A 72089-nucleotide genomic window follows, 5' to 3' on the forward strand; every position below is an offset into this window, starting at 1 on the left:
GTTGCTGCTGGGTGCTGGGCTCCTGACGCCGCTGGTGATCCCCGTTGACGGCGCCTCCCACCATCTTGGCTGCCGCGGGGAGGAACTACGGCTCCCAGCATCCCTAGCGGACGGATACCACCACCACTTCCTGTCCCGCGCACCAGGAGGTGCTCAAAAGCGCGGAGCTCCCTCGGTGGAGCGGGTACCCTTGCAGGAGTTTTGTTCGAACTCACCCTTGGGCACTGCTGCTGTTTCCTGCTTGTTGCTGCTGGGTGCTGGGCTCCTGACGCCGCTGGTGATCCCCGTTGACGGCGCCTCCCACCATCTTGGCTGCCGCGGGGAGGAACTACGGCTCCCAGCATCCCTAGCGGACGGATACCACCACCACTTCCTGTCCCGCGCACCAGGAGGTGCTCAAAAGCGCGGAGCTCCTTCGGTGGTGCGGGGACCCTTGCAGGAGTTTTGTTCGAACTCACCCTTGGGCACTGCTGCTGTTTCCTGCTTGTTGCTGCTGGGTGCTGGGCTCCTGACGCCGCTGGTGATCCCCGTTGATGGCGCCTCCCACCATCTTGGCTGCCGCGGGGAGGAACTACGGCTCCCAGCATCCCTAGCGGACGGATACCACCACCACTTCCTGTCCCGCGCACCAGGAGGTGCTCAAAAGCGCGGAGCTCCCTCGGTGGAGCGGGGACCCTTGCAGGAGTTTTGTTCGAACTCACCCTTGGGCACTGCTGCTGTTTCCTGCTTGTTGCTGCTGGGTGCTGGGCTCCTGACGCCGCTGGTGATCCCCGTTGACGGCGCCTCCCACCATCTTGGCTGCCGCGGGGAGGAACTACGGCTCCCAGCATCCCTAGCGGACGGATACCACCACCACTTCCTGTCCCGCGCACCAGGAGGTGCTCAAAAGCGCGGAGCTCCCTCGGTGGAGCGGGGACCCTTGCAGGAGTTTTGTTCGAACTCACCCTTGGGCACTGCTGCTGTTTCCTGCTTGTTGCTGCTGGGTGCTGGGCTCCTGACGCCGCTGGTGATCCCCGTTGACGGCGCCTCCCACCATCTTGGCTGCCGCGGGGAGGAACTACGGCTCCCAGCATCCCTAGCGGACGGATACCACCACCACTTCCTGTCCCGCGCACCAGGAGGTGCTCAAAAGCGCGGAGCTCCCTCGGTGGAGCGGGGACCCTTGCAGGAGTTTTGTTCGAACTCACCCTTGGGCACTGCTGCTGTTTCCTGCTTGTTGCTGCTGGGTGCTGGGCTCCTGACGCCGCTGGTGATCCCCGTTGACGGCGCCTCCCACCATCTTGGCTGCCGCGGGGAGGAACTACGGCTCCCAGCATCCCTAGCGGACGGATACCACCACCACTTCCTGTCCCGCGCACCAGGAGGTGCTCAAAAGCGCGGAGCTCCCTCGGTGGAGCGGGGATCCTTGCAGGAGTTTTGTTCGAACTCACCCTTGGGCACTGCTGCTGTTTCCTGCTTGTTGCTGCTGGGTGCTGGGCTCCTGACGCCGCTGGTGATCCCCGTTGACGGCGCCTCCCACCATCTTGGCTGCCGCGGGGAGGAACTACGGCTCCCAGCATCCCTAGCGGACGGATACCACCACCACTTCCTGTCCCGCGCACCAGGAGGTGCTCAAAAGCGCGGAACTCCCTCCGCGTCGCGGACGGCGCCGGGCGGAGCCCGGGCAGAGGGCGGGCCGTCTGTGGCCGTCCGGGGCAGGAGGCGGCAGGGCTGGGCCACCCCCCCTTACAACCACCGTACAGATCTTAGTTCGTGGTGCCTTATTGTGGGGCCGGAACACAGTATGTCTACACGCTCCGGTAAGGCCTTGAGGGGTGGCGGTGATAGTACCCCTGGGCGCACTATGTTTGGCTCTATGGACAAGTTCCTCACTAGGGTGGCGGCTGTCATCGACAATGAACTCGCCATATCAGAAAGGCGCCTCTCTCTTGACTTTCCTTCCTCCAAAAGCACATCTCCAGCAACAGTGTTGTCCTTACAAAACTCTACTTCCTTTGCACGCTTGTCTGGGGACCTACCTGGGGATTCTTACATTGCACCAATAGAGGGTGAGGTAGAGGGCGGTACAGATGGGGCAGAAAGCTCGCAGACTGGTAATCACCCCACCAGCCCTTGTGCCGTGCTTAAGGAGCCCTGCACCGAGCCTTCCATGGCATGTCCACCTGCCAACCAGCCCCAACCCTGCCCTGATGCTCTTGCTCTCGACCCACAACCTCCCCCTAAGACTCGTTCTACCCAGGGCCACAACAAAAGGAAGGGGAAAAGGGCAATCAACATTCGTAAGGGCTGTCCTCCTTTGTTTACTAAGCACGCCAGGTGCCCGCCCAAGAGGGGTTTTTCTCCCTTGGGCGCCGTAGGTCCTGTAGCCTCAGGGATTCCAATTACCGCCCCAGTTGTAGCTGACACAGTGCTGCCTTCCTTGCTGGTCCCACCAGCGTCTGACCTAGCCAATGTGGGTCCCTCTTTAGAGTCGATCGAGAAGTTGGTCAGGTCTCTTTTGGTACCACTTACTGACCAAGTTAAGAGGTTGGGGGATAGGCTTGACTGCTTTGAACAGGCAACCAGGGATAATTTCTTTTCCCTCAAAACCCTGTTCAAACTTCAGCCAAAGCTCAGTGAGGATAAGACAGACAGGATAGATAAGAACACTAGGATAGAGGTCCCAGAGACACCCCCTTCAGGAGAGCAGCCGACGCGGCCACCCAAGCGACCAGCCCCCGGGAATACTGTCTCGGTTGCTCCTCAGGATGGCCCTAGGCAGACAAGGCCGAATGTCTCCACCCATGCTGCCCAAGTGCATGCTATCCCTCCCCCAGTAGTAACAACCCTGGCGCCTACTCAAGGCCTAAGGCAACATCAGAAGGGAGGAACGGGCCCAACTTCGCAAACTGGGGCCGCTTCCCTTGTTACAACTGGTGGCAAAGCATCGACCCTTAAGGCTATACCCATTCCTGTCCCACCCATAAACTCCCCTCCCTCAGGCTCTCCTCAGAATACCAGACGAAAGTGTCCCCCAGTTAACCTCCCCCCTGAGTGCCACCCGTATGTTGTTATCCTCACCAAAGTCCGCCCTATCGGGAGTACCCAGCAGGAAAACCATCAGGCACTTAAGAATAAAGTCATCCACTGGCTGAGAGCATACAGGCCCTTGCCTTCGGGAGTGGATGGTATAATTCTTGGTGTACGCAGGGTGGGATGGATTGGAAACGGGAAAAAATCTCTCGAAGGGGATTGTGTGGTGATAAACTTCCAAGATGTTAGGGTTGCCCATCTGATATGCTCCCAAGGACAATCCACGGTGGGAACGGGTATCGACGTAGTCGACTTAACATTCTTTTACCCCCGGCCCATTATGATCTCTTCTTCCATTCACCTTGGGCAACCCACCCACATCAGCAGTTTTGGGGGCCAATTCCCTGTGGAGAATACCGTTCACGGCCACTCTCCCCTGGGAGTTTTCCCACAGCGGCCATTTCAGGCTCCACTGATACCGAACTGGGGATCCTGGGGCTGCTGACTCTGGGATTTTTCCGGGGAGGTTCCTGTTGCTCCGAGCCCTGCTGTTGAGCCAATACCCTACCCTAAAACAAATAGCCCCTCGTCCTCATCGCAAATTCAGGCTACAGCCGAGTTTGTAGAAGAGCAAGGGGAGATCGGGGCACCTTTTAACCTGCTGGCTAGCCTCCCTGGTGTGGGTGTTTTGGACACACCGCTCCCTGTTGAGGATTGTCGCATTACGGCTGTGACGGACCCCCCGGTTAGGGTTTTCAGCTGGAATGTGGCGGGCCTCGAGAGGAAGCTAGCACTGCCGGACTGGAACGAGCTTGTGGAGCAATACTCCATTTGCCTGTTTCAGGAAACCTGGAGTCGGGTGCCCCTACACAAGGCGGGATATTCCACCCACTTTCTGCCGGCAGTACACAGTGCAACTGGTAGGGGCCGCCCTTCGGGTGGCCTTCTTATCTGGGTGGCTTCAAATCTTAATTGCAGGGTGGTGGAGCGGGACACTAATTGCCCGGATCTCCTTAATATATTGCTGAGAAATTCCCAGGGCCGAGTCATCTTAAATATTTTTAACATCTACGCCAGAGGCACAAAGGGGGGTAGAGAATCCTCAGTAATAGCTTGTCTGGAGGCTCAGCTCCGCTTATCTTCCCACAGGTCCTGTACCTTGTTGGCGGGTGACCTGAACTGCACTTTCGAGCCTCTGGATCTAGAAATCCTAACAGACCAAGAGGAACATGATAGTGGGTGGGGGATTCCGCCCCTCGAGCTTAGTCCTATTAAAAAGTGGACAGAAGTGGCCCTCCAGATCAACTCCCTAGCTATGGAGTTTGGTCTCAGGGCTGCTAATGGCAGGACAAGGTCCGACAAAGCAGGGGCCCACACCTACAACAGGCCAGGGCATATGTCACGGATCGACTATTTTCTCCTTGACAGACACCTGTGGAGCATGGTGGAGGACATGGTGATTGTACCATCGGTAGAGAGTGACCACAATCTCCTGTCCCTCACCTTATCCTACAGGTGTCTTAACATCACCGCGAGTAGATTTCCTAGTAACCCCGCCCCGGACCTGTCAGTGGTCACAAACTGCGGACGACGGATAAAGTGGGCGAAGTTGGCACTTTCAGAGGAGAAAACTTCTGCCATTAGGCAGCTCCTTGCCTCAGCCCTAGTCAATCTCGACCACCAAGACGAAGGGCTGATGGAGGTGGAACCCAGGTTCTGTGTCATAACTAAGGCTATTAGTGACCTCTTTGTAATTCCAGCTAATTCGAGCAGAGGGAAACAAGGTTCACGATCGGGACAGGGCTGGTACAACCAGAAGTGTAGGGAGGCGAAGTCACTTCTTATTGAGGCAGTCAAGTCCAAACTACCGTTCAAGGCTAGGGAGGCAAGAAGATACTATGCACTCTGCCAAAAAAATGCGAGGAGGGAGTGGGAGGAAAATTTCTGGCAGGACCTCCTGGTTGCCAGTCGTGGGAAAGATGCCAAAGGTTTCTGGGACTTGGTGGGCAAAAGGAACCGTCCTGACGACACTCGGAGGACCTGTACCATTACTGCCCAGACCTGGTTCTCTCACTTCCAAAAACTTTACTCTGCTGTTGAAGGCCCACTAAACGATTCTTTTAACCTCCCACCCTTCACCCTAGATCTTGACCTGGAACTTTTTTCTGTTTTGGACGTAACAAAGCAGATTAAAACCTTGGTCCCATTGAAAGCAGCTGGTCCGGATGGCCTACCAGGCGATATCCTCCGCGCTTATCCGGAAGAATGGGGGGTACTAATCACTGCACTCCTGAACGCAATCACTGGGGGAGGTCCTGTGCCAGACTCCTGGAGAGGTGCGGAGGTGGTCCCCATCTATAAAAAGGGCAGTCGGGATTCACCCGGGAACTATAGGCCCATAAGCCTAATAGACTCTAGCCAGAAGTTGGCGGGGAAAGCCATTTTGGGGAGGATCTCCCAATGGGTGGACGATAACCACATCCTGTCCGATATGCAAGCCGGGTTCCGTTCAGGTACAGGAACCATCGAACAGGTCTTCAGGCTCTTGCTAGTATACTGGAAGGTGGTGGTGCTGGGCAAAGGCAGTCTTTATTTGGCCTTTATTGACCTCAAGACTGCCTTTGACCTGGTACCTAGGGAGGAACTCTGGAGGGTCCTTTATGGTTTAGGGATGCCCCCGTACTTATTAAACCTCCTTATTAACCTGCACACCAACACTTATGCCCAGGTCAGATGGGGGTTGAATGGGGAAAAGACCGAGAAGATCAGGGTCGAGAGGGGAGTAAGGCAGGGTTGCGTTTTGGCCCCTACTTTATTCTCCCTCTACATTAACGGGGTGGTAGATCACCTATTGGTCGAACCAGCAGACGCTCCCACTCTGGGAGGCGTAAAAATTCCAACCTTGCTGTTCGCCGACGACACCCTCCTCATCTCTAAAACCCCCCAAGGTCTCCAGACACTGCTGAACCGCTTTCAGGACTTCTGCACCACTAAGGGCCTTGTTATCAATGTAGATAAGACTAAGTACCTAGTTATACATCCACCTCGCAAACTCGGCCGCCCTCCCATCCTGAACTCTATACCCCTAGAAAGAGTGGCAGAATTTGATTATCTGGGAATCCGACTGAACGATGTGATGAGCTGGACCGCCCACATTGACAAAATGACATTGGCCCACAAAAGGGTGGGCGGCGCCATTCTTAAGGAGTTTAACAACTCTTCAAAACATTGTGTTGCCCCTCTACTTGAGATATACAAAGCACGTGCGGTCCCTGCGTCACTTTATGGAGCGGAACTGTGGGGTTCGGGCAAAGTCGACTCACTGAGCAAGGCTGAAAATAAATTCATCAAGGATCTCCTTGCCATTCCATCGAGTAGCCCGACCATCCCAGTGCTCATGGACACTGGCTGTAAAGCCATAAGGGACCAGGCTCGGCTTCGACCCCTTTTGCTTTGGGCACGTCTGTGGAGGGTCCCGGAGCTAAAATCCTATGCAAATGGTCTGGCAGAGGTGATGCATTCTGACGGTTGGCGTAGCATCAAATGGCTGAAGGATATAAAACAACTTTTAGGGGACCTAGGCCTGGACTCATGCTGGCATAGCCACTCCGCTCCTCCGAAGGAGACCTTAAAAAAACTTTTCTGGGAGTGGGTCTGTACGAAGCGCTTGAGAAGCCAGCAGCACTGCAAAACCACCGCAGCTTTTCTGCTGTTAAAAGACGCTGTCATGTATGAGCCGTACATGGACATTATATCAGTGGCTATGGATAGGTCCCTGTACATTAAATTTCGGTTAGGAACCCTACCCTTGGCCGACTTCTGCTCGAGGTGGAATAAATCCCAGTCTACATCTTGCTACTGTGCTCTTTGCCAAGACAAGCCAGAGACGGTGCCACATTTTCTTTTTGAATGCCCGGACTACGGTCGCCCCAGATCACGTTGGCTCGGTCCCATCTGCAGAGAACTGGGTACTCGTCAGCACTCCGTTGCATTCCGGATCCTCTTAACTAACACAGCCCCTCCCATTGTTTGTGCTGTCGCTAAGTTTTTAAAATGGGCTTGGTTGATTAGAATTAGAAGACTGTCCATATCAATTTAATTCTCTTATCTAATTTATGCTGACCTAATGTGTTTTATCCTTTTACTAAATGTACAGTCTTACTTTTTTCGACATGCTGTTTTTATCTTTTGTACTGCTTTTATGATATGTGCATATCGAAATAAAGCATCAATCAACCTATGCAACTGCTAGACATTGGCTTCGTGTTCATAACAGTGATGCTAACCAGTTTTCCTTTTTTGGCATTGACAGGATCCCAGCAAACCCCAGAGGGGGAAACCGCCTCAAACAACTACGTGTCCTGGAATCCCGCTATATCATTCACCTGGATTCTATGAACCCCTTTGGTCTGAACGAAGATGAAGAACTGTATGTGCATATTGGCTAAGACCATATGTTGAGCCAGAAGATCTGCCCTTACTTTGCACCAGTTCTAACTGTGTCTTACCCCCTCTGCTACCCAGATCTCCCTTTGTTGGTGTCTGTGTTTGTTCCCCCCCCCTTTCCCTCACTAACCTGCTCAGAGAGGGCTCTCTCTGACACAGGTGGGTAAACAACATCTGTACCCTTATATCAAATGGGCTCTGAGTCACTTTATCAGGCCCAATCTGTCTGGAATGTCTGGTTTTGTATTATGTTACAAACCTATCATGTATATTGATTTGTCCCCTGTCCGATTGAGGGTACTGGTGCGAATACCAATGATTTTTAGATAATTCTCACACTCACACCATTGTGCTTGTTCTTGTCATACCTGGCTAGGTAAGTTTTAGGCAACACAGGGTTCACTTTCACTAAATCACAGGGCTGAAAGAAGCATTTCAGTCCCTCACCCTTTATTTATGTTTATTATTTTTGAGTTGAGCTGAAATGTTTTCTATATAACGCTGGGAACTCCCGTTATATATAATAAGACATTTCCTGTTCTTACCTTAGATAGAGAGTAGGTCCGGCTGCCTGATCTGTTATGAACAACCTAGACTATCAATTTGGAGTACTCACGACATTATGATTTGGCCACTTGGCCGTGACCATTAAACCTTTATGTTGTTAAAATTAGGCCACTCGGCCGTGAGGATATGGTTTACAGTGCCAAGTAAACGAAATATTACTATATCAGCTACAAACGGTCCACACACAGATTTGCAAGCAAATTTGATTGACATGTTTGTTTTGTGCATTAAGAATTGAACTGTGTTTGCTTACATGCAAATGGCTAAATTTTGCTACACACTGTATTATGCATAATTATAATTTACAATATAGTGGTTTAATTCAATGTAATTAATATTACTTGAATGGTTTCTTATATATATTCAACAAAATGTCATTATGTAATTTAGATCGTGATTTGAAACCGTTTGTGGCAGAGTCTATCTTCTATCTCCTTGGTAGTTCTCCCAAAATGTAGTTCTTGATAAAGGAGCAGTCCTACCTTTATTTCTTGTAAATAGTTTGGAAACACTTTCTGCATAAAATGGTGAATTTGTTTATTCTTGGTTGGCTTTGGAAGAAGACCGTTTGGTCGAAACGCGTCGCCATTAAAACTTCTTGAAACACAGACCCTGGAGTGCGAGTCTCTTTGTGTGGTTGCGGCGTGGATGCTTGCTGGCAGCCCTTTCGAACATATATATATATATATATATATATAGCAGCTCCAATCGCCCCCTGCTCCAGAAACGATAACAAACTCACTGGGGTATGTTTACAAAGATTTATTTCGGCTTTTCTGACAAGATATATATATATATATATATATTACCTACTGGCAGTCGCCAGTAGGAAGTTATAGTTAGGACCTACTTTCCATAGGAAATCCACAACATTATATTTGGAATAACTTTGGCGCCGGTGGACAAATCTTTGCGAATTTCTCCAAGAAAATGGCCTGCTCAGTTCTGCTCCTTCCCTGAACATTTGGGAATGATTCGTCAAGTGCGGGCCGAGAAAAAAGGGGGGTTTTCCCCATGCAATTTTCCATAGGGACCTTTAGCCAGGGCTACAGCCCGAACGGCTGAACGGAATTACACCAAATTTGGCAGAGAGGTAGAGTTCGGTTCGCAGATTGTGCTTTTTGTTAAATGGTGTATATCCGTTCAGTAGTTTCTGAGAAAATTACAAGTAAAATCATAGCGATATCTAGAGACAGAGTTCTACACGCGGACGGAGATCCGTTCAATTACGAGCGCGAGCTGCATGTGATTGGCTGTCAACTGTCTGTCAACACTTGGCTGTCAACTGTCTGTCAACACTTGAAACCAGGAAGTGTTGGCGGCCATCTTGTGTCTCAGTAGAACCGAGTCACAAGAAAACAGTAAAACAAAGTTGAGAAATAAGGAAAGGGGGCAGGGTAGAAACATTCTGACCCTATAGGCTTGCTCAGGGGGTTGTACATGGATTTTTAGGGTCAATTTCTATTTTTTTGTAAATAAAAAATCGCGGCGTACGCGTATTGTACTCGTACACGGTGGAAAAGGGAATAAAAACTAGAAGTCCGTTTTATTCATTAGGTCTCGGGGGGCAAATTCCAGGAGCAATTTTTAGAGCTATATTTCTATGACAGTATGTAAAACTTTCCGGGTATTTTTCCTGCATCAGTTGTACTCTCTACGCATGCGCAGCTTTGTTTGCAAGTGCACTTTGTCTTTTCTTTTTCTTCAAGTTCGCCAAGCAAACCTCTCCTGATTTTAGGTATTAAATTTGCTGCTTTCTTTTCCCGGGTCGTGTGCGTCATCCGGTGCTATACCTTTGTAATATATTAATAAACATATTGTAAGTACATTAATTTGGAATGTAGTGTTGAGGCGCCAAACGTTGATTACATACTCCGTTCAAACGCCATTTTAGTAGTTTTCCTCCATTATTTTAATTATACCTGTTACTTTCATTTTACCCTGAGCATACTTTCTTTGTGATCAATGAGATTTCCTGCCACAAACACCACGGTGTTTGTCCTTGGCCTCCGGTCTTATCAGACTTGGTCACACGTATACCTAGAAACTAATTTGAAGGACGTAAGCCATTAGAACGCGTATTCGTCAAGAAAAAAATATTATTAAGATTATGCGTGGTAAATGCATACTAGTTGTAAAAGCATGTGTGGTAAAGCGATATGCGTGCTAATGGCTTTGTGGTGACAATCAAGCGTGCTTATGAACCGGGTCTGGGCGTGGTGGAGTCTAGGGCAGCAGGCAGAGGGCCACGCAGCTCCACTCATACAATAAAGAAGTGATATAGGATTTTTAAAAGTAAAAAAAAATGATTTAATAATTATCCTAGATTAAGTCTTTTGTTAGTATGTTCATTAAATACATGAATATAAGTTTCTAAACAATTAAAAACATTTGCGTGTTTCGCGTACAGGGCACGGTACATGACGTCACACAGAAGTTTGATGCGACGCGTAACGTCAAAGTGTATTCGTAGCGTATGCTGAGAATGATTAGCAGTATAAACTGTGGTGCGATCACTCTCTCACTGTCAAATCAGAGCACAGGGCGCGCTATGAGAATGGTTAGAAGTGGTCACTCATTGGAGATCCAATTCAGGTGTGTGGCTTATCCACAGTATCATAACGTTATTTTTTAACCTGTTTAAGTTTGAGGTCTGCATGAAATACTATGCTATAGGCAGATATGGATGTTTAGGCAGCGCTTATGTCCATGAAGCTTGGTTATTACCATTTACATATAGGTGCCTGAGGGAGGGAAAAGAAGTCTATCTGAATGGCGAGGATTGCACAATAGCAGCAGATCACTCCTTAATTTGTTGACACATACAATTGCATGGCTCTTGTAAACAAGATGCGCCTAATTTGAACTGAGTTTGGAAAGGTAGTCCGACACCTGCTATCATAACAACGTTCAGTTTACTGGAAACAGGAGTTATTTACTTTGAAATAATGGAGATTGTTGTGCAATGGTAGCAGGCATCGCTTACATGAGTTCGGTAACCGAGCGTGTGGTTTGATTAAAAAAAAGTTGTGTTAACTCCTCTGCATGGGAAGCTGGATGTTTCCATCTGGCTGTCGATTTCGACCTTGAAAGCAGAGTCACCCAAATGAGTCGTATAAGAGCGCTATCGTCTCAAAAAGAGGTCGCTGTTATATCTGCTACAGAAACATTTGTCCTTCATGTAGCAAACACCCGCACAGAAGTGCATGATTTATTAAATACAGACGTGCTCTTGAATTTTGGGGAGTTAATTTAGAGTATCTTTAATGTGTCCTTGACTACAGGGTTACCTTACTTTTTTAAAGTTAGAAGCAGTAACCTTGTGACTTCTGTAGAAAGTATGGGGCCGATTAGGATGGCGGACGGAAACGTGTTCCGTCCACCATGGTCGCAGTAAAAATACTACCGACCGCTCCGCGGATAATCCACGGTAGCGATTAGGATATAACTGACAGCAAACATCCGACCGCGGCGGACCGACCACATCAAACACCGTCCGCGGCATATGGATAACATGAAAGACCGCCACAGGCGGACGGTACTACATAAATTCCCACCGCCGCGGACGCAAACACCGCGGAGACATGGCCAACCGCCGCACGACCTGCGGAGGGTCCGGCCACACGATTAGGATAACCCCGCAACCCCAATGGATCTCACTAGCTCCCACGACCGCTGCAGAATGATCAGAAAAAGGAGCATGACTGCGGAAGGACCAAACGACCATCACCCCTGCCATCAAACCGATTCTAAAATGGTGGACGGGAGTAAATACACAACACACAAAACAGGACACCCGACCACCAGAAACACCCACCACCAACAACTACACACCCGAAGCCCCCCCCCAACACAAACAAGAACATCCAAGTCACCACACCCATAGAACACCTGACTGACAACAACCATTGGGACACAAGAACAGCACAGAGTATAAAAGGAATCCCTCCCATGACCACAATCCATTGCATCATAGCGCACCTTGAAGAAAGAGGCAGAATACCACGTTTAGCAGAGACACACACACACATAGAACCTGCAAACTAGCACACCCACCACACAAACCTCCACAACAATATCCCTAGCACTACAACTCCCAACAGGCACCCATGTTCACAGGGAGGGTGGTGGAGTGTGGGGGAGGTTGGGGGGGTAGACACAGCACTACAACTCCCAACAGGCACCCATGTTTACAGGGAGGGTGGTGGAGTGTGGGGGGGGGGGGGTTGGGGGGACAGCTCCAGCACTACAACTCCCAACAGGCACCCATGTTCACAGGGAGGGTGGTGGAGTGTGGGGGAGGTTGGGGGGGTTGCTCCAGCACTACAACTCCCAACAGGCATCCATGTTCACACAGAGGGTGGTGGAGTGTGGGGGGAGGTTGGGGGGTTGCTCCAGCACTACAACTCCCAACAGGCCATCATGTACCCAGGGAGGGTGGTGGAGTATGGGGGAGGGTGGGGGTTTGGTCCAGCACTATAACTCCCAACATGCCCCCATGTACACAGGGAGGGTGGTGGAGTGTGGGGGTGTGTGGGGGGTCTGGTCCAGCACTACAACTCCCAACAGGCCCCCATGTACACAGGGAGGGTGGTGGAGTGTGGGGGAGGGCTGGGGGTTTGGTTCAGCACTACAACTCCCAACAGACCCCCATGTACACAGGGAGGGTGGTGGAGTGTGGGGGAGGGTGGGGGGGGGGTTGGTCCAGCACTACAACTCCCAACAGGCCACCATGTACAGTCCCACAGCAAGAAGGAGTCCGCATACCATGTGCAGACAACTGCATCACCCTCTGCAAACTCATATGTAGGTAGCCTTCTTCACAGGGGCACCATCCAATAGCAGGACAGGCCCACACATATCCAAGTATTGTCTACCCACCTCCCCACCACCATAATGCCCAGTACTGTGGAACACACCAATTTCAAGACACCAACAACCATGTCCTCATGCCCTACTAAATAGAAATTTCACAACAACAAACCTGTCATTCCACAGCATTGATTTTCATATTCTTGTCCCTCAGGTGAACGTGAACTGACAGGAGAAATCAGCAGCCGCCAGCACCATTCGCCCACCTCACAGCATGGACTCTCAGGTGATTATCCGGTGGACACCTCGGGTGCGGAGGACGATGCCGGGCCAACTACAATCCCAGGGCCATCATGCTCACAGGACAACTCTGCCTCCACCGCCATCAACACTGCACCAACAGCAACTACTGCCACTGTGACCTGTGCAGCTACCACCACCACCACCACCACCACTCCTGCCACGGATATCCTGCCTGACCCATCAGACGATGTTGGACCTTCTACATCACAGCTTAGCAGGCAGAGTGGACGGGTGAGGACACAGGTGACGGCCCAGGTCACTAACAGGAGTGCAGCTGCAAGGCGAGGCCGTGAACAACACCCAGCCCATCCTGGGACAGAGACCCTGGATGCCATTGCCAGAGTGGAAGCCTCCTACGAACGGTCTCAGGCACATGCCGGTCGTGCCCACCAAGACTGCATAGACACCTGTCAGCTGTTCCGGTCAGTGGACACCCGTTTGGGATAAATAGTTGACATCTTTAGCGAGCTAACAGCTCTTTGTAGGGAGTGGTTATCCCGCACCCCACCACCTCCCCCTCCCCCAAGTGGGCAGCGGGAAAGGGCACCAAGCCCACCTCCCCCTTCCCCAAGTGGCCAGCGGGATAGGGCACCAACACCACCCCCCCTCGCCCAAGTGGCCAGCGGGACAGGCCACCAACACCAACACCACAATCACCTGAGGCCACTGACAGGGAGGTTGTCCCTCAACAACCTGCCCCCACAGCTGGCACTGCTCCGGCTCCAAGACGGAGGGGCCGTCCTAGGCAAGATACAGCTCACAGCAGTGGCAATGCACCAACCACCCGCTCAAAGAGGGGCCGCCACTGACTTCACCCTTCCTTGAGCTTGGCATGCACTCTGCGAACTATCCTGAACCACAATGCCAAGCGTTGGCACACATCTGTTGGACTATGTGTGCATCACACAATGTGGTGTCCCCACGGTGTTTTCATCTGATTTGACCTTCAACAACACCTATCTGTAAATATGCACTAACAGTAATCCACACCCTGTAAATAAACACCACGTAAACACTCAATGCTGTATGACCTCCATGTTTCATTCAAAGGTTCGTTTTAGTACTTGTCATTACCAGGTGCAGGTATCAATGTACTTGACAATCATGTCTCTGTGGGAGTGACCTAGGGAAAATGAGACAACAACAAGCACAGGTCAGGAAACTGATTCACAACCATCACACCACAACATACAGCAACATCCCACAAACCACACTCATCTCAAAATAAGCGGATCACAGGACACACATCAGGGAGCATTTGACTTACACCATCTCCCACACCCATTTGCAAACAGAACATACCAGAACAGGCACCATCCACACACCACATCCAGACATCACCAGCTAACATACATCATGCTTTGAACACCAGCACAAGAGGAAGTTACTCACTTTTAACTAAAGTAGCGAGAAATGAGCTGACGCCTCTGGTCCACACCTTCTTCCTCACCACTATCCTCATCACTGTACATGGGTGGTATGGGAGGCGGAGCAACCTGTTGGTCTGCAGGGTCCATGATCAGTGCAATGTTGTTGCGTAAGGCCAGGTTGTGGAGCATGCAGCAGGCAACCACGATCTTGCATACTTTTCCGGGTGAGTATGGCAGGGCCCCTCTAGTTTTATCAAGGCACCGAAATCTAGACTTCAGCATACCAAACGTACGTTCCACCACCCTACGTGTCCTCCCATGGGCATCATTGTAGCGCATTTCTCCTGGGGTAGTTGGATTCCGTAGGGGGCTCAGCAGCCAAGGTCGGTTTGGGTACGCAGAGTCGCCTAAGTGTGGGGATGACAGACAAATACATTACTACCAGGATTGGTGGGAACAGCATGTCACTCATACAACACAGTAGTCATCACAGCACACTCACCTACAAGCCACGCACGTTCTTGATGCAAATTAGCCATCAGTTGGGGGACATTGCTGCTCCGCAGGATGTGGGAGTCATGTGCGGACCCTGGAAACCTTGCACACACATGTGAGATGATGTTATCAGCCAGGCACACCACTTGCACATTTATAGAGTGGTAGTGCTTCCTATTACGATAGACAGCTTCACGTGACTGTGGTGGAATCAGACCAATATGTGTCCCATCAATGGCACCCACTACATGTGGGATATGGGCCAGGGCATAGAAGTCACCCTTCACTGCAGGCAGCTCTGCCGGACGTGGGAAATGGATGTATTCCTCTTTGTAAGACATCATGGCATCCAGCACATCCCGCAGTACCATGCTGAACATGGATTGGGACATCCCCCCGGCATATCCAACTGTGTACTGGAAAGTGCCAGTTGCAAAGAAGTGAAGTGCCGCCATCACCTTTGCTGTGGGTGTAATTGATCCTGGATATGTCCTGCATGGCTGAAGATGAGGTGACAATTGGCCCACAAGGTCCTGCAACCTCTGTCTGTCCAGCCGGAATTTGCTGATCACCTCCTCGTCAACCATGTCCTCCAGCACAGTGTATGGTCGATGCACATTTTGAGCCCTCCTGTGTGGGATTAGATGGGAGCAGATGTCAATTCAACAACGTACATCTGGGCCACACCATAACATCTTGACCTACACAATACAAATTATACATGTATCAGAAACTGATTGTATCTGTTACGTGAGAAAAATATAAGGCACTACAGCTGACTACACACACAATTTACATCCTGAAACAACATCCGTTGTGCTAAAATGTCGAAGGTCACGTGCAGGCATGTTGACAGATAGCCCAAGTGTGGAGAAGTGTCGCCACAGACACACCATGACGTGCACACACAACACAAACATGGACCACACCCTCACTGTCATGATGCACCCATTAACCCACCTACAATGCTCTGCATCCTCACATGACAGGCATGGGCATACAACAAGCGACACACATACGCATACCCAGTAAGCATGTATTCCACCATCAATGCGACTTGCACACACAAACCACACACTCACGACAGCTTCTGGATGTGGGTACATAGCCGTGATGTACTGTGTAGATGTGTACCAATAGAAACGTGTGACCCCAAAACCAAGACGTAAACACATAGCCATGGACATGTGACACAACTTGGCCTCACATCACGGGCCTATGTACAACACTGGCTAGGTCAAAAGTATGGCCACACATATCAACAATGGACACAACTGATACACGTGTACACGTTCCATTGACATGACATGATGTGTACTGTTGATTTATGGACATGTCGTGACACACATGTACAACTCTGAACATGACATGTGTGTGGCGACATGCATTGTGTAGATACAGACATCTGGGTACGCCTTCCCCCAACACCTGAGTTGATACTTGAAAGTGCAATAGTGCATTACATTTGCTGAGTTTGCAAGGACCATCACGGTCACACACCGCCAACTGCATGCGTGCACTACCACGATGGTGCATCATTTGAAATTAAGCACTCAATGGCGGAGCACGCATTCCGCGGGGGCGGGGCAGGATAACACACACATTTGAATGTGCAAGTGGGAATGGCAGTTGGAACCCCCCCTTACAGTCACATACCAGCACCCACCGCACACCGCCGGGCCTGGCCGAACACCCACCGCCGGATGCAGGCGGTGGCTGACCGCCGTGTGCGGGCGGTGGTGAACCGCCATGTGTACAGATGTCAGCCTGCCATGGTTGCCCCTGGCCGCGCACACACCACCGGGTGCAGGCAGTGGCTCGTGCACGCCAGAGTAAGGGGAGCAGAGTGGCCTTTGGTGCAGGCACCGCTGCCCTGCCGCTGTGACACAAAATGCACTTTGTGCTGAGGCGCTTAATCTGCTGCGACAGCTGTGTGTAGGGCAGACCAACATGATCAATACATTCCTAGACCACGATAGGAAGTTGGGGCAGGTGGTAGCATTCATGGAGGGGATGCATGGCAATGTTGCTGGTCTACACAGAACAGTTCAGTCGTTAACCAGCACAGTGTCTGCAGCCATTCAAAATTCGCAGGCACAAGCTTTGACTACAGTTCCCCCATTCACACCACTTGATGTGTCACCGGAGAGTGACAATACTGAGCAGGGCTCATTTTCGGAATATTGCACCAGAAGCAGCCAAGGCAGCAAGGCACGGAAGGCACAGACACCATCCCCTAGGACAGGGAAATCTTTCACAGACCACGACATCAGCTACCCTGGAGTTGACACACAGGATGATCAAGGGGTGTTGGGCGACAGGGATTCACATGTAACACAGGCATCCCCCTCTAAAGGTACTCCCAAAGGAAGGGCACCTCCCAAGGCCATGGACACTCACAAGGACTCTGCAAAGGAAAGGGCACCTCCCAAGGCCAGGGACACACCCAAGGACAAGGACACTGCAAAGGAAAGGGCACCTCCCAAGGCCAGGGACACACCCAAGGACAAGGACACTGCAAAGGAAAGGGCACCTCCCAAGGCCAGGGACACTCCCAAGGACAAGGAAACTGCAAAGGGAAGGGCACCTCCCAAGGCCAGGGACACACCCAAGGACAAGGACACTGCAAAGGAAAGGGCACCTCCCAAGGCCAGTGACACTCCCAAGGACAAGGACACTGCTAAGGAAAGGGCACCTCCCAAGGCCAGGGACACTCGCAAGGACAAGGACACTGCAAAGGAAAGGGCACATCCCAAGGCCAGGGACACTCCCAAGGACAAGGACACTGCAAAGGAAAGGGACACTACAATGGACTGGGACACTACTAAGGACAAGCCAACTCCCAGGGACATTTCACCGCCCACGGTTCAGGCACATTCCAGAGACTGGACACATCCTGCAGGCAAGGCACCTACCATGGACAGGGGTTCTCCCATGGACACGAACACCATCAAGGACAGGCATACATCACCCCTGGATGCCCTGAGGCTGATGTTGGAGAAGGAACGTAAAACACATGTGTCAGCGGTGGAGTTCCCCCATACCTCTACTCCCATCCATACCCTGCAGAAGCAGAGGAAAGTGTATACTGTTGTTGCATCCCCCATTACACATGATGCAGAGGGCAGAAGGCAGGGCCACAGCAAATGTCAAGCAGGGTCCAGCACGTCCCCAGAGAGCAGACCCACACCAGCACATGATCCACATTTGATGGGTGATATTCATGATGAGGCCACACCACTCACCAGTCCAGTCATGTCCAGGGTGCCCTTCCATAACCCAAAGAAACGGAGACACACCCCTGTGACACCTGGCCACCCCAATGTCGCTCAAGTACAGCTGTCCCGTGCTCCCAGAGCCACCCTGCCTCCTAGCCCATACAGCCCTGTGGCTCATCATTTCAGTGGTCCTAGTGGGTCAGCTGCAGTTCACTCTCATGTGTCAGATAGTGGCACTGTGTCTGTTGTTCGCTGTAATGTCTCATGTAGTAGCACTGTGTCAGTTGTGCCCTCTCCTGTTTCAGGAACTACCAATGTGTGTGTCCGCCACTCTCATGTCTCAGATGCTGGCATGGTATTTGTTGGCCACCGTGCACGGTCATGTCCTGGCAGTGTGTCTGGGTCTGTGGCTCATGTGTCAGTCACTAGAGCTGTGGCTGTGTCTCACACTCCTGTATCTGGTGCTGCCAGTGTGTCTGGGTCTATTGGTCATGTGTCTGTCACTACATCTGAGGCTGTGTCCCACACTCCTGTTTCTAGTGCTGGCAGTGTGTCTGGGTCTATGGCTCATGTGTCAGTCACTAGAGCTATGGCTGTGTCTCACACTCCTGTTTCTGGTGCTGGCAGCGTGTCTGGGTCTATGGCTCATGTGTCAGTCACTAGAGCTGTGGCTGTGTCCCACACTCCTGTTTCTGGTGCTGGCAGTGTGTCTGGGTCTATGGCTCATGTGTCAGTCACTAGAGCTGTGGCTGTGTCCCACACTCCTGTTTCTGGTGCTGGCAGTGTGTCTGGGTCTATGGCTCATGTGTCAGTCACTAGAGCTGTGGCTGTGTCCCACACTCCTGTTTCTGGTGCTGGCAGTGTGTCTGGGTCTATGGCTCATGTGAATGTCACTAGTGCTGTGGCTGTGTCTCACAATTCGGTATCAGACCCTGCCACTGTGTCCGATGCTACTAGGTCGAGCACTCCACCAGATACAGTGCTGTGATGTGTAGTTCACATCACTTGCATGGCATTTTACTTGGTGTGTAGATACTCCTTTTTAAACACCCTTGCATTATTTATGTCCATGGGACGGGCCGCTTGGCACACGTCCTTGTGCTGCCTCTGATGTACCTGCTCTGTGCCATGGACTGTTGATGCACTTGGCCCCTCTCATGTGCTGCCTCAGACTTACCTGATCTGTGCCATGGACTGTTGATGCTCTGTGCCCCTCTCATGTGCTGCCTCTGATGTACCTGCTCTGTGCCATGGACTGTTGATGCTCTGTGCCCCTCTCATATGCTGCCTCAGATGTACCTGCTCTGTGCCATGGACTGTTGATGCACTTGGCCCCTCTCATGTGCTGCCTCAGATGTACCTGCTCTGTGCCATGGACTGTTGATGCAGTTGGCCCCTCTCATGTGCTGCCTCAGATGTACCTGCTCTGTGCCATGGACTGTTGATGCACTTGGCCCCTCTCATGTGCTGCCTCTGATGTACAAGCTCTGTGCCATGGACTGTTGATGCACTTGGCCCCTCTCATATGCTGCCTCTGATGTACCTGCTCTGTTATGAACAGTGCCCTGTTGCTGTTAGGATGCTGCATTGTGCCCTCTTATGTGCTGCCTCAGATGTACCTGCTCTGTGCCATGTACTGTTGATGCTCTGTGCCCCTCTCATATGCTGCCTTAGATGTACTTGCTCTGTGCCATGGACTGTTGATGCACTTGGCTTCTCTCATGTGCTGCCTCAGATGTACCTGCTCTGTGCCATGGACTGTTGATGCACTTGGCCCCTCTCATGTGCTGCCTCTAATGTACCTGCTCTGTGCCATGGACTGTTGATGCACTTGGCCCCTCTCATATGCTGCCTCTGATGTACCTGCTCTGTTACGAACAGTGCCCTGTTGCTGTTAGGATGCTGCATAGTGCCCTCTCATGTGCTGCCTCAGATGTACCTGCTCTGTGCCATGGACTGTTGATGCTCTGTGCCCCTCTCATATGCTTCCTCAGATGTACTTGCTCTGTGCCATGGACTGTTGATGCACTTGGCTTCTCTCATGTGCTGCCTCAGATGTACCTACTCTGTACCATGGACTGTTCATGCACTTGGCCCCTCCCATGTGCTGCTTCTGATGTACCTGCTCTGTGCCATGGACTGTTGATGTTCTGTGCCCCTCTCATGTGCTGCATCTGATGTACCTGCTCTGTTATGAACAGTGCCCTGTTGCTGTTAGGATGCCGCATTGTGCCATCTTATGTGCTGCCTCTGATGTACCTGCTCTGTTATGAACACTGCCCTGTTGCTGTTAGGATGCTGCATTGTGCCCTCTCATGTGCTGCCTCAGATGTACCTGCTCTGTGCCATGGACTGTTGATGCTCTGTACCCCTCTCATGTGCTGCCTCTGATGTACCTGCTCTGTTATGAACACTGCCCTTTTGCTGTGATGATACTGCATTGTGCCCTCTCATGTGCGACCTCAGATGTCCATTTTTTGTTGTATGCAGTGCCCATGCTCCTGCCTACTCTAGGAGGTATTAAGTAATATGTGCAATAAACAATGTAATCTTGTGTAGTGCTTTCTGTGTGTCATTCCTGGTTGTCTACATACATTGTTGATATATTGGTGGTATCGTAAATGCTGTTTACCCAACATGCACCTCCCCCCTCCCAACGTCACGGCCCCGGCAGGTACTCCCCTTCTGGCATTGATTGTTGTGTTTGCGTACCTGCGGCGGCGGCGACGGTCCATGACTTGTTGGTGGTGGAGCACGAAGAGGATCGGAAATGCGTTCAGAGCTGGGTCCATGACGGAGATCTGCCTGTGGTGGGTATCTCTGCAATGTCTTGGCTTTCCGCTGAGGTGAATCCGCCGTGTTCAGGCTGGTGGTTTTTCCGCTGCGATTTGCTGTGTCTTATCCGCTATCGTAATTACGTGGACGGTCGAAGGCTTTATTCCGTACGGCGGTGTCTCTGGTTGGTTACGTTCGCCACTGGGTCGGGTGTATTTCCGCGGCAGTGCTTGTTCTTCCGCAGCGTACGTACTTTTGACAGTGATTCCCATACTAATGAGGCGCACGGACAGATGGCGGCTGGCGGACGGAAAAAAGGCATTTTACGCCTACTTTATGCCGGCGGACGTCCTTCCGTCCGCCATCCTAATGACCCCCTATATTTGGTGTCTTGTCGGTGTTTTTTCCAGCATCTTCGGTGGATTCTCCTTAATGCTCACATTAGTTGCTGGTGTGCTTGTATTAATTTGCTTACTTAAATATGGATGCACATCTTGCAGCAGACGAGAATATGTCCCTGTTGTTGCTAGTCCACAACCGAATGCTTAGTTATTACGGAGCGCTGCCACTGGCTACATTGAGTGCAGCTTATGGATTATCGTTTCGATTTTCCTTTTTCACATGCGTTCAACCTGTCTTCTATTGCCTGAGCTGCGATTTAGACTAGGCCCTGGATTTGTGTCTCTGCAGTACAGTGTCTCCCAACGCGGATAATGATCAGCTGATGAGCCCCTTAGTTGCTCATGAATTGCTCTGTTCTGGCGGCAGGATTATGGCCTTAGCAGCGATACATGGAATAATGGGACGTTGGAATGTTTTTGCAGCGGCACATGACTCCTTGGCACGCAGTTACATTGAAGATGACCCGAGTTTTCCTCTGATGGTGATAGAGGCTCAGGTTGTTGAGGAACATGTATGTTCATTCCCACTATTGAATTGGATGGCTGAAATGTTTTCAGATGAGAACAAGGACTTCCTCTTGGAGGCTGTTGCTACATACTGTGCTTACACGCTGTTGGATTAACCCCTTCGATGCTCATGACGAGCTCAGCTCGTCATGCAGTACACTGCTCGTGTGCTCATGACGAGCTGAGCTCGTCATGAACCATGGGCTTTAAAGCCTCTCAGCACAGAGGGGGAATTGCTGCAGCACTGATGTTGTTAAGACTCTTTGATTTTTCTACGTATTCTTTATTATTTAGCTACTACTTTCTATCAAAGAGTGAATAGCTTTTTTTTTTAAATGTGAACTTGACTCTGCTTTTTAGGCTTGGACTCTGAGTTTCTAATTCGCCCACGTTCATATCACGTGCTTCGATCAAGGAAGGGTGCCGTGGGGCTGACCCTTGCACTCACACCCTGTTAAGTTAGCATAGGTTTATTAGAAGCTTACAAGCTATTTTTGCTTTCCTGCTCTGCTTTGCACACGACACGTACTTGTGATATTGTTTAGAGAACGCTCAGTATTTGGTTTATATGAGAATAATTTGGTATGCTAGATTTGTAAACTGCCTCGCTAATTTTGTGTGTATAGTGAGAGCATGGAACATCAAGGTTATCTTGAATACTGTGTCTTTTATTCAGAATGATCCCCGCACGTTCGAGCCATAACACATATGCACCTATGGCCACCTCTGATACTTGCACGTTTCATAATGCATTGTGGAGGCAATGTTACACACAGTTGGAGAACATTCGTATCTTGACAGTTTGTGGAGCACTGAATGTGATGCACTTCCTCTGACTACCAGAGGTATGGGTCTGCCCATGTAATCCTATGAAAAATTCTGTAGTTATAAACTAATCTGTTAGGTAGGGAGGGTGAAATGTAGGTATATTTTAAATTTGTTTACCTTTAACATTATAGGATGCTTTTTCCGTTTGTATTTGATAGAATAGTAACAATGCTGACAACCTTGTTTCTGATAATATGTTTGGTTATATTATCTAAGGTCCTGTGCATGAGATTATGGCGTTAGAAATAAACATTTCAAAGTTGCACGTGTCTTTATTTACATCTTGTTTTGGACTGGTGTAAGACTGTAATGAAATAGTGCTCTTGTTATCCAGTTTACTTCATGTAATTTAAGTTGCATGTTCTGGGTTGACTAGTTATTGGTGTTTTTGCTCTAAGGCGAAGAACCAATGAGTGACTGATTGCTAGTCTGGTAGGGGGTTTGTGTAGTAAGGTGGGTTTTGGTACACCGTAATTCACTGAGGTCCTAAGTCTTTATGCATAGTTCTGTGTATGAGCAGAATTCCTGGAACAGTAGTTACAACAAAAAGGCTCAATACAGGGCTTGCACTTTGAATATGAATATAAAATAGAAGAATAGTTGATAATCACAGCTAAGGAATGCAGTAATTAGATGTGTGTATGTGTAGATGATGTGTAGATTGAGTGGAAGATGAAAAACATGAAAAATAAGAAGGGCTGGAGAGACTACCCACTGAATTGTCAGTGAAGTGGACCTTTGAATTTCCAGGTCATTACACAGATAGGGTGTTGGATTGTGCAGTAGGAGCAAGAGAAACTAGTACTACATCTAAGGAAGAAAGCTAGTGCATAAAGTACACACAGTTCAGCAGATTTACAAGCTTGTGGGAAAAATGATGCAAAAGTGGCGCAATGGGCTTGTAAACCTGCCCCAGTGTGTGGTAGAAAAGGCGAAAGAAAGGACGGAAGTGTGCAAATTAACCACTGCTAATCATGGGTAGTAGTTACCAAAAAGGCTGAATACATGGCCTGCACTTTGAATTTGAATTAAAGAAGGATAATTGTTAAGCTCAGCGGAGAATGGTAGCAAGTAGGTGTCTGTATTTGTGGTTGTTGTGTTGTTTGAGTGGAAGATGACTAAGGTGAAAAATTTGAGAGGTTGCAGAGATGCAAACTTTCCATTTCTTTGTAAAGGAAGTGGGTGTTTAGTTTTCCAGTGCATATATATATTCAATGAAAAAGCCATAGGTTTCAGCCATGTTATAGTTAGGAATTAGCATTTAAAAAACCTTGCAAATTCACTGAAAAAATCATAGGTTTGACACACGTTATAGCTAGGAATTAGCATTTAAAAAACCTTGGAAATGCACTATAAAATCATAGGTTTCATACATGTTATAGTTAGCTGGACATTTCACTCATACAAAACCTTTGAAATTCTCCTGTTATAGTTAGTTCAACTAACTATAACTCGCGTGCCCACAATGCACTGCTGATGACGTCACATATAACATCACTCATGACACGGTCAGTGACATCACTCATGAAATCACTCATGACATCTCAAATGACATCACTGATGACATCATCCAGTGAATGTTTTTTTTTCTGAAATTTAAATATGTTTTCTATATGTGTATCACAAGGTCGATGGAAGAAGAAATAGATAAATAAATGTCTCATTGGATTTGTTTTGTAAAAATTATTATATAACTGAGTTATTAAGTGTATCTTAGTGAATACATGTATTAGCTAGTAATGTTTAAATATGTAAATATCTGTATCAGTGTCTCACTTTGTCTATAATTGGCTGCATGGGTTGGTGAGTAGCTACATGAGTGTCTATATATATAGTTGGCTTTTTTGAGTATCAGTATGAGTGTCTGTATGGTTTGGTGGGGAGTATTACTTAGCGCATAAATGCATGAATGAGTGACTCACTGTTTGTATGTGTTTTGAAGACAGCATATATGCAGGACTGTATGGGTGGATGAGTGTGTGCATGGGTGCGCTAGTGAGAGATTGACTGCCTCAATAGTATCTTTATGAGTAGCTACAAATGTTTGAATCTACTATATATGAGGATTGATGTATATAAGTGATTATATGTGAGAGTGAGAGATTGAAAGAGTTCCTGTATAAATAAGTATGTGTTTCTGTAACTGATTGTTTAAGAGAGTAAGTATATGTACGTTTCTGTAAAAGTAAGTGGAGTGCTGTGTGCATATGCTCTATATGCAAATAAATGTATGTATGTTTATTTGCATGTGTTAGTATATGTGTGAGTAAGTGTATGGATGAGTGTCGGTGTGTAACAGGATGTATAAGTCTATGAGTACATATGATGAGTGAGTACACGTATAAGTGACTATAAAGAACTGTTGGTGAATGAGTGGATGTGTATGTAGATGGGGGAATTACTGAATAGCTTGTTGGTAAGTGGTATCAGTATCTCCATTTTTTTGAAAATTTTAGTTTGTATTTTTGAATGGGTGTATCAAAGGTTATATTACGCTGAGAGGAGGTCTGCTACTCTTTCACAAGGATGATGTCATGAGTGATGTCATTTGAGATGTCATGAGTGATGTCACTGACCATGTCATGAGTGATGTTATATGTGACATCATCAGCAGTGCATTGTGGGCATGCGAGTTGTTAGCTGAACTAACTATAACAGGAGAATTTCAAAGGTTTTGTATGAGTGAAATGTCCAGCTAACTATAACATGTATGAAACCTATGGTTTTTTCAGTGAATTTCCAAGGTTTTTTAAATGCTAATTCCTAACTATAACATGTGTCAAACCTATGTTTTATTCAGTGAATGTATATATATTCTGGCCGATCACTTCCCACTCTATTTATGAAGTTAATTGCATTGGGGCTCCAATCAATTATGTGGGAAAACAGGGCCCACAAGAAATGTCAAATGTTCTGGTATTTATACCGTTATTTTTTCATTTGCTCTACTCTTACAGAATCACTAAATGAATGAATATTTCAAATAAGTTATGAGATTGGGATCAATCTCCCTTAGATTGTCACGCTGCAGAAACAGTAACGTTTTGCACTTTGCGCTTTCACTTCACTTACTTATTTCTTTACACTTAATATTTTTAACATTGGTTTTACTCTAATGTAAAATGTTTTTATTTACTACTTTCTAATAGGCTATATTTATTTATATATGCCTATTATTGTGATGTGGTTGAAAGAATTCTTTCATGTCTATGAATGTTCGGAACTACACACTAGAAACAATTGACGTCACCTATCTATGTAAAGTATTTAAACCAATGCATTCGTTCCCACTGTGTCATGTGATCAAGGTCCGAGGCGGGGCCGAAACGCGTCATGATGTCCATGCACTGAATTAAACACCAAGAAGCACCAGAACAGTGGTCCGTGTTTTAAATACTTGGATTGTGTTTGTTTGAATACGGAAATTCATATATATATATATATATATATATATATATATATATATATATGTATTTACATCATGAATGATTGGGTGCCTTTTAAGGAGGAGGAGTATGAATCCTACTTTGATGAGGATCAAGAGCACCAACCATTTGGAGGACAATTTAGTTGATGCACTCAGTGCTTCAGTGCAGCAGTCCGTCACAGGGCAATTGAGATTGCTGTACCCCATACAGTTAACCGAGCATTGCAGGCTGCCTAGAAGCCCATTATGGCCCAACTGGAGCGATTTGCCAAATAGCATGGATATGACCAGCAGGTTGCGCCAAGCTCTGCATAGGGCAATGTTGACCAGCCTCGCAAGGCAAAAGCCAAGTCATATAAGTGGCCTCATGCTAATGCCTTGTCCAACCTTTCCCAGAGGTCTCTTGGAAACCATGAATATTGTGCGGCTCCTTCTTCCTCCAAACGGTCATAGTCCAAGCGTCAGGATGACACTGATACAGCTTCTACGCATAAGGACTCCACCCAATCAGACCACGATACCACCCCAAAAAGTAAGAAGCCAAAAAGTTGGTCTCTGCCAGACCTCCAGTCCCTTCCCGATCCCTTTCCAATTCATTCAACTTTATCCCAGAGAATATAGTCCACCCAGGAGCATCTTATTGGGCCCCTGCACTGGCGGTGTCAGAATGCCTACACAATAAATTATGTAAAGGGTTTGATAAGGAAGTTCACAACTGTCGCAGGGCAGAATCCTCAACTCCAGACCTCTCTAACAAGGCTGTAGAAACCCCTGAGATTAATCCTAGCATATTGACCTTTCTAAAAATGTTTGCTAAAGTTCCCAAGAAGGGCATCGACCGACCTAGTGCGGGTGCCAGGATAAGATGCTAGACCTCACAGGGCTGCTTGTAAAAATTCTGAAAATGGCTGTAATGGCCAAGGAGACTGGCTCCCTGATTGACCCGGATAACCTGGCATGGTGGGCCCAGCGAGCTATTTGCCTACTGGGCAACGCCAACTGCACTATGTTCTCTGAGAGACATAAGACTCTTCTGATACACATGGACACAAACTTGCCAGACCTTGCTTCAGCCAATGCCGGTCCCTTAGCAGAAGAGTATCTCTTCGGGTACAAATTTGTTAAGGATATCTCCAAGTAAGGTAATACATTTACATCCCTTGATGAAGCACAATCCAACCTCAAAAAGGTATTCCAAGCTGGCCTTCGTGCACGGGCTGGGTGAGGCAGGGGCCTCTTGCCAGGCTGCTGCTACTACCAGGGCCGTCCCAGGGTAGCTTACGGACATGGCAGAGAAGACCGACAAGACTCCACGAGAGGGGGTACCTTCTTTCTGGCCAGACAGTGTTTCTCCGGACACCGCTTTTACAGAGGCGGCCCAAGGCAGGGATTTCAGTCTAACAATTCCACTGATAAGGGTGATCGATGCCTCCCAGAGTCCAGTGGAGGGGTCGAGTCTCTAATATGTGATCTGGTCCTCAGAGAGCTTTATGAGCATGAACACAGTTGGTTGACTGGAGAGAAACCCAGCCAACATTTCTTGTGGACAAACCTTAAATCTAATTTCAAAAGACGAAGGCATCAAAAGGATTGGTATAAAGACTGATCTAGCAGAATGCAGTCTTCGAGATCATCAGTTACAATATCAGACACAAATCTGAATCTCAACGATGAGCTTTGCAATCGAAGAAACCATAGAAAATAAATCCTTAACCTGCTTCTGAGGCAAGTTTATTTTAACCAATCATAAAAAGGCAAACTCCCAGAAACTAAGGGCCTGGTTTTTAACTGGCGGATAGGGTTACTCCATCACAAACTATTTCTTCACATTTGGAGTCTTTTGATTCGGGATGCATGGGCACTGCAAACCGTTCACGATTTCCTACTGGAGTTTTATCAGATACCCTGGCAAATGGGCCCCCTCAACAGTTTCATGTTTCACTACAAGAGTCCACTTTTATAGACACTGAACTAGAAGCCTTTCTGCAGAAGCGAGCTGTGGCCTATTGCGACCCTCATCAAGTGGGTTTCTGAAGCATTATCTTTTTAGTACAAAAGAGAGGGAGTCGACGTAGATTGGGTCTGTATCTGAGGGAGTTCAACTACTACATCACTTACAGACATTTCAAGATGGAGGGTATCCATCTTCTGGCAGATTTGTTGAAGAAAGGGGACTGGATGGTCTGTCTGGACTTCAAAGATGTTTATCTATCTATTCCTATCTTTCCCCCACACAGACAGTTCCTACAATTGCAATGGAGAGACAGGTGGCTGGAATATTTGGTCCTTCCTTTCGGGCTTTTTTATGCACCATGGTGCTTCACCAAGATGATGAAACCGGTGATAGCCTACCTCAGGGAGAAAGGGAGTATGAATGATCATTTACTCAGATGACATCTTGATCATGGTACACTCCCAGGAATTAGTCACTCTGCATCTGCAGATGACGGAGCCTCTCTTACAGGACATGAGATTTGTCGTCAACATGTCTAAGTCGTTCTTTTGTCCTTTCCAAACCATAACATTTCTGGGGTTTGTGATTGACTCTCAGTTAGCTCAGCTGAAACTCCCAAAGTCAAGTTGAGGGACAAAAAAAGGAATTGAAATCTGTCCGTTCCCATTAGATGGTCTCCCTGCAGATGATCACTCGCCTGGTCAGTGGTCTGTTTGCCTTCTCCATCCAGGCAATCTTCCTGAGGCCCCTTCACTACAGGGCCCACCGGAGATTCAAAATCCAACACTTACGGAAGTGTTTGGCTTACACGGATCAGGTACCTCTGACGGAAGATGTGAGAGAGGCGCTCTGATGGTGGCTGGGACACGTAGATGCGTGTATTTGGCAGAGATATCTTCAGCTCTAAGACAGAAGTGGTAATAGAGTCAGATGCCAGCCATTGGGGAGTGCGTTGTGGCAATATCTCAACAGGTGGCAGGTGGTTTCATCAAGAGTTAGAACTCCATATCAACTGTATAGAGATTCTGGCAGCATTGTTTGCCATCAAGACCCTTAACCCCAAGTAGATGACTTGTTGCATCCTCCTCAGGATGGACAACATATCTGCAGTGAGGTATATCAACAAGTTGGGGGGCACAAGATCATCTCTGTTGGTGGATATAGCCAAGGACTTTTGGCACTACTGCCATTGTCACAAGATATCTGTGATAGCGGAATACATTCCAGGTCAATCCAATGAAGTAGTGGTTTGGAACTCCAGATACCTAATAGATTAAAGCGATTGGCAGCTCCATCCTGAGCTATTTAGGTTGATACAGACTGTTTGGGGTACTAGATTTACAAGTTCCAGGGATCCCAGTTCCCGATGGTATTGCCCAATATAGGAATAAATAGTTTTGGAGGTGTAATGACTGAGATACCGGTTCTGATTGGCGTGGTTATGACCATTTTCCCACCACCATCTCAGTATATGATGTAGTTTTGACTCTTACTCCACCTATTTGTTGAACTTACTGATAGACTTTGACAACCTTATGCTGTCTTATACATTGTTTTTACTCCTTTTCGGGCCCAAGGGCCTGTGCTCGAGCGAAGCCATGTACTTTTCTGACACCATCTTGCTGAGCCTCTCTAGGTGAAGGGTAATGTTTTATGTTTGAGGTGCTATTTGCTAGCAGTGAACCAGCACGGACCGGTCCTTATCGGTGGAATGTGCTCTCCTCGCGCCAGAGACGCAACAAACGCTTGGCAGCTGCTGTTGTGTGCCTGTTACGAGGCAGTACAGGAATCCTGTGAGAACGGTAGGCGGGTTCCTCTAGAAGCTTTGAGAAAGGGTTAGATTCTATATTAGTGAAAGCAGGTCCAAGCGAAGGGAGATAAATTGATGGCCTGTGAGACGACAGTCTGGCGGCTTTGATGGTCTGACGAAACTTCATGGTGCAGACGTGCAGTCGTGTTTGTGTAGCAAAGAGACTTGGCTTAACCAGAGAGGGACAGAGAGAGTTGGACCCTTCTTCAAGACACATATGAACACCACTATGGAGAGATGGTCCATGTATATCTAATTCTATCTAATTTTGCCTTTCATTTTCAGGTTTTATGTGTATGGATGTTTAACCATTATTATTTTGTAGTAATTTGACCGGATGCAGGGTGTTGATCATAAAGATTTATTTAGATTACAAGGTCGTGGAGCACACACAAGATGCTCCACCAAGCTCAGCAGTTGAGAGTCTCAGAGAAAACCTAACATTCCAACTCTATAACAAAAGCAGTAGCTAAGCAACCACAACATTCCACAGCATTGCAGCAAATATAACTAATCACAACATACTACATACCTTCCCTTGTCCTACAAAAAATAAAAAATACATTAAAAAAACATACGCAAGAAAAACATTATCTAAAACGAACAGGCAGGTTGCATTTTCTCGAACTTCTTCTTACCTTCTCAAAACTAGGTGGAGAAGAAATATTCGGACTATGAAACAAGGTCCCAGGTACATCACAACCATGTTGACTAGAATTCAAAACGTCACAGTTTTGAAAAGATTGACTGTGTTGTGTGGAATTTAACACAGAACTGCGAAACACTTTGGAAACTTTCCCAAGTTTCCCCCAGTGCCCACCCTCAAGCTGTAGAGCATTTCCATAAATTTTATTTACACGTTGTGGACCACCAATTTTACATTCTCCTTTCCTTGTATAAACAGAAGACTTAATTCTAACCAAATCTCCCACATTGAGAAAAGACATTTTAACACCCCTTTATTTTATCAAACCAAATTTTCTGTTTCTCTTGTAAATTGGTTACATTTTCCTTGACTTTACACATTAATTCATCAACACTAGTGGTAGACCTGAGTAAATTTCCCATCCACCAATGTCTAAAAGAAGTGTTGGCATTTCTTCACCTCATGAGAACAAACGGTGAGACCTTGGTGATAGAATGAGGTGTAGTTCTATAATACCACAACATATCTTCAAGAGCTATTTTAACATCATGATGACCAAACTTGGCCCACTTCACACAATCCCCAACCACTCGGTTCATCATTTCAACGAGACCGTTAGTTTGGGGATGATAAAGTGAGCTTTTGATGTGTTTGACAGAAAAAGATTTAAGAAAACTTTGGAATTCATGACTAATAAACTGAGTTCTATTATCTGATATTACAAATTCAGGAAATCCTTCTCTCAAAAAAACATCACTGAGAAAATCAATGATGGCTTTAGTATTAGCTTCTTTAACTAATCTTATCTCTTATCTCCATTTTGATGTGTAATCAACCAAAACTAAGATGTACTTGAAATGACCACTAAGGACATCATACGGACCTTGTACGTCAATTCCAAACTTAACCCATGGCTTGTCAGGGCATTCAATGTGTTTCAAAGGAGGGGTATTAACTTTCTTAGACTTGTCAGAAGAAGAACAAACCACGCAATCTCTCACCATATTCTCAACATCACCATCCATTGAAGGCCACCAGAAAACGTCCCGAACTCGACACTTAGTAAGAGTAGACCCTAAATGACCTTCATGTACAGATTTTAAAATACCAGGTCTGAGAGAAGACGGAGGGATACGTTTCTCACCTCTCAGTAACAAACCATCTTCAATAGTTAATTCTTGACTAACTTTGCAAAAAGGTTGAAGTAAAGGTGAAAGAACCTTTTCACGTGGCCACCCTTTGGCAACCAAATCACAAACATCTTGAAGACTAGAATCTGAAAGAAAGGCTGATCTCCAATCTTCCTCAGATCCTACATTTTGACAAGGAATATCAATTCCAGCAACAAAACAATCCTCATTGATAATAGAGTCAAACTTAACATTCTCTTGGTCGTTGCCACTAATAGTGAATCTTGACAGAAAATCCGCTCCTAAATTTTATCCTCCAGGTATGTGTTTGACTTCAAAATCAAACTGTAGCAGTCTGGTAACCATCCTAACAATCCTGGGAGTAGAACATTTGCTCATACCATCACCAAGGATGTTAACAAGAGGCTTATGATCAGTGAGAAGAGTGAACCTCTTGCCCCAAACATATGAACGAAATTTCTCTATAGCCCAAGAACATCCCAAAAGTTCTTTCTCAATAACCGAATATTGATGTTCGGCACCTCTGAGCACTCTAGATGCAAAAGCAATGGTGTGTTATATCCCCTCTACTCTCTGTGTCAGCATGGCACCTAAACCTACTTGACTGGCGTCAACGGTTATGAAACATTTATAGGCAGGATCAAACGGCTTTAGAGCTTTACAACGAGCTAAAGACACCTTAACCAATTCCAGAGCACTCTCGCAGTCCTTTCCCCATTCAAAAGGTACACCTTTCTTTAACAGTACACTAATGGGCCTAACGATACTAGCGAAATCTGGAGCAAATTTAGAATAATACTCACAAAGCCCAAGAAGTGATTTGACTCCTGATTTATCCGTAGGGGCAGGAGCATTAAAAATAGCTTCCAACAGTCCTGGTTTGGGACAGACCTCTTCTTGCGATATTATATGACCTAGATATTCAACCTTATCAGAAGAAAATTCACACTTTTCAGGTTTGAGAACTATACCATTGTCCCTAAACAAAGACAAAACTTTGTCCACAGTAGCATCATGGGAAACATTGTCGTTACTAAATACCAAAACGTCATCCTGAAACATTATAACAGAATTTACATCACAAAGAATATTATTAATGGTCCTTTGAAAAACGGACGCCGCTGAGGCCAGCCCGAATGGCATCCTATATCTTACAATATTGATAAGTGCCCAAAGAGGAAACTAATGCATTGAGGTGCTTTGACTCTTTGTGAATTTCAAGCTGGTGGTGAGCGCTGGCCAAATCTAACTTGGAAAAACATCTGCCACCCTTGGTGGCTGCAAAAAGTTCAGAAATCTTGGGAAGGGGATGGAATCAACCCAAATTTCCTTAGTAAGGTACCTCAAATCCACACAGACCCTAAGTTGATCATTCTTCTTGCGGGCAAACACCAAGGGAGGTCACCATAAGGACGATTCAGCTGGTTCAATAATGCCTTTGGCACATAGTTCCATAAGTTCCTTCTTCAAATCAGATCTAACACTAAAAGGAACACCCCTACGCGTGTGTTTGACTGGAGTGGCATCATTCTTGACAACAATTTTATGTTTGAAACCCTTAACCTTTCCAAGCGAATTACTAAAAACAGAGGTATTTTTAGTTTTCCATCTTTGTGTGATATCATCGCAACAATCAACAACCAGAGCTTGTTGTAAGGTTCCAGGTCTCAGGATCATTCCGAATAAACCCTGGTGAAACCAACCCAGAATGTTTAAACCCTTCACTGCAACATACATTTTACCCTTGATACACCTCCCTTTAAAATACAATTTGTCTTCAAAATATCCTGAAAGATCGATCTTACATAATTTGTAGGATACAGGAGAACGATCAGGAGGAAGAAGCTTGATGGAGTCACCCCACGTTTCCTCAAACAAATTTTTGGTGATCATGGTGAACCGAGCACCAAAATCAACCAACAATGGAATGGTTTTATCTCCAATACCAATATCTACAATTGGATCTCTACATTTAGAGGGGTCACTCTTGACAACCTCTGACGTGGCTCCAACTTGAACAGAGTCATCTCCTGCCTCCCTTATAACTGAAACAATTTCAGCATCACTTTCCCCATCTGATTCTACAACACAGGCAACAGGTTTTTGTATATTTTTTCTTGAGACAGACCTTTGCAAGATGTCCTACTTTCTTACAATAGTTACAGGTGAAAGAAATAGCCGGACACTTTCCATTTTTACCACGGGGAGGATTACCACACCTAATGCAAAGATTTGGATCAGGTTTGTTAAAATTTGGAGAAAATTTGGAAAAAGGGTTTTTAACTTTAGATGTGACTTTGAAATGTTTTACAACATTGATAGAGTCATTAGTCTTCTCAGTAGGCTTATCTTCAAGTTCTTACAACGAAGACATCGAGCTTTCAATACTTTTGAAGGGAGTTGATCATAAAGATTTATTTAGATTACATGGTCGTGGAGCACACACAGGATGCTCCACCAAGCTCAGCAGTTGAGAGTCTCAGAGAAAACATAACATTCCAACTCTATGACAAAAGTAGTAGCTAAGTGTGACGCGGGGGACCCGGACACGGGCCCCCCTGGCCTGCCTATTCATGTGTTGCCTCTGTTGTTTCAGCACACAGACTCATGGAAAACCACGGACGTGGTCAGCTGTCTGCCAGTGTTGGAGAGTGAGCCCTGCACCTTTAAGTGGGCGGCAACGGAGACTGGACCCTCCCACGTCAGCTCGGTAAAACCCTGCCCGGAACCGAGACAGGTGTGTGTTACACCTGGAGGAGGAGAGTGGAGACTGGAGTGCGAGGACGGAGTGGAGAGGCGAAGGAGCGAGGACGGAGAGGAGAGGCGAAGGAGCGAGGGCGGAGAGGAGTGGTGGAGGATCAAGGACGGAGAGAAGCGGAGGAAGAGCCAGGACGGAGAGGAGTGGTGGAAGACCGAGGACGGAGCAGAGGAAGGTGAAAGCAACGACCTCAGCGGGAATAGGCGAGATCGGGACGGACCGGGAGAGGAGAGCAGTGGAGTCCTCCCTACGGAGAAACGAGACATCAGCGACACGCCAGGAGGCCACCGAGAAGGCGCATCGCCCAGCCACACTTCCCGGGAAGTGTGGCTCCGACAGGTACGGTCTCGATTCCTGGGCTGGGCGGGACGTAGTCTGGGCAAACCACCTTGAGCCTTACGCGGCACAGTTATCTTAAAATCCCCGACGTTCCCCTGCACAATCCCTCACGTATAGCGGGGTGGATAACTTGCACGAGTGTCTCCTCACTACCCAACCCTCACCCCTGTTCGGCTAGAATAGCCGAGTAACCCAGGTTTTCTTTGTTTTCTGCACTCTGGCAACCTCCCCGGACTCCACGCGACCACGGCGGAAGCACGGACTACGACTCCCAGCAGACACCGGGAGACGAGGAGGCGGAGCAGAGTACGGGAGGCCGCTGAAGAGGCTGCTAACCCTCTACCATTCTACCGGATACCGGTTGCAAAACGGAGACTGTATAAAACAATAAAACCTGCACTACCCAAAACCCCCTTGTCAGTGGATTTGTTTGGCAACCCAGCTGAAACCCCACAAGTGGTGGAGAATGCGGGCATAGCCGAGGAACCCATCCGGGACACGACAATGGAAGAGATCTTACAGGCCCTAGTGAAAGGCCAGGAGCAGTTGGGATGGGCGGCCGAACAGCAGCTGGCCGCCGCCCAACTCGACAGAGAAACCTTCAGAATGACGGTAGTGAGCCAGCTCGAGGGGATGCGCCCCACCGTCGACCCAGCCAGCAATCCATGGAGGGAGAGTCGTCGCCCGCCCACCCCAGCAGGCATCTCCTTGCAGAAGTACGTCTTGGGGGAGGACCCTGACGCGTTCCTCACGAACTTTGAGAGGGTGGCCTTGGCTTGCGGATGGCCCCTGGATAAATGGCCCTTCTTTCTCGCCCCCCTACTAACCGGCGAGGCACAGGCAGCCTATCAAGTCGCCAATGGGGACGGACAGACCGCATATGGACAGATCAAGGTGATCATTCTGGACCATTTGGGTCTGGACGCGGAGGCGTATAGGGTGCGCTTCCGCAAGGAGAGAGGGCAACCTGGGGATAACCCGAAAACTTTGTTCTTTCGCCTTAAGTCTGCTGCTGACAAGTGGCTTGTCTCTGCTTCGAGTACAAAGAAGGAAATAATGGACAAGATTTACTTGGAGCAATACCTCGAGGCCCTACCCTTTGGGACACAGAGGTGGCTACGACAGCACTCCAACTTATCGACTGCCCAAGCAATGGAAATGGCGGCTAACTATGCGCGCCCAACCCCACCTACATGGGTCGGAACCCGAGAAAACGCCACGACCTGTTCCCTGGCCAGAATGTAGGGTGCGGGCTCCTCCTGGGCTACCGCCTCCAAGACCATTGCCAATGGAGACCCCGTTCCGGGGCCCGCAGTGTTTCGACTGTGGGATGTGGGGACACATCGCCAGGCTTTGCCCACAGAAACAAACCCAGGATGAACCCATGGACGTCAGCTTCCTGCCCAAGGCAGTCATGTATTCAGCAGAGCTCGGCGGAGCCTATCACGTGAGTGTTGCAGTCAACGGTAAGGTGGTCAAGGCTCTCCTAGACTCGGGATGTAAGCAGTCAGTGATACAGGGTTGTTTTGTGAGGCCCCACCAGGTGATGCCAGAGGCCTTGGTGTATATCAAATGTGTGCATGGGGACGTTAGGGGGTATCCGGTGGCTTACGTCCCCATTGAGGTAGAGGGAAAGCACACCATGGCAGTGAAGGTCGGAGTGATGGACGCTCTACCGGAGAATCTTATACTCGGGACCGACAATCCCCACTTCCTGGAGCTATTTAAAGACCGCCTGCAACGGAAGACGGAGACCGAGGCTATAGCCATCCCAGCTCTAACCTCCCCGGAACCATGGGAGGGCGATAGGAGTTTTCGCTTTGCACAGGCCAATGATGCCAGCTTACTCAACGCCTGGGAACAGGCCCACCAAGATCTGAACAATCCCCAACCACGCTATCCTCGATTCCTGATTAAGGAAGATCTCCTGTATAGACAAGCCAAACAAGAAGACCCCATTCAATTGCTAGTCCCTACTTGTTTTCGGGAGCAAGTTATGTTCTACGCACACACGCATTTGCTTGCGGGCCACATCGGGAGTGAAAAAACCACCCAAAATGTACTACGAAGTTTCTATTGGCCGGGTATCTACCATGACATGAAGATGCACTGTCAGACCTGCGACCTGTGTCAAAGGAAGAACACCCAGAGGCCAGCCGCTGTGCCGCTTCAACCCCTTCCCATTATTGGAACCCCATTCGAGGGTTGGCATGGACCTCATAGGTCCACTACCCCGACACGAAAAGGATACAAATACGCCCTTGTAATCATGGATTACGCCACCCGTTTCCCTGAGGCGTTCCCTCTGAAGACCCCCACTTCCAGGAACATCGCAGATAAGTTTATGGAACTGTTTTCACGGGTGGGATTCCCCAAGGAGATCCTGACGGACCAGGGGACTCCGTTCATGTCCCGTGTTATGAAAGAGGTATGCCATCTCCTGGGGCTCCACCAGATAAAAACATCGGTATATCATCCCCAGACGGACGGCCTGGTGGAGCGTTACAACGGGACCCTTAAGACCGTCCTCAAGAAAATGCTTACCGTGAACGAAAGTGATTGGGACCTGCTCCTTCCGCTGGCCCTTTACGTTATCCGGGGCCAGAAACAGAGCAGTTTAGGCTGTTCTTCATTTGAGATGCTGTACGGACGCCAACCCAGGAGCCTCCTGGACATGACTAAGGAGGTGTGGGAAGCCGAGCCAACGGGTGAGACCAGAACCCTGTTAGAGTACAGCCAGAATCTTAAGAATAAGCTCGGGAAGATACGGGAATTGGCATTCGCCCACTTGGAAGGAAGTCAAAGAAAGCAGCAAGTACATTACGACAAAGGGAAGAAGTGGAGACACCTACAAATAGGCGATTGGGCCCTGGTACTGCTGCCGTCCACCTCCAAGAAATTCCAGAACGAGTGGCAAGGACCATACAAAGTCATCGAGACAATAGGGAAAACCACCTATCCTCTACGCCTGACGGGGAGGAAGTCACAGATATTCCACATTAATCTCTTAAAAAAATGGCTGGGTACAGCCCCGGTGACATCCAATCTGGCAGACACGGTCAGTAAATACAAGGAGACCACGCTGGGAGAGCTGGTGATCAATGAGGACTTATACAGGAACGAGCAAGAGGGATTACGAGCCGTCCTACACCCTTATGAACATATTTTCTCTGACCTACTGGGCCTAACACAACTGGCTGAACACAGGATAGAGACCCCCGCCGGGGTTACAGTCAAGCAACGCCCATATCGGATACCTGCAGCAAAAAGAGAAGCCATCAGGAGAGAAGTCGACGAAATGATCTGTTTGGGAGTGGTTCGGCCATCCCGAAGTGAATGGTCATCGCCCATCGTAATGGTGCCAAAACCCGACGGCAGTAGCCGCTTTTGTATGGACTTTCGGGCGTTAAACGCGGTGTCCTCCTTTGATGCATACCCCATCCCCCGGATTGACGAGCTCATCGAAAAACTTGGTGACTCCAAATACATCAGTACCCTAGACCTGACCAAGGGATACTGGCAGGTTCCGCTTCGGGAAGAGGACCGAAAGAAGACAGCTTTTGCAACCCCAGACGGACGATATGAATTTAACGTCCTCCCGTTCGGTTTGCATGGCGCCCCGGCCACATTCCAGAGGCTAATGAACGAAGTGCTGCGGGGGCATCAGAAATACAGCTCGGCGTATCTCGACGACATCTTTATCTTTAGTCCATCATGGGAGGACCACCTACAACATATCCAGATCATCCTCCGACAGTTGAGAGACGCAGGACTCCACGTCAACGCCAAGAAATCCAGGGTTGGGTTTCAGAAGGTGAAATACCTGGGCTATCTGTTGGGACATGGAGCAATAGAACCACAGATAGAAAAAGTAAGAGCCATCGCCGAGACACCATTCCCCAAAAACACCAAAGACATGAGAGCCTTCTTGGGTTTAGTGGGCTACTACCGAAGGTTCATTCCCTCTTTTTCGGACATAGCTGCCCCATTGACGGATACTTTGCAGAAACATCAGAAGGGGTACGACTTCCACAACCCGTCACCGGCTATGTGGAAGGCCTTCCAATCACTGAAACGAGCCATCACAACGAGCCCTGTGTTGACATCACCTGATTTCACAAAGCCGTTTATCCTCCAAACTGATGCTTCAGACTTTGGTATCGGGCCGTATTGTCCCAGGACTCAGGGGAGGGGGGTGAGAGGCCCATTTTGTATATCAGCCGGAAATTGTTCCCTAGAGAGGTGAAATATCCCACCATTGAGAAAGAGTGTCTCGCCATACGATGGGCGGTCGACAAACTGCGGTATTACCTGGAGGGGCATCCGTTCGTATTGTACACTGACCACGCTCCCCTGTTATGGATGAGCAGTAACATCTCCAATAACCCGAGGGTTATGAGGTGGTTCCTTGCACTACAACCCTTCAGGTTCCAGGTCCGCCACAAGAAGGGAAGTGGCAATGCCAACGCGGATTTCCTGTCCCGGTTTCCTCTCCCCGATCGGGAGAATCCTAGGGGGGAGGTGTGACGCGGGGGACCCGGACACGGGCCCCCCTGGCCTGCCTATTCATGTGTTGCCTCTGTTGTTTCAGCACACGGACTCATGGAAAACCACGGACGTGGTCAGCTGTCTGCCAGTGTTGGAGAGTGAGCCCTGCACCTTTAAGTGGGCGGCAACGGAGACTGGACCCTCCCACGTCAGCTCGGTAAAACCCTGCCCGGAACCGAGACAGGTGTGTGTTACACCAGGAGGAGGAGAGTGGAGACTGGAGTGCGAGGACGGAGTGGAGAGGCGAAGGAGCGAGGACGGAGAGGAGAGGCGAAGGAGCGAGGACGGAGAGGAGTGGTGGACGATCAAGGACGGAGAGGAGCGGAGGAAGAGCCAGGACGGAGAGGAGTGGTGGAAGACCGAGGAAGGAGCAGAGGAAGGTGAAAGCAACAACCTCAGCGGGAATAGGCGAGATCGGGACGGACCGGGAGAGGAGAGCAGTGGAGTCCTCCCTACGGAGAAACGAGACATCAGCGACACGCCAGGAGGCCACCGAGAAGGCGCATCGCCCAGCCACGCTTCCCGGGAAGTGTGGCTCGGACAGGTACGGTCTCGTTTCCTGGGCTGGGCGGGACATAGTCTGGGCAAACCACCTTGACCCTTACGCGGCAGTGTTATCTTAAAATCCCCGACGTTCCCCTGCACAATCCCTCACGTATAGCGGGGTAGATAACTTGCACGAGTGTCTCCTCACTACCCAACCCTCACCCCTGTTCGGCTAGAATAGCCGAGTAACCCAGGTTTTCTTTGTTTTCTGCACTCTGGCAACCTCCCCCGGACTCCACGCGACCACGGCGGAAGCACGGACTACGACTCCCAGCAGACACCGGGAGACGAGGAGGCGGAGCGGAGTACGGGAGGCCGCTGAAGAGGCTGCTAACCCTCTATCATTCTACCGGATGCAAAACGGAGACTGTATAAAACAATAAAACCTGCACTACCCAAAACCCCCTTGTCAGTGGATTTGTTTGGCAACCCAGCTGAAACCCCACACTAAGCAACCACAACATTCCACAGCATTGCAGCAAATATAACTAATCACAACATACTACATATTTCTTTCTTGCCACCACTATTATCATGCAATAAAGACCCTTGGAATGTGAATTTGATTCTTATTCTTTGTAAAGGAAGGTCGAGCCCCTTTTTTACCAAGTGCTTACAGAGGGATGGGTTATTTCCCCTCTACCAAGTAGTTGTTGATACGGGAGGGAAATCGGCTCCAAAGCAAGAATGCCAAAAGTAGATCAACCCAACATAGCGTATGAGGGATGTACTGATTTTTCACCGGAAAGTGTTGCTCGTGCAGATGCGCGTTGTTTGTCGGGAGAAGTTGTTGATTTCGCACCAGGGTGCGTTGCTCGCATAGATTCGCGTTGTTCGTCGGAAGACGTTGCTGATTTCGCACCATGGTGCGTTGCTCGCATAGATTTGCGTTGTTCGTCGGGAGATGTTGCTATACATACCCTCAGAGCTATGACTTCTTTCATCTTTAGTAGTTAGTTCTATTCCTTTTTTCTCAGGTGAGTATTCTGAAGTGAGGTGTCTTGAGAGAAGTCTGGGAAGGGACCTAGATAAGTAATGGCTGCCTGTATAATTAACTGAAACACCCAAAGAAGCGGAAAAATCAGTCATTAAATGTTGGCGTCGTGACTCACAGGATCGTCGGGTGGAGAGTGTGCAGGGAAAATTGATAATATCTTGGCGTCGTGACAACTGCAGAATTCAGGTTGAGTGAATCTTAAAGAAAAGATACATTAAGTTTTCTAGGAAAACAAAGACTGAATTTCAATTACCTGTAGAGATTCCTGGATCGGAATCGACTCCATATGGAGTATTGGCTCATGAGTGGGCTAATTTGTCGGGTTTGAGTGAAAACTGGAACTCGTGTTTGCTCGAGGCTGAACCTTCTCAGGTAGTATCATGCTTACAGAAAGTGCCGGTAGTGAGGGGAGAGGAGCTTCCTATATTAGGACGAAGAGGATGGATTTTGTTAAATGCTTATAGAATAGTGCATGCAAAATATGTGAAAATACAACGTGAGTGTAAAGAATTTAAAGAACAGTATGTAGAAGTGAAAAATGCGAATACATTATTGAGATGTCAGAACAAATTGCTCTCAGATAAGTTGGAAACGTACCGGAGTGTTGCAGAAAAAGCTGCAGTTTGTATCGCTAAATACAAGTACAGACATAGACGAGGCAGAGTTAACACCAGGAAGGTACGTCTAGCTATTGCAAAGGCAAGACTCAATTGGAATCCTGAGGAGTGGGATGGAAATATTTGGGACTCTTCGGAGTTTTCAGGATCAGGTGAGGAGGAAAATAACAGGGCAGAGCCAGCTAAGGTTCAAAGGGAAAACAAAACAGAAGAGCGCAGGGAAGTGCAGGCGCAACCGATTCATCGAAGAAAATTGCAGGATGGTCCTAACCATCCTCAAGGGGTACCTCTTGATAGCCTAGAGGACTTTACGCAACAAGAGATCAATGACATTTTAGGCAGATTTCGGCAGACATCTGGTGAGAGTTTACTTACTTGGATGGTTCGAATTTTTTGATTTGGGTGCTGCAGGCATAATGTTAGACCGTGGCGATGCAGTGAAATTCTGCACGTTAAGCACAGACCCAACTGTTCAAAAATCATTTCAGACGTTATGAGAGTGACAAGCAAATTAGCTTGTTGCAACTGGCTGTGTCTGGCTGTAGTCATAAATATCCAACTGAATTGGACTGGCTGGTAAATGAGAAACCATGGTATACACTGAGAGACGCAACACAGAGATTGAAAGAGGAGGTGATGAAAACCTCTATTGTTTTAGATATGGAACACCGATTAATGGAGGGAGTGCTTAACACTTCTGTGAGAAATAAGATTTTTCGTACTGCTCCCCCTGCTTATAAGCAGGTGATGATGACATTGTTAATTAATCAAACGGGAAACACATTGGCTGATGTGATTGAAGCGGTTCGTGAGTTAGGTGAGCTAGGAGAATGGATGAAGGCAGAAAGACCATCTAGACCCGAAGTTCGTACAGATAATAATCGACTGAGTAGACGAGACATGTGTCTTGCCCTACTTAAGGATGGGGTGAGTGTGACAGAGATTGATGGATTGGCCACTGCTAAATTATGGGAGATGTTCCGAAAACGAGGTTTTGACAGGAAGGAAGGGAGCAGGAGAGTTAACAAAAAAGATCATGACCGAAGAGATTCAGATGGGAGGGGTGACAAAAGCCGCCATAGAGGGAGAAAAGATGAATTCTGGGATTTTCAAGATAGACGAGAGAGAGAAGCATCCCCCAAGTTTAGAACATCTCGAGATTGAGAGGGAGAGAGGGATATATTGAACATAGAGACAGAGATGAAAGAGGTAAATCTCCGGAATGGAGAGTGAGAGATGAACGAGAAAAATATCCCGATCGTGGGTCACAGTCCTATCGAAGTGGAAAGAATCCATTTTATAATGAAAGAGTTTACGAGCAAGAGATTTTACCCAAACAATATGAGAGACTTTATACCGATTTAACTTGGGCATCTGACAAAAACAAAGCTGACTAGGAAATAGGTCAAGCTCCAGTACAGAATTGGGCTCGTAAGGATTACAGACCATATGTAGATATAGAGATTTTTGGGAAGCATCGTAATGTGCAATGGGCCCGGCCATTGGTAGATACAGGAGCGGAGGCCACTTTGATATATGGAAATCCCAAAAAGATTAAAGGACAGTATTTTACTATCACCGGATTGAGTGGTAAAGAGACCCCAGCAGTGCAAACAAATCTCCATTTGAGAATAGGGAAAATACCAAAACGAGAATATACTGTGCTGGTGGTGCCCCTTTCTGAATATATAATTGGTATTGACATCTTGAAAGGAATGACTTTACATTTGAGTGATGGTTATTATCAGTTTGGTTTGCAGAATTATATTTCAACTAAACCTGTGAGAGTAGGACGCTTAAAAATTTCTCCTGTGAAATTGCCCCCAGCGACCAAAGTCATTTCAATGAAACAGTATTGAATCCCAGGTGGGCATGATGAAATCAGTGCCACCATCCAAGACCTAATGGAGGCTGGGGTTGTAATTCCGATTACTTCTGATTTTAACAATCCCGTGTGGCCCGTGCGTAAGAGTGATCATTCTTGGCGTATGACAGTTGACTATCGTGAATTGAACAAGCATACACCTTCTTTGACTTTTGCTGTGCCAGATATTGTTACTTTAATAGAGAAGGTTCAAAAACACCCAGGAACATGGTATGCAACTATTGACATTGCTAATGCTTTCTTTTCCATTCCCATTGCCCCCGAATGTCAGGAGCAATTCAGTTTTACATGGAATGACAGACAAATGACATTTTGAAGTTTTCCCCAGGGCTATTTACATAGTCCAACGATCTGTCACCGGCTGGTGGTGGAGCATTTAGATGAAGTACCTTTAAGCGCAGTGAACAAATTTGTCATTATATTGATGATATTATGATTCAAGATGAAACACAAGAACAGGTACAGTGTCAGTTAGATCAAATTGTCACTCATTTGCAGAGTAGAGGATAGGAAATGAATCCTTACAAATTGCAAGGTCCATTGCAGAGTGTAACATTCCTAGGTATACAATGGCATGAGGGAAATAGAGAAGTGATTCCACAAGTGAAGCAGAAAATTAAAGAGTTTGCTGTACCACGAAATAAGAAAGAAACTCAGAAGTTTATTGGTTTGTTTGGATTTTGGAGACAACATATTCCCCATTTGAGTCAGATTTTGGCCCCCTTGTACAAGGTTACACGTAAAAAGCACACGTTTGAATGGGGTGAGGCACAGCAGACTGCATTTGAGCTAGCGAAAGAGGCGATTCAACATGCTTTAGATTTGTGGCCAGTGCGTGATGGCGCTGACGATTTGAACGTGACTGTGCAAGGTTCTTATGCAAATTGGAGATTGTGGCAGAATAAAAGTACCTTTGGGTTTTTGGACTAAAAAATTACCTGATGCTGGTGATCGTTATACACCTTTTGAGAAACAGCTACTTGCATGTTATTGGGCTTTGGTGGATACAGAACAGCTAACACTAGGGCACGATGTAGCTTTAAGACCTGAGATTCCTATCATGCAGTGGGTGGTAAGCTCCCCTAAGACTCATAGAATTGGACATGCACAAGAAGCTAGTATCATCAAGTGGAAGTGGTACATTCAGGACAGGGCTCATGTGGGTCCTAAGGAGACTGCGATGTTACATGAACAGGTGGTGCAGGCGCCAATCGAAGAGGCAAAAAGTGATTACTTCATACCTGTAGTACGGGAATCTCCTGTACAATAGGGAAAACCATTTAGTGATCTTTCCGTGGAGGATAGAATGCACGTAGGGTTTATGGATCGTTCAGCGAGGTACATAGGAGCAAAAAGGCATTGGAAGGCAGTCTCGTACAACCCTGTCAGAAAGAAGTTGTTGAGTACCACTGGTGAAGGAAAGAGTAGCCAATTCGCAGAATTGTATGCTGTCTATCAAGCTTTTAAACAGGAGCTGCCAGGTATTTGTCACCTTTATACTGATTCTTGGTCAAATGCAAATGGTTTGGCAGTATGGCTCCCTACATGGTATAATCATGATTGGAAAATTAACTCGAAAGAGCTGTGGGGAAAAAAATTGTGGAAAGAAATTTGGAGTCTGCTATCTCAAAGTACTGTTACAGTTTTTCATGTTGATGCTCACACTTCTATAGATTCCATTGATAAACTTTTTTACGATATTGCAGATGAAAAATCTAAAATATCTGAGGCGGAGGTGGATGTGCAAGATTCCAATATCATGGGTTTGGCGAGGTGGGCACATCAAAAAGCAGGACACTTTGGAGAGAAAATAAGTAGCAGGTGGGCTGCAGATAGAGGAATATGTATTCTGTTAGATGTTATTAAAACTGTCATTTTGCAATGCCCCATTTGTCAGCATTCTCGGCAACGAGAAGTTCCCCAAATATTGAGAGGTCAGTTACACTGAGGTAAGTCACCAGCACACATTTGGCAAATAGATTATGTAGGTCCTTTGCCCATGAGTAAGAATTGCCAATATATATGTACGATAGTGGACACCTTTTCAGGCTATTTACTTGCTGCCCCTTACAAACGTGCTACCCAATTGAATACTATCAAAACTCTAGATTTGCTTATGTTATACTATGGTAGACCATTACAGGTTCAGTCGGACAACCATTTACATTTTAAAGGTAGATTGATGCAAGAATATTGTGCCCAACATAATATTGAATGGATTTTTCATGTACCCTATTACCACAGGCATCGGGTCTGATTGAGTGGATGAATGGATGCTGAAAGATCAGTTACGCACACTGTCTGATGGCTCCTTGCGCAATTGGAAAGACTATCTGAATGATGCTTTGTTGATTTTGAATATTCGCCCCCTTTTGAATTCTGAAACTCCCTTGATGAGAATTTTGTCATCCCCTGTAAATGTTCAATCTCACACAACTGAAAGTACTATTATGTATTGGGAGATCGCTCCTGGTGCTTTGGCTCCTTATAGAGCTACACCTGGATCTGCTGGACTTGATTTACATGCCTTGAAACCTGTTTTACTGAAATGCCATGATATTGTTGTAATTGAGACCGGATTGGGTGTTCAAATGCCATCCGGACATTTTGGATGGCTTGCTCCCCCGTTCTGGTTTGGCCTTGAAGGGTATTCAGGTTTTGGGAGGGATCATTGATCATGATTATCAAGGAGAGATTAAAGTCATCCTTTTGAATAGCGGTGACACAGATTTGCCTATACGAACTGCTGATCGTATAGCTCAATTGGTCATAATGCCTGTTTTCAGTGGAGTGTTGCAAAAAGGAACTGCCCCAGCACTGTTAACTGTACAGGGAGAAGGAGGTTTCGGCTCCACTGATAAATATCCTGGAGCCAGAGTGTGGGTGCAATCGCCCAATCAACCCCCTGAACAGGCTGAAATTATAGCAGTTGGCAATGTAACACCATCCTAATAATGAAACCTGGACAGAACAAATGGGACTGTGTCCCAGCTGATAAATGTTATCTTCGAAGAATGAATAATGCCTGTTTCTGATTCTTTTTCTTTGTAGATCATTGTATGGACTGCTGCTGCAGGATGTGTCGTCGCTGGACTCCTGTCGGCCTGGTACATCGGAGGCCTAGGAGAAATGATGAAATTCCAGACTGAACTGACCATCCAAGAACGCAGCACCATGTCAGCGCTGGATACTAATGTCAACATTTGGGCATCTTTGGCACATCGATTGACGAACTCCTCTGCTTTCTGCATGTCGCCGATGAGGTCTGTTTCTGACCTCCTGTCAACCTGCTTTGTAATAGTCCCTACTCCGACAGCTGTTCTATTGCATTTTTTCAACATCACCAAGACTAATCCCGACTTCATTTCCAGTGATTTTAACGCTTATGACTACTGCATTTCGTGCCAAGTACTAACTGAACCGGATTTCCCATTCACCTTTGCCATTTCTACCATTAATGTTTCTGAAAGAGATATTTGTTATAATTTTACCTGTAATCCCAAACTTATTGGAAAATGTGTGCAGACAAAATGGAGAACGTTTAGACTTTTACCCAACATGAAAAAATACTTTTTTTCAGTTGTGCCCCTGATATGTGCTTTTCAGTCCGAAATTCTACGAAGTGTAAACATATTGTTCTGGCCCCCAGTCATTATTACAATGTGTTACTGCCCCCTGGATGGCTTCTTTCATGTGGTAACATATCGAGGTCCTATATTCCTGCAAATATTTCTGATGGTCCATGTGCTTTATCCCGATTGAGTATACCAGTATTTTCTTCGACCTCTTCCATGCATTCCCAGACTGTACATGAAGCACCCCCATTGACTGAAACAGGTGACTCTGAACTTCATCTTTTGTCCAAGACTGAATATATTAGTTTAGCTGCCTCCCTTGTAGGTATCCCTGGACTATCAATTTACAATTCCCGAGCTATTAGCAAGCTAGCCTGCTTAATGGTCAAGTCTCTCAACCATACTTCAACTGTTTTATCTGAATTTCTTTTAGATGCGCAGGGTGAGCGTCGCGCTATTCTGCAAAAATAGAGCTGCTATTGATTACTTACTTTTAAAGCATGATCATGGATGTTCTGATTTTGAAGTGCTTTGCTGCTTTAATCTTTCTGACCACTCTAAGTCCATCCAGCACCATATTAATGTATTACATGATTTGTCCCGAGAAATACAACATTTGGATCAAGGGTGGTTTGATTGGCTTTTTGGGTGGTTACCAAATTTGCATTTACTTTGTCCAATATTAGGTGGTTTATTTCTTATGGTTTGTTTCCTCATTATTATTTGTTGTTTTATTCAATGTATTCCATGTCTTTTAGTTATGCTTCGTTCAAGTGTTATGACTAGATCTGTTAGCTATGCTTCGTATTATTCTACTATTGATTTACGTCCAACCTGATTCCCTTATACTTTCGATGGTGTTGTACATTGGTCAAAGGTGGAGTGTAATGTCTGAGATACCAGTTCTGATTGGCCTGGTTATGACCATTTGCCCACCCCCATCTCAGTATCTGATGTAGTTTTGACTCTTACTCCACCTATTTGTAGAGCTTACCGATAGACTTTGACAACCTTATGCTGTCTTATACATTGTTTTTACTCCTTTTCGGGCCTAAGGGCCTGTGCTCGAGCGAAGCCATGTTCTTTTCTGACACCATCTTGCTGAGCCTCTCTAGGTGAAGGGTAATGTTTTATGTTTGAGGTGTTATTCGCTAGCAGTGAACCAGCACGGACCGGTTCTTATCAGTGGAATGTGCTCTCTTCGCGCCGGAGACGCAACAAACCCTTGGCCAGCTGCTGTTGTGTGCCTGGTACGAGGGGGTACAGGAATCCTGTGAGAACGGTAGGCGGGTTCTTCTAGAAGCTTTGAGAAAGGGTTAGATTCTAGATCAGTGAAAGTGGGTCCAAGCGAAGGGAGATGAATTGATGGCCTCTGAGACGACAGTATGGCGGCTTTGATGGTCTGACGAAACTTCACGGTGCAGACGTGCAGTCGTGTTTGTGGAGCAGAGTCTTGGCCTAACCAGAGAGGGACAGAGAGAGAGAGAGAGTTGGACCCTTTTTCAAGACACAGATAAGCACAACTATGGTGAGATGTTCCATGTATATCTAATTCTATCTAATTTTGCCTTTCATTTTCAGGTTTTATGTGTATATGTGTATTGATGTTTAACCATTATTATTTCTTTCTTGCCACCACTATTATCATGTAATAAAGACCCTAGGAATGTGAATTTGATTCTTATTCTTTGTAAAAGGAGGTCGGGCCCCTTTTTTACCAAGTGCTTACAGAGGGATGGGTTATTTCCCATCTACCAAATAGTTGTTGATACGGGAGGGAAATAGGCTCCTAAGCAAGAATGCCAAAAGTATAAGTAGATCAACCCAACATAGCGTATGAGGGATGTACTGATTTTTCACCGGAAGGTGTTGCTCATGCAGATGCGGGTTGTTCGTCAGGTGATGTTGTTGATTTCTCACCAGGGTGCGTTGCTCGCGTAGATTTGCGCTGTTCGTCGGGAGACGTTGCTGATTTCGAACCAGGGTGCGTTGCTCGCATAGATTTGCGTTGTTCATCGGGAGACGTTGCTATACATACCCTCAGAGCTATGACTTCTTTCATCTTTAATAGTTAGTTCTATTCCTTTTTTCTCAGGTGAGTATTCTGAAGTGAGGTGTCTTGAGAGAAGTCTGGGAAGGGACCTGGATAAGTAATGGCTGCCTGTATAATTACCTGAATCACCCAAAGAAGCGGAAAAATCAGTCATTACATTTTGGCGTCGTTACTCACAGGATCATCGGGTGGAGAGTGTGCAGGGAAAATTGATAATATCTTGGCGTCGTGACAACTGCGGAATTCAGGTTGAGTGAATCTTAAAGAAAAGATACATTATGTTTTCTTGGAAAACAAAGACTGAATTTCAATTACACACAAAGAAGCGGAAAAATCAGTCATTACAGGAGGAGAGCCACTGGACCTCTATGGCCTCAAAAGTGATTCATGTAGATGTTACATCCTCGTTTTTATAGAATATTATTTCAAGACCAACAGCCGACACGTGTTTCGCCCTCAAGGTCGAGTAGACCAGGGCTTTTTCAAGGCTTTACAGAACAGTAGTACATTAAAGGTCTTTTATAATCAATCTTCACATTTACAAATTATATGAATATTTGAAATTTTAAAACAAACAATTCTGGTCCCGGGTCAATCCCACGTCAGTGCTTCTCACTGATCTTTCCCAAAATGAGGATGTACCCAATGTGGTGGATTATTCAAAGAATACCTATAAATAAAATAAACAAAATAAGCTATTGTACAAAAGGACTCGAGATTACGCTTTGATTCTTTTAATAAAAAAATGAAGGAGGAGTACAAACTCAAAAAATGCCCAACAGACTGTTGGGGGTCCCTGAAAAGAAGTGGACCTCTTTGCCTCCAGACTGAACTGCTAATTGGAGGAGTTCTTCAACTGGAAGCCAGATTAGTTAGCGAAGGCGATGGATGCTTCTTCTCAGGATGGGTCAAAGTCCCTGAATTATGCATTTCCCCCGTTTGCTATGATTCCCAGGGTAGAAACTCAGATCAAGCAGCAGGTAGCGGAGGTGGTGCTTGTCACTCATGTGTGGAAAGCGCAGCTCTGGTTCCAAATTCTCCTGGAGCTGACGTGCAAAATTCCTCTCCTTCTTCCCTGTGTCTCAGACGATGCTCCAGGGCTCTCACAGGGGATGGCATCTGATGGTAATTCGGAGCAGTTGTCCCTGATGGCATGGAGGCTTTCTGGCAACAGTGGAGTATGCCAGGCATTTTGGATGCAGCTTCAGAGTTCATCAAAAGAGCCTGGGCCCCCTCTAACTGGAAGTGGTATTCTTCAGAATGGTGATGCTAGAAGGGTTAGTGCCTGGAACAGCACGTGGATCCCATGGCGGCAGAGTTACCTCTCATAGTGAATTTCCTGCCTCAGAAAGCCACTGAGAGCTTACCATACAGGTCAGTCAACAATTTTTGTTCTGCTATTTCAGCGGGACATGTTCAGGTGCACCCAGTCATCTGTAAACTTTTTAAAGGTACCAGGGTTACTAATCCTCCCAGGCATAAGTATTCCTTATTATGGGATGTGAATTTTGTCTGAAAAGTTTTTGAAAGGTGGCCGGATCATGACCACTTGTCTAGAAAACAGCTGTCAGCTAAATTAGTTATGCTCTTATGTCTCTCCACATGTAAGAAAACTTTGGATGTGCGAGTTCTGGAGATGGCAGGTAGAATATTTACTCCTGAAGGAGTTTCCTTTTCAATTACTGGCAGGACAAAAATGTTTACAAAGTATATTGAGTATCATGCATTTCCTAATAATGATAAAACGTGTGTCGTAAAATGCATTTCCTTTACTGCAAAAATACAGAAGCCAAAGAAAAAACATCTGACATACAATATACACTACATATCCCATGATACTTTGCTCTTAACCACCAATAATGGCCCAATAGACATTAAAAGTACAGATAACACAATTTTGAGAGGCTCTTTCTTTGCTCAGAACCGTCCATTGTTACTTGAACATCAACGCCAACCAACAGCATCTGCAGGGAAAACTCCAGCCGGCATCCTCAACTTGCGAGTAGCAGCTCAACCAGCAACAGCCGTGTAAACCCCCATATCAAGAGACAAGACTGGAGCATGCTCAATCCACTTTCTGGTCGGAGCCTACAAAAGAAACAAGGCACTGTAATATCCATATACCTCACGGGGCTAAAGACGGGTAGGGTAAACCTGAAAAGAAGTACAATCATATCCTGACATCCCAAACCAATGACTGATATTCCTGAGTAGGATAATCCTTGCCTCTGTGGCCTTAATATAATTGAAAATTCTTGGTGATAATGCTAGCAAATGTTGTATTCTATTACAGGATAGGAGCCTCCGAATATGCTAGTTTAAAGCTTATTGAATACCTCAGATGCATTATCACCTACTGGTTTGTAATAAAATTGCTTAAAAGTAGAAACAGAGGACCAGTCAGTCGATTTCACTATATTTTGAATAGTGGAGCCTAACATAAAGGATTTGGAGGCCCTAGCCCCTTGAACAGAATGAGCTCTAAACACTTGAGTATCTGTACCAGCTTTTGCCATCACCAACTTTAAACACCTGGCTATAGTGGCAGATGACACTGGTTTAAAAATTTTTTGTAAAGTGATCAACAATTGACCAGAGGTATCAATTCTCAAAGCACAAGTACAGTCTTCATAAAAGATCTACCTTTTTGCAGAGTCTGCATGAGACTTCATGTTGTGCTCTTTATATGTTGTCCAAGATCCATCTCGCTTTATATTTCTGAAAGTAAAATAACCGAATATGACTCGTGTGCTAGTAGCCAGCATTTCATAGCATTACTTGCTTTAACAAACAGCCTTTTCTAATTTGAAAGTTAACCGCCGTTTCGTTACTGTTCGCTAATCCGATTTTCCATTATTAAAAGAAGTATCCTTATAGTATCTGCTTCTAGTTACATACATCCACTTATGTTTTCAGAAGCTTGCTCCATTAACAAAACTGATAAATTCACATACCTTTCTGTTTTGCAAGCCTTTCTTCAGATGAAATCACTCGTACCAAGCTGCCACTATCTTGACGGTGACATGGTTTGAAAACTGAAGTATTTTTAACTCCTGACAGAGCGGGCTGCATGCAAGTAGTCCCACTGAATGCTGGGCAATGTGGTTTGCTGGATCCCAAGCTCTACAAAACCCGTACTAAAGTCACCCAGAAATTCCAAAATTCAAATCAAATGTTAGAAAATATGGAATTTGTCATGGAATTTTTTCTTCCCAGATGTAACCGTCATCAATCTAATAGAGATGTGTTGACCTACATAATTCATAATTTATAGATCTCTAAAAGTTCATTTAGCCCATCGATGTTAGTATGATCTCACCACTCACCTGAAATCCAAGAAATCGACAGGGCGATAACTATGCCCCAACCCCTTCTGAATATCTCTCAGAAGCACTGCATATTGTGACAATGATTCTGACAAATAATCAAGGGGGGGGGAGGGGTTTTGGGATGAGAAAGAGAAACAGAAAGTAGAGATTCCGTCTGATTCTGTTATCTGGACCGGCCTGGATGGTATGCGCTGAATTGTCTACTTCTGTCTGTTCCTAAGTGTTACTAAAAAGGGAAACAGTATGTCATAAATAACTTTTCTTATTCTTCAAATGACGCAATATTTAAATTATGGAATGTGCGCCTAATCACCTGTCTTGTGCTTGGATTCTTATGCGCAGTTTAGGTCTTGTACAACTTCCTGTGTCTTAGTATCCTTATAGTATCTGCTTCTAGTTACATACATCCACTTATGTTTTCAGAAGCTTGCTCCATTAACAAAACTGATAAATTCACATACCTTTCTGTTTTGCAAGCCTTTCTTCAGATGAAATCACTCGTACCAAGCTGCCACTATCTTGACGGTGACATGGTTTGAAAACTGAAGTATTTTTAACTCCTGACAGAGCGGGCTGCATGCAAGTAGTCCCACTGAATGCTGGGCAATGTGGTTTGCTGGATCCCAAGCTCTACAAAACCCGTACTGGAGTCACCCAGAAATTCCAAAATTTAAATCAAATGTTAGAAAATATGGAATTTGTCATGGAATTTTTTCTTCCCAGATGTAACCGTCATCAATCTAATAGAGATGTGTTGACCTACATAATTCATAATTTATAGATCTCTAAAAGTTCATTTAGCCCATCGATGTTAGTATGATCTCACCACTCACCTGAAATCCAAGAAATCGACAGGGCGATGACTATGCCCCAACCCCTTCTGAATATCTCTCAGAAGCACTGCATATTGTGACAATGATTCTGGCAAATAATCAAGGGGGGGGGAAGGGGTTTTGGGATGAGAAAGAGAAACAGAAAGTAGAGATCCCGTCTGATTCTGTTATCTGGACCGGCCTGGATGGTATGCACTGAATTGTCTACTTCTGTCTGTTCCTAAGTGTTACTAAAAAGGGAAACAGTATGTCATAAATAACTTTTCTTATTCTTCAAATGACGCAATATTTAAATTATGGAATGTGCGCCTAATCACCTGTCTTGTGCTTGGATTCTTATGCGCAGTTTAGGTCTTGTACAACTTCCTGTGTCTTAGTGTTCTTTCTAACATCAATCAGTGTGTGTCGGGGCCTGAAATCCTCAGGATCGTACGTTGCTCAATATGGCCCACCTCTCGATACCCCCCACGGTCTGATTGTATATATATATATAGACACAGACTCAATGGAGTGATCAAGCGGGGGAAGGGAAGGAAGGAGATAGCAGGGAGGGTGACCTGAAACAAGAATGGTATGAGCTAACAACAGTTTGAAAACGTCTTTCACTTCCCTGAACCCACCTCCATTACCACTATCTGGAAACTGTACCTGTAAAGAAAGATAACTCTTCTTCTGATCTATTTAACCAATAGGGCGTGAAGTAGTGCTCAGTTAGATCTAAAGAAAAGGCATAGTCATCAGCAACTTATCACATATCATCAATAGCATTATCAGATTGCTTCAAGGCTAGTGACCTAACCTACCAATAGGTCAATTGTGAAGGTGGGGACAGGGGTGCGGAAGAGCCGTCCACCTGCTCACTCACGGTACCCCTGCTGTAATACACAAAGGAAACAAAACACACAAATGACCACAGAGCATCAAAGCAGGCACGATTAGAAGCGATCCCGGCACACTATTTCAATGCTCTTGGAAAGAGGTCCGCTTCTACTTCAGCGTTTTTTAACACAAATATGAAAGGACAAGGAAGTCTTTTCCGTATTGCACAAAAAAAATAATCTCCCTCTGATGAGGGCTTCAAGTCACCTGTGACTGTTTACTCAGGTGAGTATGTACCAACCGAGACATTCAATACAGCTGTACTGAGGAAAGCGATAACCATCAAAAAAGGTAACGCAAAGCTCCTTACTTCAGCGTAACCATGTCACAGAAATGACCGGCACACGGTCGTTCGGGCGTTCTCTCCGCGTAAACCAGTATCGGCTCTCCAATGTGAGAGAATGCCCCCACACAAGACCTTTGCCCTCACTCAGGCACTGTTCCCTGGTATGATTCTGAGGTAATCCTAAAGGGGGGTCCCTGTAAAGCAGAGAAGGCAACCTCCCCTTTAGAACACAGGAAAGGTCTTTAGCAAGTGATTTGCTCTGCAATGAACCGACTTGGACAGTTCAGCCAACGGAGCAAAATAATCAGGCAACGAGGTTCCATAAACATGCCACAACCAAATGGAGTGTTCCACAATCACTGCGACCAAGGACAAGGAAGCGTTGGTGCAATATGCACCCTTACCAGACCTCCTCTTGTCGCAGTTGAATCTCCTCGGAAAAGTAAGCGACACCGAGCTGATGACCGGAAGCCTTTTTCTTCCCCACCGCCTCAGTACGCTTGATGACGTCACCAACGTTGACCCGCAGAGGCCCATGGGAGCTGTAGTTCTTTACTGTGTCAGAGCTCTTGCTCTGGGGCGTCTCTTCAGTGTTCCTTTGATACCTCTCCGGTGTGACGTGACAGTCTGCAATACTACATCAAAGATAAAGATACTCCGATGAATACAAAAGAATTGTCAACCTTTGAAGTAAATATCTCTCAAGTCAAGATTTGCGCTTTTCCTTTGTTAGCTTTTATCAGCTCTGGATACGTGGTACTTGGTCAGGAAGAAGTTTTCTATGTAAAACACCTTTTACAAATAGTAGTGGAATAGAGATAAACAAAACCTTTTCAACTGTAACACTGGAATTTTACAATTGTTATTCTTTGTTGAATAAACTCTCTTACTATTGTCCCAAAAGTCTTATGTGCACATTGTTCCCTCAAAAGTTTTTAACGCATACTATTGTCCAAAGCGTTTTGTGCGCAAGAAGGTTTGTTTTCAAATAACCCAAAACTGTTTCAAGCAAAATCGGAATTAAAATGATAGTGTGACCGGATCTCTTAAAATCCTGGGTTGTTCAAGAGAAAACATGTGTTTTCAACACAAGAAAGAAAAACAAAAGGCTTTTAGAGTTTTCGGAAGGCTTTCCGAATTTCCGGGACTTAGCTGTGATTTTCTTGAAGCTCTGTGACTGAGCCGCCTTCTCCTTGAGATGAATTGCACTGGTTTACAGGAGCTGGACCTGCCGTTCTTCTTGTGATGCGTTAACACGGTGAATCTGAAGGCGCCGCTCTCCTATGCCGGAAGGTAAACAAAGTCAAGCGCAATGTTCTGGGCTGGCTTCTATTTATAGCTTGACTCACGGCGTTGCCAGTCACACTAAGGCAAACGTGCTTACAACGTGAGATGAAGCTCGAGCACACTTTTAGGTTTAAGCATTTTTATTAAGGCATAACATAGGAAAAAAGGAACAAGGAGGGGAGGGGTATGTGGATTACAAAAGAATACAAGGCATAAGTGGTCAAAGCGTGGTGATAGACAGTGGCAGTAGCATATAAAGTTCCGTTGGAGAAAGGCTTGGCGTGTCCGCCACTGTCGGTAAAGCTGAAAGTCAAAAGAAAGGGAAAGCAATAAATTGAACCTCCCTCCCTCCCTGAACCCCTCCCCCCAACCCCAACACCCTCAACTCCTCCCCAAACTCCCCACCCAACTTTCCCCCGTCCAGTGCTTGGGTTATCCATACGCCCTGCCCCCCCCCACCTCATGAGCCCCCATTTGTTGTCAGTTTAAGCAATCGGGTCTGTGGGAGGCGTTAGTCTCAGGAGTCTAAGGTATCTCGGACAGGTAAGTTCTCTAAATTCTGTGGTCAATAGCGCATGAAAGGGTCGCCACAAATCATCAAATTGTTCCACCTCTCCCGCCACCATAAGCGATAGTTTTTCCATGCCCAGGACATGCCAGAGTCTGTGGAGCCAACCCGTGATGGAGGGGACTGTGGTGGTGCGCCAGTGTATCAGTATATTTTGGACCGCCGAACCCAGCGCTATCGCTATTTGCCGACCCCTGCGGGACTTCAGCGGGTACATTAGCTGATTCGGGCGGCCCAACAAAATGTACACCGGGAAGCGTGGCAATTCTACCTCAAAGTGAGCGTCCACCTCATCAATAACCTCCGTCCAGAAGTCCTTCAACAACGGGCAATCCCAAAGCACATGTGTGAGAGTCCCTGTCTGCCCACAGTCCCTCCAACACGCCTTCCCAATGTTCCTATTCATTTCATGCAATCTCTCTGGGGTATAATACCAATATGTAGACACCTTTGTGAGTGTTTCGGTGCGCCCCGTGTGGTATGCCGAGTGTCTTGCGCGGTATGCAATCTGATCCCATTCCTTACGGCTGAGCGCCCTCCCCAGCTCTCGATTCCAGCGCTCCCTACCAGGATTAAAAAAGTGAAATGAGGGAGGTTGCAGGAGCTTATATAGGTCCGAGATCAGCTTAGCGTCAGAGGTGCGAGTCACTAACCACCTCTCATACGGCTTCAACTGGCGATCTGCTGTGTCGCGTACCTGTGGCTGAAGCGCCCAATGTCTAACCTGCATGTACCTCATCCTCTCTGTTTCGGCCAGTTGGTATTCCTGCCTAAGGTGCTGAAAGGGGACCACCCCCTCCGTGTCATACATCTGGAAGAGCGCACGGCAGCCCGCTGCTCTCCAGTGCGTAAATGCGCCCGGTTCTAGACCTGGGGTGAAATCCGGGTTCTCTGCTATCGGCGTGAATGGCGAGGGGAACGTGGTGAGATCGTGAACTTCATTAACAGCGTCCCACACTCTCATGGGGACTCGCGTGACAAAGGAAGCGTACAGATTGGGGGGGCGGTGGATCCGTCGCAAGAATGGTATCTCCTGTAAGGGACGCCCCGCAACCGCTTGGTCTTGAAAGAGCCAATTCTTGTCAGATTCCCATTTGCTCCATTCCACCAAGTAGCGCAACTGCGCTGCCTGAAAGTATTTCCGGAGATCTGGGATGCCAAGACCTCCCGCCTCCGGGGCCAGTGTGGAGAGAACCTTCTTCATTCTCGGCTTGCGACCCTGCCAGATGAAACGTGCAATATCTGCTTGCGTCTGTCTAATCCATCCCGTAGGCGGCTGGAGCGGCAAGGCCCGAAAGAGATACAAAATCTGGGGCAAGACCGTCATCTTGACCGCAGCTATTCTGCCAAGCCAGGACAACATCCCTTTACCCCAGCGGCCCAACTCCTCCTTGATTTTCTTGCCCAGGGCTGCGTAATTGGCCGTCACCATTGCTGGTAACGTCGGTGCTAACAGAATCCCCAGGTAAGGTACTAGGGACGATGACCACTGCATAGGAAAAAGCCTCTGCAGGTCTCTTCTCGTATCCGCTGCCAGGGACACATCTAGGGCCGCTGACTTGCCCATGTTCATCTTAAAGCCCGCCACTTTCGAGAAGTCATCCAGCTCCTTAATGCATGCAGGGAGGGCCCTCATCGGGTCATCCAGGGTCAATAGGACATCGTCCGCATAGAGACTAACCGTGTGGACATATTGTCCCATCTTTACCCCTATCGCATCCGGGTTTTGGCGAATCCTCTGGGCAAACGGCTCCATGTATAGGGCAAAGAGAAGTGGGGAAAGCGGGCACCCTTGTCTGGTGCCCCTTTCTATCTCGAAGCTGCGGGAGCTACAGCCATTAACTCTAACTGCAGCCGATGGGGATTTGTAGCAATAAAAAATCATCGAGCAGAACTTCTCTCCGATACCCATCTTCCTTAGCACCTGTTCAAGATAGGGTCCATGAACGCGGTCAAATGCTTTCTCCGTATCCACCGCTAGCAGCATTCTTTCTCCTGGGATCCGTGAGGCCTTCTCCAAGACGTGCACCACCCTCTTGGTATTATCAACTGTTTGTCGTCTTGGGACAAAACCAGCCTGATCAGCCTCTACCAGGCCTGGCAGATGTAGAGCCAGTCTGGACGCCAAAATCCCTGTGTAGAGCTTTAGGTCAACATTCAGGAGGGAGATTGGCCTGTACGAGCCACAGAGGGTCCGGTCCTTCCCTGGTTGCGGAATGACCGATATCGTTGCTCTCAGTAGGTCCGGCAGGATAGCCCCCGGTGCAGAGAAAGAGTTGAAAAGGCGGGCAAGGATAGGTGCCACAACCGGGCAAAAGAGCTTATAAAACAGGGACGTATAACCGTCCGGGTCCGGGGCCTTCCCATGCTTGAGCCTGGAGATGGCGGCGATCACCTCCTCTATGTGAATATTACGTTCCAGGTGCTCCGCTTGTGTCGGGGTCAGGGCCGGGAGTGCCACTGACTCCAGGTAGTCCGCTGTATCTTGCGGCAAAGGGGGCTCCCCTGTGTAGAGGTCTTCATAGAACCTACAGAACACCTCCGCTACCGCTGCATCCTCAGAGAGAGCCACCCCATCAGAGTCCAACAGTTCCTTGACCGAGTTCCGCTGATGCGCCACACGAAGCCTATTCGCCAGGAGTTTGCCGCATCTGTCCCACCCCGTGTAAAACACATGTTTCAGGCGCAGCGCCGCGTATTCTGTCCTGTCCATATCTAACGCTGATAAGAGTTTCCTAGCTGCCTTCAGCTGTTTCCATATCCTAGGGGCTCCTGTACGGCGATGTACATGCTCCGGTTCTCTAACTTTGGAAGTCAACTCCTCCCTCTTGCGCTGTCTCTCCCTATTCTCTGCCGAGGAGATAGAAATAAACTCCCCCCTCAGGACCGCTTTCAGCGCCGCCCACTGTGTCGCCAGCAATGTGTCCAAATTGTTGTTATGTGTTTGATACTCCCGGATCGACTCCTCAATGTGTTTCACTACAGATTTCTTGTGTAACAGGGTGTCCCTAAGACGCCAGACCCAACGGCAGGGGGAGACCGGCGGCAACACAAATGTTCCCAGCAACCGGCGTGTGGTCTGATAATGAGAGGACCCCTATGTCCGCCGTCTTAGCAGAGGCACACATTGGTCCGCTGACCAGCAAGTGGTCTAGCCTCGCATATGTCCGGTGCGCATGCGAATAATAAGAATAGTCCCTATCCGTGGGGTGCAGCGTGCGCCAAAGGTCATGCAGGTCCAGATCAGCGAGCCAAGCCTTCCCTGCCTGTGAAAGTTCCCCAGTTTGCGGGTTTCTCTGCGCGGATCTATCAAGTGTGGAATCAAAAACCATGTTCAGGTCCCCCCTAAAATGATGTGTCTGTCCGGGGAGGCCGTCACGTCCACCACTGCCGAGTCCAGAAAACGTTCCTGGTGTTCGTTCGGGCTATACAAGGAGCCAACGGAAAACGTCATGCCCCCCAGCTTGAGGCGGTACGCCAACAGCCTCCCCTTCTGTTCTGCGAGTTTGTACAGCACCTCCCCCCTGAAGGAACTCGATATCAATATGGCTACCCCGCCTTTTTAGAAGTAGTGGAGAAGAACTGCGTGGGAAACTTGCGAGAGCGCAGCCTTTGACAGTCTTGTGCTAACAAGTGGGTTTCCTGCAGGAGACAGATGTCCGCTTGTGTTCCCTCCAACAGAGACAAAATTGCCCTTCTTTTAACTGGATTGTTTAATCCCTTAACATTAAGGGTCACTACTTTAAGTGTTGCCATGTTCGTGAAAGCCAGTGTGCGCTAAGCAGCGGGAACCCAATCGGGCAGGGTAGAGCACGGGGTGGCAGCGCAGAGGTGCTAAAGTGAAATACTGCAAGAATGTGTAAGGCACTGGACGGTATCCCCCCTTCCCCCCAACTTCCCCCGAACCAACCCCATGGCAACGGGCCAACAATCCCATCTCCCCTCCCAAACTCGAACAACCCAATGTCCCAGCCATGTCCCAGAACGGACAAGTCCGTGGAAAGTACTTAAAGTGGACGTCCGGCCACTCGTTCTTCCCGCCTCCCCCCCACTCTCCCTTCAGCCCCAAACCTGCTATCTTCAGAAGCTATGTCCTTCTCCCCCCGCAGCGTTTCTACGCCGTCAAGGCCACGTCGTCCGTGGCAGCGGAGTCCCTGGCCGCTTCCCTCAGTGCGTTGGCCATTTCTGCCCTGATGGTGGGTGTATCCGGCCTCCCGGCGCTGGTCACCGACCTCCTTCTCGCCGTTCTTCGCCGTCCTCCTCTATCTGAGCGTCTCCGGCTCGGGGTCGCTCCGTCCTCCTCCGTCGCTGTGAGACCCAGGACCCCACATATCTCCTGCAAGGAGCGCAGTTGGTGCATCACGCCGTTCCAACGAAAGATGAGGCGGAAGGGATGCCCCCAAGTATACGGCGTTTCGTGCTCCCTCAGGAAGTCCGTCACAATCTTGAAGGCCCTGCGCTTTTGCAGCGTGATGGCAGACAAGTCCTGAAATAGCGCGACGGGGCGTCCTCGGAAGGTTAGTGGTTGCTTCTTGCGTGCCTCCGCCATTATGCGCTCCTATACAAGGAAATCAGGGAGGTAGGCCAAAATGTCCGGTGGAGGCGCCGTCGATTGTCGCTGACGGCCAACCCTGTGGGCCCTATCGATCCGGATTGGGAAGTCCGCTGGCTCACCCAGGATTTCCCTGTACATGTCCTTCAGGTAGCCAGCAATATCAGCCCCCTCTTCAGCGGACGGGACCCCCCGGACCCGTATGTTATTCCGCCTCAACCTGTTCTCCAGGTCCTCGTTATGCGCTTGGAGGTCCACGTGCTGTTCCCTGAGGCGAAGTACCTCCTGTTGCAGGTGGACAATCTCCTCATCCCTCCGATGGGCCGCCGTCTCCACCGTTTCCATCCGCTCACCCAGGCCCTCCACCTCTCTGCGCACCTCGCTGGCCACCTCCTGTTTTAATGTCTGAAAGTCCTCTTTGAGCAAGCTAAAAAGGGCCTCCATGAAAGATCTCGTGACTGGGGGCTCCCCCCAGCCGGGTCTCCTGAGCCTCTAGAAGAGCTCGGGGACGGCTGTGCTTTATCCCGTTGTTGCTGGGCCCTGCTGAGCATGTCCGGGAGCGTACGATCTCCTTTCTTCACGCTCCGGCCGCTCGCCATCTGCTCACCGTGGACCGCGGCACACCGCCCAATGGAAGAGGGAGTTCAAGACTTTCGACAGCAAGTCCCGGCCTTCGTCTGTTCAGTACTCTCGAGAACAAAATGGCGGCCGGACGCCACCGTGTAGACCCTCCTTCGTCTCCACCCAATGTCCAGACTGCTAGATAGTTCCAGGGTTTCAGCAGTGAGTCCGCTCTGAGACCTCCCGGACCGTGGTAGTGCCAACCGTGCTGCACCCTTGCCTCACACTCCGTTTTGGGCCGGGGGGTGCGTAGTAGCCTAGGCCGCGACCTCAGGGGTTTGTCTCCGTCGTCTCCTCGGGGACAAAATGGCGGCTAGGCGTCTCCAGGAAGACCTTCCGTCTCCAATGGCCACTGCTCAAGTTTCACACAGTCCCACAGCTCCAACAATGAGTCCCCTTCGGGGTCTCCCGGTCTTTAGTAAGGCCAGTTGCTCTTCCCCTTCGTTCCGCACTTCCCCCCAAACTTCAGTCGGGACCGGGAAGCGCGTGGCGTTCAAGGCCGCAGCCGTGGTCTCGAGAGTCGCTACCCCCAGTCAGCGACAATTCTTCTCCGCAATGTCCCCCGCGAGCTGTTCATCCGGCTCATCAGATTCAAAGTCACAGAACCGCTGCGAAGGGGCAAACAGACGCCACGCTGTCCGGCCGAGGCCTCCGTGCCGGGGCTAGCTATAAGGCTCCGTCCGCGGGTCCTCGCCTCCAGCTTCTCGCACCGCCTCAACTCAGTGGCGCTTCGCGGTCAATTCGCCATCGCCCAAATAGTCTTGTATATCAGCACCCGGGACTTAATTTGATCACCGGGGCATGCACCAAGGTCTCCACCACCCGTCCCACGGCCGCTGAGCTCCAGCGGGGGGAGAGAAGCTGCCGAAAAAGGGCTTGGGCCTAGTCGGGCCGGAGGAGCTGCGGGAAGAAGCGTCTGCTCACTCCGCCATCTTGGCCACGCCCCTCGAGCACACTTTTGAGTAGAGCTAAAGCACGTGTTTTAAAACCTGACGAACTGCTCAAACACTAGAGCCTCAGTTAAAATATGACAACTAGATTTATGAGACATTCCTTAAAGAAACAATGACACCTGAATCATAAAATAAATAAATATCTCCTTATAGGTTTATAGCCTGATTCTGCCATACATGATATTTATTAAAAGGATTCATATTACAGCAACAAGGATTAACCCCTTTGCTGCGGCGGTAATTCCGCAGCAGCGTAGGGGGGAGGTGGGGCCGCGCGGCGCCACCATGCTCGTAACGGAACCACTCCGTCACGAGCCGCGGTGGTGCTGTGCTTGTGACGGACTGGTTCCGTCACGGCCCGCCCGCCTAATAGAACCCTCAGCGCAGGCGCAGAATAAGCGCCGTGCAGGCGCGGCGGCCGGGCCGTGACGGAACCATTCCGTCACCAGCACAGCACCACCGCGGCTCGTGATGGAATGGTTCCATCACGAGCATGCAAGGGGTTAACATGATTAAAAGTGTTCACTTGTGACCAGAGAGATAATGAGCAAGACAATCCTATTGCAATAGCTTGTTGGTTCCTGACAGTCCTCCCCCGGAAAACCCCCGATACTGGGCGTGGTTTAGAGGGATATTGGTGATGGATTTTTCTGATTAACCGAGGGGCATGGACTACCCCCCATTTAGAATTTTTAGCCGGAGTATAATATAAGTCGAAAAGTGCTAAATAGCATTGAGAATGCAGACTTCCAGAAATTAACACGCTGCTGGACAGTTCGGGGGCCTGAGTGATATCCACCCCTACCACTCCCAACTTAGCCTACCAATTAGCGTTCTGTAGAGGGATATCATCCGGAAGGCCGGATAGTAAATGTTGATAAATTACACCAATTCTTGATCTCCTCACAATCAATTCGAGCAATATAATCCTATTAAACATGGTGCTAGCTTGATCTTTCATTCTATCGACGCACTTGCAAATTTGTAGCTATTTTAAAAAGTCATGCGTGTTAAGATGGAACTTATCTTTTAAAAATGTAAATGAGGCCATTCTCTCATCCGAGCCTAAATCCCCCAGATCAGCCAGCCCGAGCGACATGTACCTGTAGGTGGTTTGGTCTTGAAAGATGAAGGGCAGGATTCTAGCAGCAGTGAAAGGTGTATAGAAATTGATATTAGGAATCAGCCATTTACGACGGATCTTACGCCACACTAAACGCCTTGCCGCAATAACCTTGAACTTAGTTGTTTTTATAATAGCTAGGTTCAAGAATCCGTAATAAGAGCACCTTTGCATCTTCTCTTAGCCCTATTTCATAAATCGAGGGGCTACAGGACAATAGAAACACCGCCCTGTCCCCAAGCAATGGCAAGCCAAAATGTTGAATCAGTGAGGACCAAAAGTAGAGCAATAGGTTCGGAACTGACCAACCGCCCGTTCTCTCGGAAGACACATCCACTTAGCTGCCCTACGAGAGCGATGATATCCCCAGAGGAATCTATTACAAGTCCTCTATGCTCTGGCCAGGGTAGATTGAGAGAACTCAAGAGGAATAGTTCTGTATAAGTATAAAAACTTTGGTAAAACCAGCATTTTAAGAACATTACACCTGCCATACAGAGAGAGATGAAGATTGTCCAGTCTTACCAGGGTAGAGTTGATTCAATCACAGGCAAAATGTTCAGATCTGGAATATTGCCAACTAGAGCAGTAATTTTAACCCCTAAATATGTTGCCGATTGAACCACTGGGGCACGGGATGGACCCATAGCAACAGATTGAATAACTTGGGTTTTCATAAAATTAAGTTTATAACCAGAAAGCTGGCCATACTGTTCTCCTAAAGTCTTTAAAGCAGAAAAGGCTGGTGCAACATTGTTGGTCAAAACCACAATATCGTCAGCATAAACTAACGTCTTGTACTCAGTGGAGTTAACTGTAACTGGCAGTATGTCTAAAGAGCACTCATTTTTATTTAAAAAAGGGTCGATATACAGGGCAAAAAGCAAGGGGGAGCAGGGGCAGCCCTGCCTGGTACCCCTGCTAATACTGAATGGAGGTGATACTAACCCGTAAATAAAAAGGGTGGCCACTGGAGCAGTATACAGTGATTGGATTGCCTGGATAAACTTAATACTAAAACCCTTCCATCGGAAAGGCTTCTAGAGTTTTCGGAATGCTTTCCAAATTTGTGGGACTTAGCTGCGAATTTCTTGAAGCTCCGTGACTGAGCCGACTTCTCCTTGAGATGAATTCCGCTGGTTTACAGAGCTGGACCTGCCGTTCTTCTTCTGATGCGGTAACAGGGTGAATCTTAAGGCGCCGCTCACCTGTGCCGGAAGGTAAACAAAGTCAAGCGCGATGTTCTGGGCTGGCTTCTATTTATAGCTTGACTCACGGCGTTGCCGGTCACACTAAGGCAAACATGCTTACAACGTGAGATGAAGCTTGAGCACACTTTTGAGTAGAGCTAAAGCACGTGTTTTTAAACCTGACGAACTACTCAAACACTAGAGCCTCAGTTAAAATATGACAATTAGATTTATGAGACATTCCTCAAAGAAACAATAAAACCTGAATCATAAAATAAATAAATATCTCCTTAAAGGTTTATAGCCTGATTCTGCCATACATGATATTTATAAAAAGGATTCATATTACATCAACAAGGATTAACATGAGTAAAAGTGGGGGGCTGCGTAACTGGGCGATCTGTACCCTAACAACAGATTTATAACATTAACGGACGCATCAAAGACAGTCCAGCTGTGATCAGTACAGTTTTTGCAATATGCAAAGATTGCGGTCACCATTCAAGAGATCTGGTCATCGTTTCCTTACGCGCCACCTACCTCTCGAACACTAGAAGTAATTCTAATGATGATCCCGCACATATACGGGCACTGATGGAGGATGCCCCCAGGAAAACACTTTCGGTGCAGGAGCAGTTGGAGGCGCAGGTGAAAGGCCCCTCACTGAACGAGATCGGGAAAAGGTCCATGAGGGGGTCAAGAGCACATCCACAAATGTGTGGTTAATGCTCCTTCAATACAATGTGATATATCAGGTATACTTGGCTCCCAGTCGGCTACAATCCATATATCAATAAATGCAATAATAATAATAATAATATCTGGAATGCTATATGGAGCCCTAGATGTAGGCGGCAGCCAGCGGATTTCATACACATGCTATAGAAATGCCCACATATTGATGAGTACAGGCTGACCGTCCTACTGAAACTCAATACTGCCACGGGGTAGGAGATCCCTAGGGATCCGTCACAGTGCTTACTGGGGCTAATACTGTTTTTGCAAGAAAAAGAAGCTAAGCAGATGGTTTGTGGTGCTGGGGCTGTTGTTGGCCAAACGTAGGATTGTAATTGGATGGATGTCCCATAAACATCCCAAGATAGAGGATTGGATAAAAGATATGGCAGAGTGGATTAATGCAGAGGGATGCCATGTGAAGGCAACCTGGAGGGATGAAAGAGTTAGTGATGATATGAGGGCCTCGACGACAGTGCTAACGGAACTGCTGACACTGCAGGATTAATTACCCCCGTAGATTACGGGGGACTGACGGCAGGTGGAGGCGTAGTTGGGCTACACCAGGGATCTCGGGAGGCAGGTGGTATAGTATACTTGATTTCTCCATGTATTGACATACTGATGAAATGTGTGGTCAACTAAGAATTCCATGTGAACAAAGTAACCTGGAGTCACCTGCATCTGGTCCATGTTAACTGAGCCCGGAGGGGGGGATGACCTGACCTTATCTGTGAAATGTATACAATATCTTTACAGTTTTAATATGCCAATAACAACATATTTGGAAAATAAATTTGGCCAGAGGAGCTACATTTATATTAAAGAGGGTTGGGCTAAGTGACGACCCCTGGGGAATGCTACATGGGGGAGGGAAAAGGGAGGGGAGTTTAAAATGTCTACTGCGACAAGCTGTTTCTACCCGGCAAAAAAGATTTGAGAAGAAGTTAAGCTTTGTCTTTTATTCCTATGGCAGAGAGACGATTCAGTAGGATGTTGTGGTTGACTGTGTCGAAAACTGCCGATAATTCCAATAGAATAAGTGCAGCATTTACACCACCATCCAACATTTGTCTGATTTGTTCTGAGACACTTACAAAAGCCAGTTCAATGCTGTGATATTTTCTCACGCCAAACTGGCATGGGTCTTGATGGCATTGGTCCTCGATAAAGGATGCCAGCTGAAAATGTATTAGTTAAAAAGGATACAAGGGAACCCTATAAGTCGAGGGGGAGGGAGGGCTTACAAACTGTTTTTAGAGACAATGGTCCCTTTCACAAACAAATACAGAAAGAGTGGTATAACACAGAACTACACTGTGAACTGTATAGGTTTTTTCCAAAAGGACAAATATATTTATTAAAAAAATATTATGAATAAAAATCAAAGTATAAACAAAGTGTAGTGGGTAAAAACGAGGTTGGAAATCACCAGATTTCCAGACCTCAGGAAATTACTTTCATAGTGACTTTACATATATATTTTTACAACAGTCACAATTGCTAAAAGAATTGTATGCTCCGCATGAATCATAATAATCAAATCAGAGTTTTCGATCCCGGCTAGAATAGCGATATCATTATCAGGACAGCAAAATATGTCTGAGAGTTAGCCTGTATAAGGCCAGACACTGAAGTAAGAGAAGGGGCAAAGAAGAGGAAGAAAGAATGAAGAGAAAAAAAAAGGTTAGGTAGGGTACGGCGATGAGTATTACATATTTGTCAATGCTACACAAACAATTTCCGACAATGCGAATAGGCAAGGTGACATCTGAACTCCTCGGTGTGATACAAAAAACTGTTAGAGCAAATGATACTCATAATAAATGACTCCCAATAGAAGCAGAACAAGACAGTGCTCGGAGTGGTGGGGTCTAAAAATCAAATGAACAAGATAATGGACTATACGAGAGTGATGGTGATCCGATAGTGGCGGAATGTAAATGAAGTGCAAACACAGCGCACTCACTAGGTGTGGTTGATGCTCCTGCCTCAAGAGTGGTGGTCAGAGGGACGGCCAGGTCCAATGTTGATAGTTCCAACCAGTTACATTACCTCTGGCATGAATTGGAGTCTACATGGTTTTAGCTGTCTCTCTCTTACTGCTTTGTTCCCCCTCGAGTACTTTCTCCGTTCAGGTCTTTCTGACTCTGTCTGCTTTTCTCTCCCCTGTTTACCATTTCCCCCATTACCTTCCATTCCCATTAGACATGTGTCTTGGAAATGCTGCGCGCCCATATCTTATATTATTATGTAAGCTCACGTTTTTCTCCTACGCATATACTGGTAACTGTAACTGATGTAACTATGTAACAATGTTCTGAATCAATGTCCATTCTCATGTAAAGCGCTCTGATACCTCCAGGTCTAGCCAGTGCTATATAAAACTTTTCAAATAAATAAATAAAATAAATAAATACAGGGACAACATTGCAAGATTGAGGACGATATAATCAAATGGCCAGTGTAGTGAAAGTGATATTGTGATGAAAAATTTATAATAAGGTCAATGACCAGGTACAGCGATCCAATATGATTGGTATCAACCACTTGCAACACCTTTGGAATGAATTAAGGCCTAGAGGGACAACCATACATAATTAGTGCCAACCTAGATACCTGGCTGTATAGTAAAGTTGAAAATGTATTAAGTAAACTTACATAGGGGCCAAGGCCCCTTGCCAAGGGCAGCGTTCGAAACGTTTGAAAATCAAGGAACCGAGTGAAGATATAGTGGTCACCGTCTCTATCTAGTAGGTCCCAAGGGAATTGAAGCCTGGAATATATAACCTGTAATACCCCTTCTAGTGTGCTGCTCAGTACGTGGCTAGAACACAAATGCTTACCTATTCTTACACGGTGAGCGAAAATAGCAATGTTGCCGGGCTGTGCCTTCCGTTCTCGATGTGCGGAAGTGTGGTATTTGAGCATTATATAATTGGCTAACGGCCACATGTGACGCGCATGTGTGCGAATTGTACCGTCAACACGAAAGTGACTGAATTGTAAGCGCCATTTTGAACGATGCACTTGAGTGATAGGATAAACAGGATAAAAAGGAAAATTAAGATTGCGGATGTCAAAAGCCTTACAATTGTCATCATTTTGCAACCAAGGTGAGTCTCCTAAGATTAGTGTGCTAATGCAAATGAATCATCATAGACAATTTAAACATACTATTTGTAAATATTTCAACATGAAATGGTAAATTTGCATGGAAGTAAGTTCTCCCGAGAGTATACGTCAATATGTTTATACGGTCCTCAATTTATGCGAGTATAGAGATCCACACACATAGAGAAGAAGACGTAGGCCCCATTATCACCTACCAACCAAAAATGATGTTACAGATGAGGCAATAAGAAGCTCTTTCTGTGGCAGGGCATTTTGCCTTATGCAGAAACCTAATTTTATGGTAATCTTTTTTACCAATGGTTCTGAATCACCGTCAGACAATGATAGAGGATGTGAGAAATAATGTGTTTTGAGTTTAGAATCTGATGTTCCTGGGTTAAATTCTCACACAAGATCCAAACTAAAATGTACTATTACACTAGGAGGTGCTAGTATTGATATTACAACTGATTCTGGTTCTTTTCACTACAATTATAAAACCTGTATAGGTTGAGAAGTTTGTTAATACATTAGAGGAGGATTTAATTCCTACAGACATCCACCTTGAAAGTTTTACTGGTGATCAATACTTATAATGGGGTATTGAGTTCTTAATTATTATTTTTTGTGTTAAAATATTTTATTTGTTTTTAATATAAGGACAAACATGAAAATACCATTGCAATGCAGGTAGAGGATGGATACCCGAAGCAATAATGACAAGCATTTGATATACAAATTACATACAGAATGTTGTGGCTCAGCAAAACACTCACATCTGCTATAACACTGAGAGATGGGTATATTAGTTATACAAGCGAAAATAAGGATATACATGTTACAAATATGAGAATGTTGTGGATCTGGGTCTACTCATAGGGTTAACTTCTTTAAAAGATCTAGAAAACTATGCAGAAAAGTCGGTGCAAAGCTGATGCAACTTGTACGTTTAGCAGCTATCGATTATATGTTGCAAAGCAATGTGTAGCATAAAGATGTATCACCTTGATGGCCAAGAGAAACAAACTTGAGAAAACTGGAATAGATGGGGTGAGGGGAGGAAGGTAAGTGAGATACCTGGGATCTGGGTGTGAATGGGTGTTCAGGCTCAAGAGCCAGACAGAGGTTGAACACTTCATGAGTTGAGTTCTTAAATTTTAATTCAGGAGTAGAGAATCAGAAGGTAGGATTTATGTTGCCGAAAAAGTGCCAACGGTGGTGGGATGGTTGGATCAAGGGTATTTAGGCATCACACTAAACTCAAATAGTCCTGAACAAGTGTTGTTGCGTAACAAGGAAGAATACTTCTCACAACACATATGTAAGGAATATCTTAATGTATTTTCAGATAACATTGGTGAACTGCATGGATTTCAATACAAAATCATTTTTGAAGGAAATCATAATCCTGTTACACACAAAGCTAGGAGTATACCATTCTCCATTAGGAAGGAAGTTAAGGATGACTTAGATAGATGTGGAGGCTTGTGAGCCGTTAGCCTCTTTACTGGTAGCATGGCGTGCCAATGGGATGGTCAGACTTTCCTTTAACTTATTTGACCCTAATCAGATCATCTGTAAATTTCATTTCCCAAAATTAGTAGGATGTTGGCATCAACAAAATGAGCTAGTTGGTTTACTTACCTTGATCTAGCCTCAGTGTACCGTTGTGGAAATGTACCTTTTTGGGGGTACACTGGTGCAGGGTCACCCTTGTGTCCACGGGTTCAAAGACCAACAAAAATAGAGATCGGCACTGGAGTTGGAATAAATAACATGTTTATTAATCACTCATGAGTGGGACCACATCCACACAGCACGCTCAAGTGCTGCATGAGGTAGTACACTGACTTCACAAACCGTTGTCCCTTTTATACTAGTTTTCTGCACTGTAAGCATCGAACAGAAATAGGAAGAACACGTTTTAGAAATAGTAATCAGAGAACAAGGGCAGATTAATAACTACATGGTCAGCAAAGTGGGAGGGGAGAAGAAATGCGTATGGCAGCAGTAAATGATGGACAGTTAACAGGTGCACTAGCAGCTACAAACCCTCAGCATGTACATTGCTTTTAGCTGAGGCAGGAAGTTAACTAAAATAGATCACACAATAGATAAATAGATAACACAAGCACAGAAAAAAGACGAGCAGGAGAGGACGGGAGGATTACGAAGGAAACGAAATGGACGCCACAGCCAAATTGGCTGTATATTATGCTAAGTAAAATATTACACATTTCCACAGATGACCCTTTTAGCATAAGCAAAGACATTTTCTTATGCTCCAAAAGGGGTACGATAAACATCATGGATGTCAATTAGCATCATATCGCTGACTTCTCGGTCTATTGCTAAACGGGCATTTACATTTTGGACATTTGTTTTAGATGGTAGACAAATAGTGCAAATGGAAATACAGATGGAACAAAGGATTGGCCCGCATTGGATACATAAACAACAAGAGAAGAGAATTGAAATAATTATGAACAAGGCAGATAATATTTTTAAACCCCAAACAGAAAATACGCTCCAGAACCATCCAGCCCAAGTCCATGTTCCTGAATCTTGATGTATCTCAGTGGCTATTTTATGCATTTTGGAAATGGCATCATAAACAGAAGGGGCGTGGTCAGGGATAAATACACAACTACTACCGATAATGCGACAAGCTCCACCGCGATCAGCTAGAACTACGTCTAGCACCATCCGGTTTACTTAAAGTCACAATTCTCGTAATTTGAAGTTCTTCTGTAATATTTGCGCCATTGCTGTCTGATTAGTCACAGCCTCTACTACACGGGCTAAGCGTCTGATTTTCCTGCTATATAAAGCCACACCAACAAAGAAAGAGAGTGCCAAATTAAAGTCAACATATTGCTGTAATGCCGTGTCAGTTTGATCCACTTCATCATTATTTATAGTTCTTTTGAGGCGGTTCAAGGAAATGTAATTAAATAGTTTTTGATCTTTACGATAAGATGCAGGTGCTAGGAACACAGGAACGAGCAAGGACACATAACATGTTCCAGACCATCTGATTGGTAAATGATAGTAGCCTTTACTCCCACAGATTAAATAAGTGTTGTGTGAGGATAGAAAACTGCTATTGTTCATTCCAGTAATTTTCAATACTGTGTTACAGTCACTTTTTCATACTGGAATACTACCAAAACTGCTCACACAAAGATTTGCTCGGGCTCTAGTAACAGCGATAACAAAAGGTCCGCTACCCTTGGCCGTTCGTGTTTTGGGGAAACATAACGTGTAGAGGAATTTCCTATGCGATACTCCTCCATTTCCCAAACAGTTCCTTTGGCTTGTGGGTCCCCTTCCTCATCGGGATAACAAACTTTATTAAGTTTTGCATTAAGTCCTCCTACATGGGCTAGAGTAATATTAGCAATTTCAGAGGCCCACAACAGTGCAAACCAGGCTCTATAGGAGCCATTATGCGAGAATGGCATGGGAATGAAAGGCGTTCCTCCCTTCTTCTGATGAGCTGGCATCATTCCACATACCCAGCAGTTGGTAGTGTTCATAGCATTATGAGTATGATGCAACATTTGTATGAAAGTGTTA

At 46.9% G+C, this 72089-nt stretch overlaps 1 protein-coding gene across 1 annotated transcript; it reads left to right on the forward strand.

Annotated features, from left to right (window-relative positions):
* The first annotated feature begins 27447 nt into the window (after nt 1–27447).
* Nucleotides 27448–39965, forward strand: LOC147748060 (uncharacterized). Its single transcript, XM_086927055.1, has 3 exons — nt 27448–27483; nt 34319–34819; nt 39411–39965. The coding sequence occupies exons 1-3, from the start codon at nt 27448–27450 to the stop codon at nt 39963–39965; spliced, it is 1092 nt and encodes a 363-aa protein (XP_086783181.1).
* Nucleotides 39966–72089: the final 32124 nt, after the last annotated feature.

Source organism: Lissotriton vulgaris, chromosome 1_1 (genome assembly GCF_964263255.1).
Source record: "Lissotriton vulgaris chromosome 1_1, aLisVul1.2, whole genome shotgun sequence".
Lineage (NCBI taxonomy): Eukaryota > Metazoa > Chordata > Amphibia > Caudata > Salamandridae > Lissotriton > Lissotriton vulgaris.

Excerpts from the sequence above, each read along its gene's own strand:
- LOC147748060 (XM_086927055.1), top strand. The coding sequence starts at position 27,448 with ATGGCAGAGAAGACCGACAAGACTCCACGAGAGGGG. Across the intron at positions 27,484-34,318 it reads ACAAGACTCCACGAGAGGGG|CACACAGACTCATGGAAAAC; the intron begins GTACCTTCTTTC and ends CTGTTGTTTCAG. Across the intron at positions 34,820-39,410 it reads GGGAAGTGTGGCTCCGACAG|CACACGGACTCATGGAAAAC; the intron begins GTACGGTCTCGA and ends CTGTTGTTTCAG.